At 45.0% G+C, this 61,421-nt stretch overlaps 1 pseudogene; it reads left to right on the plus strand.

The window, feature by feature from the left end:
• The first annotated feature begins 8,778 nt into the window (after window positions 1–8,778).
• On the plus strand, window positions 8,779–56,308 carry LOC148542969 (protein kinase C delta type-like; annotated as a pseudogene).
• The last annotated feature ends 5,113 nt before the right edge of the window (window positions 56,309–61,421 follow it).

A 61,421-nucleotide genomic window follows, 5' to 3' on the forward strand; every position in this document is an offset into this window, starting at 1 on the left:
CCCCTGACTATACCATTATACTTGCAGCTGTTGGGTGGAGGGCCGGGATTTTCTTCAGCCACACCCAGCGCCCCTGTGCAGCCGCACTGACAGAACGTGTCAGGAGCTGGCCCTGGGTATGCTGATCCTTGTAGTGCCATGTTAGAGGATCTTGGGGTGCCATTAGGTGAGTTAGCTCTCAATTTAGAAATATTTAAATGATTGTGCTATTATGTAGTATCTATTGTTGTATGGACCACATTACTACTATTATATAGTATGTAAATCTCATTACTGGTCCACTATAGTGTGCTGGGGGAATCTTGCGTTGTTTACTCTTATCCAAAGTACCCCTCCCTTCCAAACACGAGTAGTGAACCAATAAACTGATTTGAGCAGTTGGCAATTCTGAGAGGCATGTATGGCATTCGTGGTTGGAGGGTATACTGATCCTGGTATTGACATGTGGAACATCTTGGGGTGCTTCTAGGTGAGTTTGCTCTCAGTTTAGAAATAAATAAATGTATGACCCAAAGTAACTGCTATTATCATGTAGCATAGGACCACCAGAGCAAAGAAGCCTTGCTGTAGTTGGTGGCTTACTATATATTTGCAAATGTATGTAACTGAGATTTCTGCATTGCTATTATTATGTAGGAGTAGGATGAGAATCTCATTTGCTGGTCCTTTGCAGTGTGTTGGGGGAAGTTTGTGGGCATGTAGGGAGGTCTGGAGGTCATGGCTTCTTGCGGCATGTATACAATGTTTTGGGCCTCTAAGTTTCTGACTGTCCACCTACAGTTTATATAGTCAATTGAATGGTTTTCTTCAAAAGTGGTATAAATATATAGATACTGTACAGTATATCTGTAAAGAAAAATGTTTGCTTCAGTCTTAGGGGTCTATTTATCAAGCAGTGAAAAGCGTGCAGAAGTGGACCAGTGGAGAAGTTGCCCATGGCAACCAATCAGCTTTAAAGTAGCATTTATCAAGTACAGTCTATAAAGTAATAGGTAGGAGCTGATTGGTTGCTTTGGGCAACTTCTCCCCTGGTCCACTTCTGCACGCTTTTCACTGCTTGATAAATAGACCCCTTAGAGTGACATGAGGAGGTCAGCGCAGCATGTGAGTTTTTTATAGTTGCTTGTGCAATGTGAGAGCATGTGGTCTGAGGGCATATGGTGTAATTTTCTGTTTCAGTAAGTAATTTATAAACAACTTTTAATTATCAAAAAAATCATATATTTGCTGTTATTTTACATTACATTACTTAGTTGGTTAAGAGTACATCAGACAGTGGAGCTCATTCAGACCCGTTCACTATGATGCAAACGCTCGTAGCTGCCGATAGTCGCACTACTGCGCATGCATCACAATGCGTGTGCGCGAACCTGTATGAGAGATCGGGAAGCGGTTGCTCGTAGCGCATACACTGCTCAGCGGAGTGAGTGACAGGAGAAGCCATTTGTGGGTGGTGACAGGGGCAGGCCACTGGAAACGGGGGAGCGGAGGTGCGAACGCAGGCATGCCTGAGTGTTTCAACGCCGTTTCATATGCGTGCATAATTAACAGGCAGCGTCATAGTACCACGTCACTTGGTTGTTGTTCACACTTGAAGTGCTCGCAGTGCTTGTGGCAGGGTATAGTCAACCTCAAGCGCTGCGTTCGCTTCCGATGGTACCCAATGTACCGATGCTTTCATACAGTTCCGGAGATGACGTGCGCCAGTGGGCATCTACATATACAAAGCGATCGCACACCAATACATAGTGGGCATGCTAATGCCCTGCCGTGCGATTGCCTGCCATGCCGTCATTTAGCCGAATTTGCATACGCTGGGAGCGAGCGTACACATCTAGCGAGTGGGTCTGAATCAAGCCCAGAGTATGGTGCTAGTAAAGGGGAGATGGTCAGGTGACACTGGCAGCCTAGCTAAATGAATCCCTTATTTTTTGCCAAGTGAGTTCTAAAATTACATACAGTTCAATTTTTAAATATTTTTAACACTGACTATGACACGGGTCTGGGAAAAAACAGGGCAAGGAAACCTGCTTCTACCATGGTTATCATGTCTTTATTAGAACCTTTACTGCAATTAGTTAAGACCCTCCTGAACTTTCAGATAGCTCATCCAATTGCAGTAAGTTGCAGAGCAAGGTGCATCAAACTGTTAATGAAGCAGATAACTAAACAGCAATACCACCTACTTAACCCTAATATATATGTTCATTTTAGGGGAATTGTTGCCATGGATTTTTATCATCATAAATCTGGTGCACAAAAACGTAAAGAAAAAAAAGCAAGAGAGCAAAAGAGTGCCGAAGGCCGGAGAACTCTTGAAAGTGTAGGATTTAAAGTTTCCTCCCATTTGTCTGAGCATGAAAGTCAGAAGGAGGAAGATCGTTTAGCCAAAAAAACAAGTGAACTTGACATTGATAAAGTCAATGAAAATTTAACTGTTATTATTGTTGATGATGATGATGATAATGGTGGTAGTGGTTCAAGTAGTATGATGATAACTTGTACTTCTGGCACAGACACTACACTAATTTCAGAACCACACTCAAGTTATGTGCCTAAAGCTGGTGTCACTGAGGGTTGTACTTCTGGCACAGACACTACACTAATTTCAGAACCACACTCAAGTTATGTGCCTAAAGTTGGTGTCACTGAGGGTTGTACTTCTGGCACAGACACTACACTATATTCAGAACCAAACTCAAGTTATGTGCCTAAAGCTGGTGTCACCGAGGGTTGTGCCACATCATATTCAAAGGTAGCATATAATGTCGAAGTAGGTAGCAACAAAAAGCTACTTGATTTTGATATAGGCCGTCTCCAAATGGGTTTTTCAGTAACTGAATTAGAAGATGCAATTCAACGAGGACCAGAACCATACCCAAATTTTTTCCCGCCTGATAAAGATGGCACCCAATTTCCTAATTATATACTAAATTGTCGTTTAAAGAATAAATAATCAGTTCCTTGTGATTGGTTATTATGGAGTAATTCTAAGCAAGCTTTGTTTTGTTTTCCCTGTTGTTTATTCTGCAAACTCCCAGAAACACATCGTTCCATTTTGACCACAGAAATCGGTTGGGGACCTTCTAAAGGTTATAGGAAACTCTACAACAAAATACCTGACCATGAAAGTAGCAATAATCACCGTACATGTTATGTAGAGTGGCGAAATTTGGAAAAAAATCTTGCTAAAAATACCACAGTTGATAGTTTATTATTGCAAAAAATACAGAATGAAGCACAAGTCTGGAAAGCCTTATTACATAGATTTCTTGATGTAGTTCTGTTCCTTGCAGAGCGTGGATTGGCTTTTAGAGGATCTAGCAACCTAGTTGGACATCCAAAAAATGGCAATTTTTTAGGAATGTTAGAAGTTGTAAGCCACTACGGGCCTGATTCAGAGCCGTTCGCTATTTGCGGTCGTTCGTTCAAAAACAAGGGGTGGCTATTCAAATGATCCGTTCGCAAATTGCAGTCTGCTCACACCTCTAAGTCTGAACGAGCGAGCAAAACATACGCTCGTTTATTTGTTAAAAACGCCCCCTGGCCGCTCGCACCATACGTCATGTCCGCTTTTTATTAGATTAATCGAGTACATCGAACAGCGTATGAACTGCTCGCTATTCTTGTGGTTGGTTTTTGCTACCACAATCTTGCGAGCAGTTCTGGCTATAAAATAACCCAGTGACGTGGTCAATGACGCTGCTGTATTAATTATGCACACCCATAAAACGCCCGTTTTGACCTTTAAGCACGCCTGCGTTCGGATCTCCACTCCCCATTTTCAAGCACCTTCCCCTGTTACCACCCACATACGCCTCATTCTGTCACTCAAAATAGCAGGCATTCGCTATATTGCGAGCACATGAATTTCGGCCGCACTGACTGGTTTGCGCATGCGTATAACGATCCGTACGCATGCGCAGATGTGCGAACATCGCTCGGAACGAGCGTACTGCCGCTAGCGAGTGGCTCTGAATGAGGGCCTATGACCCTTTGCTTGCAGAGCATTTGAAAAAGGTGAAACAGGCACAGATGGAAAAAAGAAGATTACAAGTACATTATTTGTCAGCCGAAATTCAAAATGAATTTATTTCATGTTGTGCTGACTAAGGCCCTCATTCAGAGCTGTACGCTCTGAGCAGAGCGCACGCTCTGAATGAGGGCAGGCCTCCATGAAAATGGAGCGTCCTCCTGGACGCTCGTATAGCTGTGGGTCACCACCCACAGGCTATACGAGCGTGCAGTTTGATGGCTGCGATGGTCTTGACCATCGCGACCATCGAAACTGCGAGCCGGAGCCTGCGGTTGAGGTTTTCAACCGCAAGCTCCGGAGTGATTTTGGCTCTATCAGAGCCAAAATCACTCCCACTGACATCACTAGTGATGTCAGTGGGCCGGCTTCTGATGGGAGGCGTTCCCGTGGGAACGCCCCCGTCAGGGAGGCACGCCTACCAAAGGGGGCGTGCTGTCAATCAACATCGACAGCACGCCCCCTTTGATCAGACAACGAGCGAAGGACTTTCCTTCGCTCGTCGCGTCTGGCGCATGCACACGACGGAGCTCCCTCCGTCGTGCGCATGCTCAGTCCAGAACATCGACCCACTTGCGAGCGGACAGCCGCTCGCGAGTGGGTCTGAATCAGGCCCTATGTTTTTAACTGCATACTAAAGGAAAGAGAAACTGCTAAATATTTTTCTATCATTGTAGATGCAACACCAGACTCTGCACACATGGAGCAAACTACATTCATTTTGCGTTATGTTCTTTGCACAAACAATGAATATGACATTGAAGAACGATTTTTGGAATTTGTAAACTGTAACAAAAAATCAGGGGAAGCCATTGCAGATTTAATTCTGCAAACACTTAAAAACAATAGTATTCCAATAAGTGATTGTCGTGGGCAAGGCTACGACAATGGTTCTAACATGAGTGGAGCATACAAAGGCGCCCAAGCTCAAATTTTGCAAGCTAATCCACTTGCTATTTTTTCGCCCTGTGCCTGTCACAGTTTGAATCTGTGTGGTGTCCATGCAGCAGAATGTTGTCCTGAGGTTGTTACATTTTTTGGAGTAGTAGAAAAGCTGTACAATATATTTAGTGGTAGTCCTCAGAGGTGGGAGATTTTGAAAGAAAATATTGGTGCTTCACTCCACTCCATGTCAAAAACACGTTGGTCTGCAAGGGTAGAGAGTGTCAAGCCAATTGCTGAAAGACTTCCTGGGATCCAGAAGGCAATTGAGTCAGTTTTAGAACTGAATCTAACATCAGAAATCCGAACAGATCTAAATTCTATAACCAACTACTTGGAGTCATTTGATTGTATTTTGATGGCATCTATTTGGCTAAAAGTCCTTACAGCTATAAATTACAGAAGCACAGTTTTGCAAGTACGAAAGACCACAATCGACAAAGAGGTTGAAAATCTTTTCAGTCTTGTAGAAGATTTAAAAATTATCAGAAATAATTGGCAAGCCATCTTAAATGAATCCAGACTGGTTGCTGAAAATTTGGGCATAACAACCGATTTTAGATCTTTTCAGGAAAGACACCAAAGAAAAAGGACCAGATTTTTTGATGAACCATCAACTGAAGAAGATTTCTCTAACTCTTCTCCGGAGGAGATGTTCAAGTGGAAAGTATTTCATGTTCTTTTGGACAATGTTATTGGCAATATAACAACATGCAGCAAAAGCCATAAATTCATTGTTCAGTGTTTTGTGGACCTTCCCTAACTTAGAGGATAATGAAGTTCGAGAAAAGGGAAAACAACTACAAAAAAGATATGAAGGTGATATCAGTGAAGCTATTTGCGATGAGCTAATACACCTTAAATCAATAGCTCATTCAAATTTAGAGGAAGATTCTCTTTCACCTATCAAACTAATAAACCAACTGAAGGTACTGAAACTTGATTCCCTGTTTCCAAATATTGTCATTGCTTTAAGGTTGTTCTGCACCATACCTGTAACAGTGGCTCAAGCTGAACACTCTTTCAGTTGTCTCTCAAGAATAAAAGATGTTTTAAGATCGACAATGACCCAAAACCGGTTAAACGATTTAGGTTTGCTATCAATAGAGGCTAATTTGGCAAGAAATTGTGACTTTTCAAGTGTCATTGACTTGTTTGCAAGTCGCAAAGCTCGGAAAGCTCCAATGTAATACATCCTAGGTACTGTATGCTGTAAAAATTCTAGGCTTTTAAATTTTTATCTGCAATGTGCTATAGTGTGAGCCTGTGAGGTTGTGAATATGTAAAGTATTTATTTTTGAAGGTTTATAGCTTTAAGAGTTTTGTCTACACATGTTACAGTTATTGATCATTGCAAGTGCAATTTCTGAAGGAACCAAATTTGTTTCAGAATTATTTAAGTTGTTTTGATGTTTATAAACTAGAAACCCTATCAGATGTAACAGCAGTTTTGGAATTTAAATTGTATGTTGATTTACTTTACTACCACACTGTGTAACTGCAGATCATGACACATTTACACTTGGTTAGAAATGTCTGCACTTTATTTACAGAAGAATTGAGTTCTGTAAACTAAATTATTTTGATATTTATGTTTTAAAATTACTGTATTTTATGTCAAAATTAAATTAATCTACCTCTATAACAAAAATTTAATTTTATTTATTTTTATTTATGTTATTTACATGAGAAAATTTATAAAATAAAGTTGTTGCACTTTCAATTTTGTGTGTTTTATTATATTATCTAAACACATCCAGCTAAAACAGCATCTTTTATGACACTGGCCTATCATCCTAATTGAGAATACTTTAATCCCAGCTGCCGGTAGATATGTCATGCTCCTGTGGGTGGGTGCTTCTAACATGCTAGACACGCCCCCAAAGATGTGCAGCCCTGCCCCTAACATGTGACCACACAACCTCCTTGGGTGGGGGGGGCCCTGGGAAGTTACTGTACCGGGGCCCAGGATTTCTCTTGGCAGCCCTGGATTTTGGTGGTCACAGACTGCCACATCACTGCAGGGAGGACAGACATACATGAGGAAATCCATTCTACACATGTGCAGAAAGAATTTCCTATATAAATACCAGGGGACACAGCAGGTGGCACGTTGCATGGGATGTGACCATGTCAGCTGAAGCCATGCGATGGCACAAGTAAAGTGTTTAATAAATAGGTCTTGATGACTACTTGTTTATTGACTTTTCTCTCCTCCAGCCTCCCTCTATATAGATTTTCTATAAGATTATATACATACAGTAATACAGTATCTATGTTTTTTCACAAATTTCTGCTCGTCTGTGAGATCTGGCAACCCAAAACAATTGCATTCTCCCCAAAAAATGTTATTACACTCTTCTCTCTCTCTCTAATGTCTCCCACATACGCCATAAGATCACCCACAACCCCACTACATAGGAGCATACAGATAAAAGACCATTCACTATACCTCCACATAACCACAAGACACATGTTACTACAATAAAAGGTGAATGGTTTGGACTTTGGGTGGCTGGGGGTGGACCTTCAGGTGTGGTATCGTAGTTTAGGTGGGCTAGAGATAGTGGGCGTGGCTTTTGTGGGTGGGGCCATGGTTTCAAACAGTGGTGCATGAATGAGTCTTTGACTGAATGGGGGCGGGGCTTAAAGGACAGATGGCTGCAGAGCTTCAGATACCCTGTGGGGTGGTGAAGCTTTAAATTGGGGTGAAATTAGTGTGCTGGGCTTCGGACCGCGTAGTGACGGGAACAATTTTTTTTCCTGTCAACACTGTCTGTAGTGATCCTGTGGGCCTATTTTCATGGAGGAGCCTGGAGCTGCAGCTCCACCAACTACATTGTTAATTGGGCTCTGCCTTTAAGAAGGCCATATTATATGATGCAGAGAGTTGTGGTGTTGTGTTATACTGCAGGATGTTTTAGTATAACTTTATATTGGAGCTACAGTACACTGGTGTTTAACAGTTATTTTCAGGTGCACAGGTAGTGTGGGTTTTCCATTGCAAATCCCCTTCTTCCAATCTTCGGGAACAGTGGCAGATTTGCAGTAGGCCAATAGGCACATAGTGGTGCTGCATGCTTGGGGCAGCACAGCAGGCCGTGTCCTCCCACTTCTGCATCAGAGCAGTTGGGCGTTTTTTATTTTTTTAGACCTTATTATCTCACTGTCCGCCCTAAGGCATCTAATTTGGACAAGCTGGATATTTCATGTAGGGATGGAGTCGGGAGTGATGCGATCATTATGTTTTTAAATTGAAAAAGAGGACAGCACAAATTTAGATTTTTGAGGTGGGCACCAGACACCCTCGCACCAGCCCTGTGTGTACTTACACTACATTGCTGCATAAAGTTTGCCTCCCTCATCTGTGCAGAAAATGTGGCAGTGCCCTCTGCCAGTTCTCCTACCTGTGCTCAGATTACTCTTCAGAGGAACCCTCAGGATGTGCACAAGTGTCACAAATCTACATGCATATGGCGATAATAAATGCCACTATGCATTCGGTAAGTGTGCGGGATGTATCATAATCAAAATGTGGTGCTTGATACATCCTGCCCTAAATGCCATAGAAACACAATAACAGCCAGTACAGGAAGCAGGTGGCTGGTCTCACGGCCACTGACATCACAGGGTTCCATCAGTGACAGTTGGTGGTGAGTGACTGGAGCTGAGCAGCCAGAAGATGGAGCCCAATCACAGAGATCGAGGAGACCAACCAGAGGAGGAGAAGGAGGCGATGAGAGGTGAGAAGAGGAGGAGAGATCCTGTGGCATCCAGCCAGCTCCTGTATCCCATTGCAGAAGATGTCACAGAGTTAAATATTGTTACCATCAATGAGCTTGGCGAGTATGAAGAGGTTACACCTGGTGGAGGAGAGGACAGGAGCAATGTCACCCCAGAGGGTCACCAGCACAAAAGGGAGAAGACAAGTTCCCATCAGGCCGTGTCTGGCAAGAAGAAGAGGAAGCATCAGAGGAATGGAGAGACAGGACAGCGGAAGAAGAAGAAGAAGGAGAAACATCATGAGGAGGATGCGCATGGGAAGAGGAAGAGATTACACCAGGATGTGGCCGAGGTCCAAGAGAAGAAGAAGGTCAGGAAGGATGGCGATTCCCCCCATGCATTGGACACACCAGGTACTGAGGGATATGTGGTTTTAAAAGAAAAAGGTTCCTCCATAATTAGAACCTGCTTTCCTACTGCTACTAGTTATAGATCACACTGTAGCTGCTTATCTGTCATATTTTACTTAATATTTCCCTGGGCCACATTGTACTCACATAGAGGGATGTATTGAGGCCGCCATCACTTGGATGAGGGATTGAAGCACATTGATTTAATGTGATTCAATGTCCTTATCAAACGGGCCTTAGAGGCCTGTAAGCTCTAACAGAGACATTTAACTTATTAAACTAAATCCAGTTCTAATTCTACATTTTTGGATGGTTATATTTGTATCTTAAAATGAACATAACCCATTTTAATGTTAATTTGTAGGTATGATGTCCCTTTACTAATAGGCCGGTTCTCGTGTACCTTATCACTGATAGCTCCTCGTCATCATTTTACCACAGAGCTGAAGTCCTAAAATGGTTATTTATACTATAGTGTTATATACAGTAACTTATATCACTCAGGGAGATGAAATTGACATTTTCTTTTTTACTTTGCATGATAAAACCCAGCAATACCAGTAATAATATATTGGGTGACAGACGTTAACAGCAGAATATCAGTGAACAACATGGAGTAAGGGAGTGTGGGCTGTATTATATGTAAATTAACGTCCTGATAATGTTTATTAATTGGAAGCACGTTCAGTGGCGTAAGTTCATCCCAGACGCCCGGATGCAAGTTATCATTCAGTGCCCCCCCCCTGAATATGTGACTATGGCTGCTGCCAGGGAGTGTGATGGAGAGTTGTCGGTGAAGGGCAGTGTCAGATTGGGGCATGAAGGGCCACCAGGAGAATGCAGTCATAGGGGCCCACTAAGGAATTTGCAACTCTCTGAAAGGGGTGTGGCTAACCACCAGAGAGGAGTGGCCAGCCAGTAGTGTCATAGAATACTATATAATGAAACAATGGACAAATAATAAGCAGTAAAGGCCTGATTCTGAGTCACACACGATGCAGATGACATAGTTGAGCGATTATTTGATACTGTGCGTGCATGAAAATTTCAGAAAACCCATAAGGCGCATGTGTAACCCTGAGTGTACGCCCAAAGGTGCTATTGCAATCTGTACAAATTTCATAATTTAAAAGTCAAAATGTTTGAACTTTACATTTAGAATGCTATAGGGGACACTGATGGCTCTATTCATCATCACTTCATTTATACAAAGCAGATGAAAATGATTATTCTCACCAACTTTTATATAACTTGTCAGTGCTATTCATTATAGGGTAATGCAGGAGATGATTACCTTTCACTACCAATCTGTCCCAGTGTACCCATATACTAATATGGGGATCTAAATGCATCAAGCTCCGAAAATACATTTTCAGAGCTTGACTGCGGGAGCATTTACCGTCTTCAGATGGTGTTTGTTCCCACACTGCAGCTGCTTCACTATGGGAAGGATTCCAAGACGTGAAGAGGGATCCATTCGCATCCCACCGCCACTGCTCGGCTCCTACCACCGGAAGTTGCGCATGCGTAAACCCAAGTTCACACATGCACAGCAGCACTGCCAAATCAGACTCGGCAGTGCTAAGTATCACCTCTACTAAAGGGGATAGCTGATTTTCGGACCAGCTGCCTCCGCACCATGGTGCAATGTTGAATTGCAGACATTAGCGTCAATATTTAACATAATGAATAGGCCCCTGAGAGAGGTGTAGGTGATAGTGACATATATAAGGGACACTGAGAGAGGTATAGAGGACAGTGATAGATACAGAAGGCACAGAATGACGTATATGGGACACAAGAGATAGAGAGGTGGGTGATAGAAAATTTAAGAGACAAAAAAAACCTTGACATTGAAAGAGTGATAGGGAACATAGAGGACACAGAAAGAGGCATAGGGGACATTGAAAAAATATAGGGGACACATAAAGGTATAGGGGATACTGAAAAAGGTATAGGGGACACAGAGAAGTATAGGGGACAATGAAATAAATATAAAGGACACAGAAAGGTATAGGGGACACTGAAAGAGGTATAATGGACACAGGCATAGGGAACACTGAGATATGTATAGGGGACACAGAGGTATAAAGGACACAGAGGTATAGGGGACACTGATATATGTATAGGGAACACAGAGGTATAAGGGATATAGAGAGGCATAAGGGATACAGGTATACAGAACACTGAGAGAAGTATAGGGGACACACAGGTATAGAGGATACAACTGCACACAGTACACTGAGATATGTATAGGGGAGACACAAATATAGAGGACACAGAGAGGTATAGGGACACTAAAATATGTATAGGGGAAATACAGGTATAGAGAATACAGAGGCATAGGGTACACTGAGATAAGTATAGGGGATAAATAGAGGTATATAGGATACTGATATAGTGGGCATAGAGCGATAAAAGAGACACTGAGGGGTATAGGGGACCCTGAAGGCATTATATTTATACAGGGGAGTCCGGGGCCAATGATGGGTTACAGTTGGATCAGTACTCACTGTAGTCAGCCAGGAAAACCACAGCCTCAGTCACCTGGAAGAGCAGCAGACACAGCCCCACAAAGAATGAATAACTCCCATGAGGCTGCACTGCTGATGATCACCACGGGTCAGAGGAGCATGTGATGAACTCCTCCAATCAGAGCTTAGCACATGCTCCTTTCACCCACCTGCAGAGTCTCATGGGATTTATTTCCCAGTAGTGCATTGCCCCGGTCCTCATTAGCCCATCTGCCACCTGTAGCTACCAGCAACCATGTCAGGCAGATAGGGATGGGCAGAATTATTCACTACGCTGATTTGAGCCACATGGCTCAACTCAGTGAAGTGTCTCGAGTCAGTGTCTCGTGACAGTTGAGTCGCTGATAGCTCCGCCCCCTGCAGCCCAGCACTACAGCTCAGGGTCCTCACTGACTCTCCTGATCAGTGCACTCCCCGAGCCCTGGCAGTAGCTGCGCGACTCAGCGAGTCACTGACAGCTCCGCCCCCTATACTGCTGATCTGACTCAGTGGAGAAGTATAATCAGGTTGGATCAGCAGTGTAGGGGGCGGAGCTGCCATTCACTCTAGCTCCCACTGACAGAGAGGCTAGGGAGGTGGGTGGTGTCTCGACTCACCAAACACTGAGTGACCCAAATCATTCACTCATCTGAATGATTCAAGTCAGTGTGTGAGACACTCACTTACTAGCCATCTCTACAGGCAGACAGTACACAGACATCCTCTGACCTGGTCCCTCAGTCACTGGGTGTGTCTCCTGCAGCAGCCTGGGCTGAGCTCCTCTCCCCACTGACGTCACCACTGATTCTGCTAATTGGAATCAGTTATGATGGAGCCTGCAGCATGCAGCCACCCTGCTTTAGAGCTGAAGTATCCACAGAGCCTGGCATGTCATAGGCAAATGCAGGGGGGGTTTCCGTCTGCCTGGAAACCCCCCTCTCCAGCCCACACAATTACCACAATAGAAATAGTAATATAATGGAATTTTACTAGCACTGCATGTTCTTCTCAGTATCATAAATCAGGGCTTGACAAATTTTTCTAAAACCTAGGAGCCAGGATGAAAGTGTAGGAGCCAGACCCCCCCCTCCCCCAGGGCAGCGTTACTGAGCACCCACGCCCCAGGCAACCAACCCCCATGGCCACACCACTAACAGGGTACCCCAGGTAAACCACCCTCCCACAGCCACATTATTGAGCAGCTAACCCCCCTCTCCAGGCAACCAACCCCCAGAAAGACCACCCCTCCGCAGCCAAAAAACCCTGGGCAAGCAAAGCCACCGCCGACAGTGGGCGAACTAGAGAGTGGTGGGCCCAGATGCAAAAATATGCCTTGGTCCCCCCTATGCAGTGCCCCAAGTAGTGGCCCCCCTTATGCAGTGCCCCCAGTCGTGGCCCCCCTATGCAGTGCCCCCAGTAGTAGTCCCCCCACTGCAGTGCCACCAGTAGTAGTCCCCCCTCTGCAGTGCCGCCAGTAGTAGTCCCCCCTCTGCAGTGCCCCCAGTAGTAGTCCCCCTAGGCAATGCCCCCAGTAGTAGTCCCCACTATGCATTGTTCTTAGTAGCGCCCCCTATACAGTGCCCTAGTAACACCCCCCCCTTATACAATGCCCCAGTAGCAGCCACCCCCCCATGCAGTGCCCCCAGTAGCAGCCACACCCCCTATGCAGTGCCCCCAGTAGTGGTCCCCATATATAGTGCCCCCAGTAGTGGTCCCCCTATGTAGTGCCCCTTTAATTAGTGCCCCCCACAAGTGGTCCCCCCTATGCATTGCCCCCAGTAGTTATGACGTCTCTCCCATTACCCACTGCAGGAGCCGGAAGATGGAGTGGCTACTGCAGTGGGCGCAGCGGCAGTCAGTGAGAGTCTAACAGACTCTCATTGGCTGCCACTCAAAACAAACACACAGCTGCTGGCGCCAGCGGCTGTGTGTTTGCCAGTCACTGTGTAGCACTGACCGAACTCTGGGCCTGATTCAGACCCGCTCGTGAGCGCTGAGCGCTCGCAAGCTCCGTCGTGCGCATGCGCGAGACCCGAATAACAACGGCCAAGCCATCGTTAAGGGTCTCGCACCAAAGGGGGCGTGCTGCCGATGGTGATTGACAGCATGCCCCCTTTGGTGGGCGTGCCGGGGGCGTGGCTGCCCAGACGGAGGCGTTCTCATGGGAACGCCTACCGCCTGGGTCCGGCCCCACTGACATCACTAGTGATGTCAGTGGGAGTGCTTTTGGCTCTGATAGAGCCAAAGGCACTCCTGGGCTTGTGGCAGCGAGACCCTACCGCAGGGTCTCATCGCAAGCCCGATGGTTGCGATGGTCATTTACATACATGTCCAGGGCAGTGCTAGGTTCTTCTGCTGCTCCTCCAGGCTCCTGGACTTGCTGAAATACTCTGGAATGGTGCCCACATCTAAAATAAACAAAATTCATCTCAGGCAGGATACCGCATTTCAGAGCCGGCCCTAGGCATAGGCATTCTAAACAAATGCCTAGGGGCGACTGTTATGCCTAGGGGCATTCCAGGGCTCTGACCCTCCCCCTCTCTGTGAAGCTGCCTGTGCTGCTGTAGTCAGGAATATTTTGTTTCCTGATTCACAGCATGATTCCGCTGCCTCCGCCGGCGGGCGTCCGAGTCCCCGCCCACTAAAACCCCCGGCGGCGCCCCCTCTCACCCGACCGCACATAGCAGTGCAGTGCAGTGGAAGGCTGCCGCTTCACCTCCATGTGATGTCACCTAGGTGATGCACCCACAAGTTCATCATTGAGCCTCAGGAAAGTTTAACCTCATCTCCGTGAGGGCTGCCCGGGTGACTGATCCTGTTTCCTGAGTCTTCCTACAGTGCTGCTGATCGGGGTGTCGCCTCCTGCTGGCTGCTGCTACTGATCTGTAAGGTATGCAGTCCCCCACACAAATTATATTTTTTGAAGTGTGTCTGGTCGTAATATATATATATATATATATATATATAAATGTATATATGTATATATATGTACACAAATATATATATATTTATACATGTGTGTGTATATATATATATGTATGTATATATATGTATATATATATATATATATATATATATATATATGCATGTATGTTTATATATCTATATATATATATGTGTGTGTGTGTGTATGTATATATATATATAGACACACACACTATATATATATATATATATATATACTGTATATAGTTTAACTGTCTGTCACCTCAGTCTCTAACCCCCCCTTTCCCGCTCTGCTCTACCTTTTCTCTGGCTGATCCCGCCCCCTCTCTGTTGTCCTCCTTCTCCATCCCACCCCCATCGCAGCAACATCCAGAACCCCACCCCATCATGGCTCCATCTCAACACCCCCTCTCACCCCACCACTCCTATACATACCCTGGCGGCCAGTCTTTATCTCCAAGGCTGTCCTGACTCTCTCACTGTTGGTAGCATTGGGGGTTGCACATGGAGGAGACATGACAGCCTTACACAATTATTTTGTGTATATATATATATATATATATATATATATACCAATGTCCCACTGTAACTCACGTCCAGCAAGAAGCACGGCACCAGGACTTTGTAAGATAACAAGTGTTGCTTTATAAGTAATTATACATTATAATCCTCGTAAAACTGCGTCAACGTTTCCGGGCCACAGAGGGCCCCGTCATCAGGACAGAGGAGATGTTTGAACATAAAAGACCCATAAAATACCAGAATGAGGACATATACTGTATGTGTATATTTTTATAGATATGTATGTGTGTGTTCTAGCAGCTGTGCATCCCACTTCTGTGAATATTGATGATGCAATATACTCAATACCCCGCTCGTTGTCAGCAACATCGCTCCTCGTACAGTACCTACATGTAGGTGTGACGGGCAACATCGTAAGCGAGTGCTATGCCGCCGTCACTTTGTTGCTGCCAGCATCTGCAAGTGTGTATGCACTTGCCAATGCCGGCACTTACCGATGCCGGCACCCCACCGGGTCCCGTCGCTAACGAGGTCAGTACACACTAGTCATCTTCTAGTGTGTACCGGCCATAAGATTGGTGGTGGGATTATCTGCTAGGGGGCACCAGTCAAAATTTTGCCTAGGGCACCAAATTGGCTAGGGCCGGCTCTGCCGCATTTAATTGCTTAATATGATCTCTGGTCCTGTATATGCTGGAATTATGACACACAATACACTTTGTATGATGCATATTAAAGCTGGATAAGTTGTAATTATGCCCTCTTCAAAGACTGGCCACACTCACTCTAAAGTCAAGCATTTGGAAACCCCCCCTTTAGAAATCCTGTTTGCCAATGCATATAACGGAGCCACTGCTTACCTCTCCCGAGTCCCGGGCCATGCTCCCCGCAGTGACAGTCAGTGAAAGCCACCGGTGACTTGCAGTATCTGAGAGAACTGAGACAGTCTCGGCACTCGGCTCCTCAGCCGGGCAGGCACAGGGTTGGGGGTGGTCACATTCTACGTGACGTCCGTGACCTGAGACCACAGAGTCCAGATGTGGAGGAGGAGCACCGCTGATGCTGATCGGCGCTCAGCCGCGGCACCTCCATTTTGGAAGTTGGAAGTAGCTGCCGGTAGGACATGGAAAGGCTGGGACTCGGGTGACAATGGAGGAGGTGCCCCCTTTGGCAGCAACTGACTCCATTGTCTCTGGGAGTTTGGCCATTGAGCACGTTACACATCACAATGACAATTGATATGTTTCTGTAAGTTACTGTGAAATGGGGAATTTTGTTTTTAGCATTAATATTATAGCACCACTAAACCTAAAATATAAACAACTACTAATACCTTTAACTTATGTATATATTATGTATATATGAATATATATGTGTGTGTGTAAATGATATACGTAGAAACAAATCAAGCCTTGGAGAGAGATAAAGTGGATGGAGAGAAAGTACCAACCAACCAGCTCCTAACTGTCACTTTACAGGCTGTGTTGAAAAATGGCAGTTATGAGCTGATTGGTTAGTACTTTCTCTCCATCCACTTTATCCCTCTCCAAGGCTTAGTACATAGACCCCTTTATCTCTTCGCTATATCTCTTCACTTTATCTCTCTCCAAGGTTTGATACATCTCCCCCTAAAGCTGAGTACGCACTGATAGATACATTACCGGTTCCATTGAATGAGCAATTTATCTATAGTGCATTGCCGGGTGAGTACAGCGGATATGTCTGTGAACTACGTAGTTCACATACATATCTGATCAGCTTTGCAGCACAGCAGATGGTCGATACATCTAAAAGATATATGGGCCATCTGCTGATGTGTACGGGTGACCCACCAATCGCCCATACATATGCTGTGGGACACGACGGTGATTGACAGCTCAACTGGGTGGGCAATTTAAATGCCTACCCATTTGAGCTGTCAAGCCCGGCACATCAGGCAGATGAATTGGTAAGTGTGTATACATTTACCAATTGTCAGATGGGTCGGCGGACCCATCGACCTAGTGTGGACCCAGCTTTAGTCTTAAATATTCTTTATAATGGGGCCTAAAATACAAGATCCCATAGGGCCCCTATGCCACAGCTGGTTACTGATTTGTATAATATTAACTATCTGACTCTTCATTTATATAAAGAAAAAAATAATAACCTATTGTTATGTTACCCCATTAGGAGGAAGCGGAGTCTCCTCATCCTGCCCTGGCAACAGAACCCCATTATCCATCAGGAGGTTCATTTTCCACAAAGAGCTCGGCCAGGGCAGCTTTGGGAAGGTAAGATTTGTGTTTTCTCTCTGGTTTGTCTTTATGTAACCATTATGTCTAACTATATATACACACAGCTATATGTACATATAACAAACCTGCCACCTTGACTTTAATAGTCATTTATAAAAGTTTGCTTCCAAATCCCTTTTGTGTCTGTGTGAGCAGCCTATTTTTATCAATGAGAATAGTGAAAATGGTGTTTGTGAGGAGTGATATAGTTGTATTTTTGGGCCCCCGTACTGACATACCTGATGATATACCTATAGGATAAAGGTTCAACCAAACAGTATTTTAGGAAAATGCAATTTAGTTGATGAAGGGGTAGTAGGTAGGCCGCTGAAGTGACACTGTTACATTCTCCACATGCCTATTGTCAGCTCTGTATAAGTAGCTGCACTACAGAGACAGTTCCGGGACAAGGAAGCGGCAGCACCTGGCAAGTCACTGCCCAGACCAATGGGCACATTTACATTATGTAATCTAGTACTATGGAGAAAAAGAATGCAGTCATTGGTGTATATATAATGGGTGTAGGTCATACTTGCCTATTTTGACAAAGTATTTCAGGGAGATTGTGAAAGCAACACCTATGAGCGCAGCGGTAAAGTGGACGTGTACTGTTACATCTGAGCAGCGTACCATAAAATTGACTTATATCCAAATGTAAACGAGCATAAAAGCAGTCGGTAAGATCTACTTATTGACGAAAACACACTAATGCTTTTCAGAAAATTCATGTAGCCATAGGGATCATTGTGCCTTATAACCAATGCAGGGAAATGATACTAATGATCACATTTGAATGTTTTTTAATATAACAGCTATATAATGGGGGTAAGGTGCAATCAGGGAGATTGGTAGACTTTTCAGGGGGAAAGGGAGATTACTACTATTTCAGGGAGTCTCCTTGACAATGAGGGAGAGTTGGCAAGTATGGTATAGGGTGTGCAGTGCACACAGGCCCTTGGGTACAGGGGGACCAATGCCACACACCCCACACCCATATAATATTAATTATGTGAAAAAAGCTAAAAGAAAAATGGTGCTGCCAAAAGATTTCAGCCTATCCTCACCTGAATGACCTCCCTCTAGGTCTAGCAGAAAATCATACAAAATACGGTAGGTGTGAATTAGCGGTGCTATCTTTTGTGTGACAAGGGAAGTGTTCACAGAAAAATACTTATCTCTGATGTTTTTAGACAGTATTTTTTTTTTTTTTTATTATTATTATTATTATTATTATTATGACTCTTTAGCATGTGAACAAGAAATAATATGCAAATGTACATAATGATACGTAACAATTCAGCATACAATAAATAACATTATATTAATGTCAGTCACATAATCAACGGTATGTTATATGACACAACAGTTTAAATAAGTGACTTCAAAGTTGTAATTAAGATCTCCAAAGTTTTCCCCTACCATGCGGATAGAAGCTCCCCATAATACATCAATATCGGTGGGTCATTATCCACCATTCGCAAGTCAAACCATGATGTAGGAGAGAAACATTTGTGAAGTTGCCTTTTAGTATTCATTGGTAAAGTATTTACATAACTCTCCCATATTTCAAAGAATTTGCCAACTCTAGTCTCCCTCTCCAAGGATGCCTCCAACCATTCCATCCTGAAAATGTAAAACAGTTTTTCCCAAAAAAGGGAGAAAGAAGGAACTTCTGGATGAATCCACATCTGAAGGATAGTTTTCCTTGCTGCTGCGCTTATAGCTAGGAGTAACTTCCGTCCTCCCCTAGACACCCTCTGATCCTTTGGAAGCATACCCAATATGGCCCATTCCGCAGTGAAGGGCAAGAAATTCACCAGATGATCAGTAGCAAACTGCCTAACTCTCAACCAGAAAACTCTCACTAAAGGGCATGCCCAGAGGCAGTGATATATGTCTGCATGTTCTTCCTGGCATCTGTAACATCTATGCGAAGAAGAAGCTCCCATCAGGAAACTTCTGTGAGGACTTATATATGTTCTATGAAATATATTCATAAATAATTCTTTATAAGAACTAGCTGGTATAAGGTGGCAAGATTTTTCTAACTCAGTTAGTAGTCTATCCACTGTCAGATTTGGGAAATGGTCTAACCATCTAGGCAACCCCGTTTGGATCCCCTCATAGTCAAACTTTGTTCTTAGGGAATTGTAATGTATGGATATGGCTTTAGTTGTGGGCGGGGGAATAGCCAGCAAAGGGTCCAGAGGATTGGACCAATCTTGTACTGAGAAAGATTTAATGATTTCACTAATATAATGTTGGGCTTGATAGTATGCAAATGGATAAGATGAGAGAAAATCATATTTCTCCACCGCCCTTTGGAACGCGAGAGGTCGCTACATATCATCATCCATTAAGCACCCTATTGATTTAATTCCTCTAGTCACCCATAGAGTAAATGGATAAGTGGCTTGTCCTCCCTGGAACTCAGGGTTGAGCACAAAAGAAATTAATTTAGTGTTACTAGCATTTAGATTTGATTTGTTTCTCAAAATACACCACAATTTGCGTGTGCTCCATAGAAGCGGATTCTCTCTCAAACTAGGGGGAATCTCGTGATCCGGCATGTGTAGAAAAGACACTAGATTACAATCAGAGAGAAAGCCACCCTCCAATTCAAAATCAGTATATGTGTCTGACATTAGGGAAGTTTATTCCTCCATTTGATTTTAACTGCTGTAAGCGAACAAAACCTATTCTACGGCGCCCATGATTCCAGATAAAGTTTGTAAATTCTTTGTTTATCTGTTTAGTATCCTCTAGAGATAGCAGGATGGGGAGGGATTGCAGGAGGTAAGTTACTCTAGGAAAAGATACCATTTTTAACAGACTAGCTCTGCCCAGATAAGAGAGCTGGAGACGACCCCACCCCTCCAACTCCCTGCGGAGCTCCATCAGGGCCTTAGTGATATTCGTACGATAGAGGGATGCAGGGTTTTTGGTAATCTGGACCCCCAGGTATACAAAGCTCTTTTTTGCCCATACAAAAGGAGTAGTTGCATGCCAAGAGGGACGAACATACCCCGGCCGAAGATATAAGGCAATCGACTTCTCTGAATTGATCTGCAGACCCGAGACAGCTCCAAAATCTCGAAGAAGGTTTAATAAGTGATGTAGGGAGGAAGATGGTTTAGAGATATACAATAGGATATCGTCTGCAAACGCAGTAATCTTCAACTCTTTTGTGCCTACTGAAATACCCCTAATATTCGATGACTGTTGAATGAGGCGCATCAATGGATCAAGAGGTAAATTGAACAGAAGAGGGGACAGGGGGCACCCCTGACGGGTACCTCTAAACATCTCCACTGTCCCTCCCCATGTCCCATTCACTAACAAGGAAGTTTTAGGCGATGTATAAAAATAACGTTGTCACACGCCGGCCTGGAGACCCCAGAATCAGACCCCGTCGCTTACCTGTGCGGGCGCTGACCCGTGCTGTCTTCCGGCTCCCGCGCTGTACGCTCCTTCCTCTTCTCCCAAGGCAGTCTCCGCTGTTGTCCTCTGGAGGGTCCCGCTGCTGTGCTGCTCCAACGCCGGCTCCTGCTCACCGCTGGTCCCCGCTGACTACCTCCAGGAAGCGCTGTCCTCCGGTCCATGGGCGCGGCCATCTTGGATTGCCCATGTGACCCCACTACCACCAATGAGGAGTCTTCTCCTTCTCTCTCAGCCTGTCAGCTCCCAGTGTCCACTATAAAAGGATCCCCAATGCTCACACAAGTTGCCAGTGCAACTAGTTTCTTAGTTTAGCTAAGTAGCCTTCCCACTGCACTCCAGCCGCTCCACGTAGCCACTCAGCTACCAACGTCTACCCACGGCTATCCAGCCGCTCCACGTAGCCGCTCAGCTACCAACGTCTACCCACGGCTATCCAGCCGCTCCACGTAGCCGCTCAACTACCAACGTCTACCCACGGCTATCCAGCCGCTCCACGTAGCCACTCAGCTGCCAACGTCTACCCACAGCTATCCAGCCGCTCCACGTAGCCACTCAGCTACCAACGTCTACCCTAGGCTATCCAGCCGCTCCACGTAGCTTCCTAGCTATCTCGTTACTGCCGCATTCCTCAAACTCCTGTCAGTTCGCTGCACCCTCTCATGCGGAGAAACTTCATTAAGCCAAGCCTCCTCCAGCGAGCGTCTGCGCCAAGTAATACAGATCCAAGGCCCAGTCCGGGAACACAGCTCCTAAATTCCACGCTTGTGACAAACGTATCAAGTCTATAAAATCTTGGCCAAAATCTCTTTGTGCCAAAACTCCACAGAGGTGAGGCCAAAGAACAGTGTCAAATGCTCTATGGCAGTCTAAGCTAAGAAGCATGTTTCTTGCAGCTGGGTTATTAGAGGAAATCACTGTAGCTGCTATAGCTGCCCTGATACCCTTCACTGAATGTTTACCCCGCACAAAACCTAATTGATGAGGAGTAAGAAGATCTGGGAGGATAATTTGCAGTCGTGTGGCCATTATTTTGGCCAAAATTTTAAAATCGACGTTGAGCAACATAATTGGTCTGTAGGAGGCTACTAATTGAGGGTCTTTATCTGGCTTGGGTATGAAAATGGTATGTGCTGAGTTAAAATTAGGGTAGAGAGGAGAGCGCTTGTGAATATGCCTATAAAGCTCCAGCAGAGTGGGGACTATGTCATGTCTCATTAGTTTGTAATATTCCACTGAAAAGCCATCTGGCCCTGGTGTTTTGTGGGATTTAAGATTTGAAATAGTGTTGTGTATTTCCGTAGGGGAAATATCTCTATCTAACCTCTCCTTTTGCTCTCTGGTCAATTTAGGGAGGCGTGCTTCTGTCAGTAATTTATCTTGGAGATCCAAATCAATAGGCCTATCTTCATAAAGGTGTTCATAATATTTCTGAAATTGTTCAGAGATTAAATCTGTGTGAGAATTTGAAGTTCCGGAGATAGGATCTTTAATGAAGTAAACAAAGCTCCTCTTCTCTTTAATTTTGGACATTGTGGCTAACAATTTTCCTGGTTTATTTCCCCAGCGAAAATATTTATTTTTGGAGTAATCTAACTTACATTTAGCTTGGGAAAATAAAAAGGATTCCATCAATTTTCGTGATTGTCTATAAACGTCAAAAGACTCCCCGGTCAGATTGGAAATATATAATTGAAAGGTCACAGCCGCTTGCAAAGATTTATACTGAGCATTAGCTTCTTTCCGCTTCCTAGAGATATAAGTAATGATGTGGCCTCGCCTTTGACGCCTCCCAAAAAAGTACAGGATCACTCCAGTGATCAATATTGTCATCAAGATATTCATTCCACTTGATAGTTAAGAAGTTAGAAAAGTCAATTGATTTGGATAAATATGTGGGGAAGCGCCAAAGGCGGGAGGCATTTACCAAAGATGTATCATATAAAGATATACTTATTGGGGCATGATCGGAGATAACTATATCTCCCAAATTTACATTGTGTATCCTTGAAAATAATGAATCTGCCACTAAAATATAATCAATACGGGATAGGGTTCTATGAGCTGCCGATAAGTGAGTATAAGACCTATCCGAGGGGTTTAGTATTCTCCAGGGATCAACTAATTTATGAAGAGATTGAAAACGTGCTAAGTGCTGCCAAAAAACTGAGTGAGGTCTTACAGGGGGGTTAGATCTATCCAAGATCGCATCAGCAACTGTGTTGAAATCACCTCCCACTATTAAATTTGGAGTGTCTCTTGTCATCAGGTACTGAGAGAGGTCAGACATAAAGTCGGCCGGGGTATTAGGCGCATAAAGATTCAGGAGGGTATATTTATTATGAGAAATAGAAATATCTAAAAGAATAAAGCGCCCCTCTGGGTCCAAGTATTTATCAAGAATCACATATTGTAAGGCACGGTGTAGTAAAATAGCCACTCCTCCTGATTTATTTCTGAACGGAGTGGAGATACACTCACCAATCCAGGAATCCCTCAGAGTAGAGTCGTCTCCAGCCCTCCTGTGCGTCTCCTGCAAAAATACTATAGAGGCTTTGAGTTTTTTAAGAAAGGTAGTGACCCTCTTCCTTTTTATGGGTGTATTTAGACCTCCCACGTTCCAAGAGATCATTTTTAGAACATTATCTTCATTAGAATGTGAAAGCAGAGGTGATGCCATCATCCAATACCCTCAGGGGGGAAACAAATCCAAAGCGGTATTATGAAAAGAAGAAACATCTCCCCGCCCCAGCCTTTGAGAAGATATCTCCAGGGAGGGCCATCCACATGGCAGACAAAACACTCAAACAAATATATTGCAGCTGATACGTACAAAACATCAAAAACTTCACCACACATTTGAATTAATAAAAAATCTAAAGAAAATGCTTCCGAGTCATTACTTTTTCTTTTTTCCCATCCAAAAATATCTGTACGTCCCCTAGTGAGGGGAGAGGTACAGGAAAAGATTGCAATAGATATAAGAATTACAAACAGTAACAATTTACACCATTTTTGCTAGCCAATCAGGAACGCCAGTATTAAACAGTGAACGCGGGGACCAGCTGCAAGTTAAACTACACAATTAAGAGCATAATATATATATATATATATATATTTTTTTTTTTTTCTCCTTCCTCTCCGTTTCTTTTATATAGTGTCCTCAAGGTCTTTGGAGATCTCGGGTGGGAGCGCCTATTAAGGAAGTGGGCTTTAGCTTTGTCAGGATCGTCAAAAAAAATGGTTCGGCCATCCACTTCTATGCGTAACTTGGCAGGAAACAAAAGGGCGAAGCGTTGGTTGTTTTCCACCAGGAAGCTACATACTGGGGAGAAGGCCTTTCTTTTCTGAGCCACAGAAGCAAAGAAGTCCTGAAAAATCAAAATTTTTATATCATCTATAAGTAGTTGGGGAGTTTTCCTATAGGCCATGAGGATCTGTTCTTTGATTCTATAGTCCAGAAATCAGGCAATAACCGGCCTTGGTCGGCCCATCGCATTATCTCTTTCCGGACCGATCCTATGAGCTCGTTCAATCTGTGGTGGAGCAATATCAGGAGACATTTTAAGAGCCTTTGTCAAAGTTGAAGTCAGGTATTCCATTAGGCGTTGACCTTTCACTGTTTCAGGAACTCCAATAAATCTCAGGTTGTTTAGTCTATTTCTGTTCTCGAGATCGTCCAGTTTCTCCATCAGAGCCCCCGAAGAACGAGAACATTCGTCTAGGCTCACCTGCAGAGAATGAATTGTGTCTTCTGCGTCACTCAGCCTTTGCTCCATTCCAGATACTCGAGAGGTGTTAGCGTCAATTTGTGCCAGGGCTGAGTCCAGAGATGTTTGCATAACTTCAAATTTTTTGTCCATCTGAGGCAAAAGTTTTCTAGAGATTGATTCCACCATATCTGTGATAGACGTCTGAGCTATTACAACTCCCTGATCGGGACAGGAAGTGTCCAAAGGGCCCGACGAGGTCTCTGTAAGGCCCTGTGTGGAGGAGGATGATTTATTGCCCGTTGGTCTATTTCTACCCATTTTAGAGGGAGTAGATTGCGAAGAATCGCCCGATTGTGATGGCCTATCCACAAATCTGTCCATTACCTGACGACCAAAAACAGAGTAGGTTTAAATAGAAAAAAAAAAGAGAAAAGATTTCCTTCCTTCTTTCGCTCTCTCTCTTCACTTCTCTCCTTCTTCCCCCCCCTTATTTTCTATGACAGTGAGTATTACTATGTGCGGTATTCCACCGGCAATGTACACACGTGGAATCTACACACCAAAACTTGCGGCTAGGTCCCCTTGCACACCGAAAACAATCACATATATTCACAAACCGCAGTCATTATGAATATTCTGTTAGAAAAAATCTTGATATTGTCGAAAACAGCCACCAGGTGTCAGTACGATGTAAGATATATCAGCAAAATATTTAACAATCTATTAGATGTAGTGGTAAGTATTGTCAGACTTAATGATTATGGCAATTAAGTAATGCTATATCCCCGTTTAAGTTGTTTAAATACTGCAGTAAAGGTGGGGATAGGATAAGTACAAGAATTAGCTATTGAATGATAGCCGTATGCAATCAAGAGTCAATACACTTAAAACATTTATCATACAAATGGTTTGTGGTAATAAACCTATGTAAAGGTAATAGCGTTTTGCAGCATTTGAGAAATACAATACAGGTAAAGAATATGAACAAAAAGGGTTAGATCGTTCGCAAAATGATGATTTATAGAGAATACAACAATCTATAGGGATAGTCTCCCCAAAAGGTAGTTAAACAGTAGACCTGTGGTAGTATCTAGTGATATGATGCCAAAAAAGTGTACCAATTAAATGCACATATAATTCAAGCGTAAGTTATATTAAATGACTAAGGCCCTCATTCAGAGCCACTCGCAAACAGCAGTACGCTCGTTGCGTTCCGATGTTGACTAACCGCGCATGCGTCGGTGTAACACTGCGCATGTGCGTACGGCAGATTGCGAGTTTTTTTGGTCTCGTTCGTCAAATAGCGTACAGGAAGTGACCTGTCAAATGTGATTGACAGAACAGGGCGTTTTTGGGTGTTGACGGGGGTGGAGATGGAAAAACGCAGGCGTGGCGAGGCTTTTTTGGGGCGTACATACATTAGCAGATGCGAGCGTAAAATGTGTACGGACCGACTCATACGTCACTGGATGATCCTCTTTCCCTTCAAAATGCTCGCACAGCTTAGGGTCTGGATTACTCGACCACATTGGCGATGGCCTTCACCTCCATCCCGGCACTCCTCGATGTTGCTGCGATTAATCGCGGGTGGTCTGAAAAGCAATTAGTGGTGGATTGAAAACCGGCTTGGTATGTGTATTGAAAGTAGATTTTTGTGTTAGCACAAAAGCGTACGCAGGTGGAAATCATAGCTGCTAATGTGATGATTACACAATCAATTTACGTACATTTGTGGTTGTTTCTTTGGGGCTCAATTTGTTGGTTAGGGCCTATTGTAACAATAATGTCATCATGTTGTTTTGGTTTTTACCTTTTTCTTTTGGCCTGTTGAATTTGCCTCGTTATGTTAAATTTGAAACGTTTCTTAAAGAGCCCTTTTTTTGGGGGCCATGTAAAATGTGGTTTTTGCCAGTTTGTGCCTTTTGGCCCAGGATTAAATGTAATCCATTGTGACAATGTGAGAATACGTCAGTTTTTTAATTTTTTTTTATTGCTCAAAGAAAAAAACACAATTCTAAAATTTTTGCCCAAAGTTTTTTTGCAGGGTTCATTTTCAAAGTTACAATAATTGGGCCAAAATAAAAGATTTATGAAATGTAGAACACAAAATTAAAAACAATTCACAAGAAAGGAGAGGGAAGTTTTGACCAGAAAGGAATATGAGCCAAGCACAGAAGGAGTGTGGGAAAAGTCGCCATTGCTGTCACCGTTTTTTCACCCGTTTGGCTGGGGGAGGGAGGGCGCCAGACCGGTTCCGGGATGTCATCGGGCTTGCCTGTCCAGAGGCAGATGTTGTGGCCTCTGGACTAGGCACAGGGCTAGGCACATTTGGAGGATTGGCTGATGTTGTGCCAGAGGTGGAGGATCCTGATGTTCCGGCAGGAAGGGAGGTTGGCTCCACCATGTGCTGGCGAACGAGCTGCTCCAGGGCATTGGCGATGCGGATGTTGGCCCTGGTATTTTCCGCCAGGGCCTGACCAATGGTCACGTTGGCCGCAGCATTTTGCTCCAGGGCCTCAGCCACCCGTAGCAGACTGGCGTCCATCCTCTGCAGAATCTCCGTATGGAAATCCGATTTGAAATTGAATTCTGTGAGGAGGGCCACTGCCTGCGAGGGGGATTGCCCTGGACTGGCTTCTGCAGGGTCCTCAGCCGGATGTACTGGTTCCTCCCCTGCAGAGCCAGCAGAAATTCGACGGCCAAGGCTCCCCTCTGGAGCAGACTCATCCGCCTGTGTCTCTGTTAGGAAAAATGAGAAAAGACTCACATTAGAATCTACATATTGGCACACTAACATTTCAGAGTTGGTGACATCACAAGATTTACCTGGGACAACATGAGGAGCCGCAAAGTCTGGCATGTCCGTATCCATGTTGGACACGCCAAACACCTCCACAGGCTGCACACACCCCTGTGCCAGCTCTTCTAAATCCGTCAACTCCAATGACACAGGGGTGGGACCCCCACCTGTCCCCCTTGCATGCCTAGCCCTGTCCGCCAGTTTTTGCTTTAGGCGATATTTGAAGTCGGCCCATCTGTGGGAAAAAATGGAAGCCATTATCCTTTTGTTTAAAATGGGGTTTGTTTTTAGGGGGGGCAAGTGTTTACTTACCGCCGTTTGACATCCCGGGCTAGACGGACATAATCACCCACCCTATTGACAGCAAGGGCTACCTCTTCCCACATTCTCCACTTCTGGCTTATACTCATATTCCTGTCTGCCTGTGGCAGGATGTCCACACACTTCTGAATCAAAACCTCCATCTCCTTTCTTGTGAAATGTGGCTGCCTTTTTTTTTTTGCAGCTTTGGCCGGAATACTGGGCCCAGCAGCCTCTTCCATGTCATCCTCCTCACCTATTTCTGTAAATATTCAGATTTCTCTAATTCACAACTTGCCCAATCTTATGTTTCAAATTAATCATTGATACAAAATGCATGAAAGACTTACCGCCTGACTCTTGGGCATTGTTTCCCTGGTCTGTAGCCATGTCTGAGGTCCAAACAAGAAATACACCAGAATTTAAATGTGTTTTCGTGATGTATTTATACATGCGTCCTTATTTTGCGGCCGCATCATTGATTGTGCGTTCCTATGATCCCTCCTTAATTTGTGCGGGAAACGAAACACTATTTATGGCTTGGTGTGTCTCGAGTCGAGGTGGCGTTTTTGGATTGTTGGAGGTTACCTTGGTTGGAGTTTCTTGTTTGCGGATAAAGGAGTTGGCGTTTGGAGTTTATTTTGTTTGCTAGATTTGCGTTTTAATTTTCCGTTCGCTTTTTTGGTATATTTTTTTTTGGCCTCGTTTCTTGATTTGGTAAGTTTTGTGAAGTCTAACTTTGGTTCAATTGGTGTCTCATTGTGTTTCTTCTTGTTTTTAATTTTGTGATCCATAATTTCATATCTTTTAGCATTTTTTTAATTTCGGACCCAAAGACCTTTTGATTTGGAATCTTATATATTTGCTCTTGGTAAGTCCATTTTTTATCTTGTATTTGCGAACTAATTAGCGCATTTTTCTCAGTTTGTTTATTAACTTGTATTTGCGAACGAATTAGCGCATTTTTCTCTGTTTGTATAGTGACTTGTATTTGCGAACTAATTAGCGCATTTTTCTCAGTTTGTATAGTGACTTGTATTTGCGAACTAATTAGCGCCTTTTTCTCAGTTTGTTTATTAACTTGTATTTGCGAACTAATTAGCGCATTTTTCTCTGTTTGTATAGTGACTTGTATTTGCGAACTAATTAGCGCATTTTTCTGTTTGTATAGTGACTTGTATTTGCGAACTAATTAGCGCATTTTTCTCAGTTTGTATAGTGACTTGTATTTGCGAACTAATTAGCGCATTTTTCTCAGTTTGTTTATTAACTTGTATTTGCGAACTAATTAGCGCATTTTTAAATGCTTATTAATCCTGTAAAATTTTTGGTGGTTGCCCATTGGCTTTTTTGGCTTACATTTCAACCCATTTTGATGTACTGTGTGCAATGTCGTTTTGCTCTTTGGCCAGATGTGTGTTTCGCATATTTTAAGTTTTGTCTATCACAAAATTTAGAAACATAAATGCACACACTAAAATTTTACAAATTATTTTTGGGATTAATTTCAGTTTGGCCGTATCATGACAATACCCCGTCATGTAAGCAGCAATGGATGGTATCATCAAGCTAAGTTGTTCTTAATTTTCTTTTGGGGTGGGTCCAAAGCCTTACATTCCAATCTTGCCATTTCAGGTTGATCTTGGGCGGATTGTTCTGGCCATGCTCCCGGAAGCCGACCAACCTCAATCTCGTCCCAGGCGTAGGCATCGTAGGCGTGCAAGGCCCCAGATATTTCAAACACGTGTCACCCTTTTTGGAATGCCCGATGATGAGGTTTTAAGACGCTACCGTCTTCCTCCCAAAATCATCATAGACACTCTCTCATTAATAGAGAGTGATCTTGAGCGGCAAATTGATAGTCCAACAGCAATACCACCACTTACGCAATTTATGGCGGTGTTACATTTCTGTGCCTCAGGATCGTTTCAAACAACGGTGGGAATAGTGGCGGGCATCTCACAATCCTCCTTTTCCAGGATCCTGAGGGCAGTGATGGAGGCACTTTTCAAGCACCTCCATCATTTTATTAAAATGCCTTTGGATATGGGTGCCCTTAGTGTGGCCAAGGCCAATTTTTACCAAATAGCTGGCTTCCCACACATCATAGGGGTTGTGGATGGTACTCACATACCACTTCAGCCTCCAGCACGGCTGGAGGCAATATTTCACAACCAAAAACACTATCACTCCCTCAATGTAATGGTGGTATGTGATGCCTCCCTCCAGATCCTGTCCCTGAATGCAAAATTACCAGGAAGTGCACATGACTCCTTCGTCATCCGGCAATCAGGGATATGGCACAAATTAACCAACCTACAAGCTGGTGATGCGTGGCTTCTGGGTAAGTGTAGACCTTTAGTACATAACAATGTTAAGCTTGATACACAGTGATCCTGATGTTGTCTATTCTTTTTCACAGGAGACAGTGGATACCCTTGCATGCCCTGGCTGCTCACTCCTTATTTGGCTCCCACACCAGGTCCACAAAGTGAGTTTAATACCGCACTTACAGCCACCAGGCAAGTGGTGGAGCGCTGTATCGGCCTTTTAAAAGGCCGATTCAGATGCCTCCACCGCTCTGGTGGCGAGCTCATGTATTTGCCAGATATGGTTTCGAAAATTGTGGTCCTGTGTGGGATCTTTCACAACATCGCCATAAGGAGTGGTGTTACAATGCAGCCAGAGGATGCCTTACCTGAGGATGGCCCCCCCGAGGTTGGTCGGAGATCAGTATGTGGGGGGGCCATACGCGATGATGTGGTGGCCCGATATTTTAGGTAATTATTGACCAAACAACAGTGTGTATACCCAATGTGTTACGGTTTTTTAGCGTTCATCTTTTTTTATATTAATTCTTGCACCATCTTCTGTTTGTTTGCATAATCTTTGGCACTCCCACGATGACTACTTCCTGCTACCCTTCAAAAACCTTTATGTGGAAACTTCGGGAATATATTCTGACACCAATATTGCAACGCCATATTTTTGAAATCATGTGGGCATGGACCTTCGTCAACCAGTTCTTGATTTGTTGTGTGTTTGTTTCGTGTTTTTGGTATGTGGTGTATTTCTGATTATCACTGTGTGTTTTGTTTGTGAGTGACCACTTTGTATTTTGATTTCTGTTGTGAATAAATATTTGGAGAGTGTAATTTGTTTCCTTTTTGGGCACGTTAGAAGCAAGTGTAAACAAACTCCCAAATGTTAATTTTACCTAAGGGGTAACCCAGTAATGAAGCAAGTGGAGCTAAAATGTAATATGTTTTCGGGGTACTAACCAACACAACAAGGAATCCTGTACAATCAGTTGCCTTCGTAAGATTGTCCTAAGCAGTTTGGCCACCAAATAGGAACCTGAAAAATGGTGTAAACTATCATGTTGACCACCACAAAAAAGGAAAATGACATTGGTACTGGGAGGTGTTTCTTGTGCCTGTTTGCATTCAAAATACAACACACAATCTGTAGTGAGATTCTGTGGCAATCCTTGCTTGAAGAGTCTACTTATGTCAGTGTAAAGAATCTTGGATTTACTCCAAACGCATGAGACAGAGCTTGATTTAAAACTGATTTATTATGAAACAATTAGAAAAAAAAACAAAAAAAAAACTAATTCCTAAGGAGGACCAACAGATGGTCAAGGCCCTGCATAAGCCCGGTGACCTGCTCCCGCATACGGCCCACACAATTAAATATTTGTTCCCGACGCCTCTGTTCCTCTGTGGGTGACAAAAGTTTGGGTATTAATAAATCGATAATGAAGCAACATTCTAAAAAAACACAAAACAAGCAAACCAAAACTTAAAAGCTTGTGGGCCAAAAAAACATTACACGGATAAAACCCAGCACCCCAAAATGTCGTAGGCCAAAAATACAAGGGCCCTAAAAAAAGGCACACAGGTGTGATATGTGTATGGTGACATCAGCAGGAACAGGTAAAGACAACCCCCAAAAATACCCTAAGGCGACAGAAAGCCACAAAAAATGGGGACGACACATGATTACATACAAACAGTTTGTGGTGTCCAAAATAAAATTTAAAAACATACCGTTCTCAAAAACGCCAGAGCCAGAAGCCACTCCCTGGACCACCTCGGAGGTGGCTACATTCCCCAAACCTAGGGGCAGGGTGTTTGAGGAATCCTGGGAGGGGGTATTTGGAGGAGGGACGGATGGAGGAGAGGGGGAATTGGGCTGGAGGGGAAGTAGGCCTGAAATGTCGGCCACAGGGTCTGGGGAGGAGGGGGTAATTGACGAATTGGGGGTTGGAGAGAGGGGCCGGGACCGGCGTCTTGTCTGGCGATGCCGCCGTAGTGTTTGCTGTGCCCCTAAAAAATGAAAAAAATATTGTGGTTAGTTTCAACAGGAATCCAAAAAAAATAAAATAAATAAATAATAATAAAAAAAATGACTAAATAGGACAGACATGAAAACATGCACATGCAGATATGACTACAATGACTCAATAGGACAGACATGAAAACATGCACATGCAGATATGACTACAATGACTCAATAGGACAGACATGAAAACATGCACATGCAGATATGACTACAATGACTCAATAGGACAGACATGAAAACATGCACATGCAGATATGACTACAATGACTCAATAGGACAGACATGAAAACATGCACATGCAGATATGACTACAATGACTCAATAGGACAGACATGAAAACATGCACATGCAGATATGACTACAATGACTCAATAGGACAGACATGAAAACATGCACACGCAGTTAGGGCCTACAAGATAAACTTGAAAACCACAGTCCAGAACACTTACTTTCCGCAATCTGCATGCGAAAGCATGCCAGCAAGCGGGGCGTCCGCCGGTGCAGGTCCGACCACCTGCGCTCAAGCTGGCCAATATGTCGGCGTGAGCCGAAGGAGCGCAGGCGTCGACGTACCTCCGCATATGCGGAACGCTTTCGCCTATTGGAGATGGGTGGAGGCTGACTGGTGATCCGCCTGTCCATCACCTCCGTCAGCACCAGCAGTTCGCGCCTGGTGAATGCGGCGGATCTCATGATGGCAATGGTGTTTTTTTGGCAAAATATTTTTAATACAGCACCCCAAAAAAATTTGATTGGCTAATGTATTTGGGAAATTAACAGGACAAATTCTATTGGTTAGTGTATGAGTCATGTGTTCGACAGGGCCACAAATCTCTTGAGAGTTATGATAGGATTGATGCAGTGACATGCGTAAGCAAATTTAAATAAAGAAATGAACCACAGAAAAATTGTGGGGAGACAAACAAATAGAACAATTGTTTAATTGGGGCTAACATGTCTTTTGAACAATAAAAGCGAAGGTTTCAGCCGTACGTATTCTGCGAGCAAATACAAACACGGACAAGATTAAAGTTTATTGCATTGTGTTGAAAAAAAAAATACAATTAAGCTAATTGATACATTGATTGACATGATACGATTGAGGGAGGTAGGCAGAAAAAACGAGCAGGTCATCGGAATCTGACAGTCCCACTTCCGGTTTGTACTTGTGCGTGCGTTCCCTTCAAGCCATTTCGGGGATGTACGCTCGCTATTTGGCACGCTCGTTAGTTAGAGGAGGGGTCGCCTGAGTTTGGGGTGGATTTTTTGCTGCGTACGAAAATACGAGCGAGTGCTTGAATTTAAATATTTTTTGTACGTACGCCGAACGTACGTACGCCCACTTGCGAGTGGGTCTGAATCAGGGCCTATATCCCACCGTACATTCCATTATCCTAACAGTCTCGAGACTAATATGGACCTAATAAGTGGTGGCCTTTTTGAAAATCTACAGGATATATATAATCCACGTAGAAGTGGAAACATAAATTTACTTCAGTAGACTCCTCACAACGCAACTTCCTCGGATATTGTGGAGAAGACGCTGAGCCAGTGAATCAGCATATGGACAGTCCACTTTAGGGGTAGAGATGAACTTCAAACTCAAAATATATATCCCCTGGTAGTCAGATAGGGGATCAACAGAGTGTCTATCTGTGCTTAAATGGTGCAGGAAATGTTCCAATGTGAGTTATCCCCACATATATAATATGCCTTTAGGCAATCAGGTCTTCCCCTCTGAATACACTACAAGGGGGGACTTAAGAGAGAAAAGGTCAAAATGTGGGGAGGTAGATTGCAGACCTGCAACTTTGGGGGCACTAACGGTCCGCTGAGTGTGTAGCAGACACTCACCGCTGGTGTCCAACAGCAAATCAAAGCCAGCCAGATCGCCGACAGCAGGTATCCCGGGAAGGCCACTCGCAGCAGCAGCAACTAGGAGGCCGATTCCCGCTCCTCACGACCGGCACTCCGCTCACTCTCTTGGAAGGGATGCGGCACAGAGCAAGGAAGTCACCGGGTTGTAGAATGCCTCCGTCCGGCAGATGCAGCACAGAACATGCGTCACTGGGAGTCCCTCCACATTCCCCGAAGGGATTCAGCGTGGAGTGAGGGAGCCGCCGGACTGCAGAGCGTCTCCGTCTCTCGGGTGCAGGAAGGACCACGTGTCCCTGGACGTCCGCCCGTCACCTCTGTCAAAGAGCGGCGCGGACCTCAGGATCCGGGGAGAGAGGTAAGTTCAGGCTGGGTTCAGGCCACCAGAGGGGAATATATCGAGGGTGGGATGAGAGGCGCTAAATTTCAGGCGGCTGCAGAGACCATCATACGCAGAGCCGCTGCCATGCCGATTCGCGCGCCAAAATTTGTCCGGACTCCGGAGAGGTATAAAATAGCAGCCGAGCTTCCTCAAAGTGGTATGTCTCTGCTCCAGACAGACTCCCCTGTAACCCGTTGATATAACTGGTTGGGAATAACTGGTTTTGGGTAGTGCTGTCCGCAATTATTGCATTAGGGCATGGAGCTGCTCTAAAACGCGGCCATCTAGGATGCCCCACCTCCGGAAGTCTTTTTCTTTAGACAGTATTTTATCCTTGTACTGTGGATGTTCTACTTGATGCCTCTCTTTATTTTCCTCTGACCCGGGTTGTTCATACATTTATGGAAATAGACATAATACAAGAAATATTGTTTTTTCAGACAAAATCTCAGACTTTTTTAACCAAATAATCTAAGAGGAAATATAATCCTTTGTCCCCTTAAGGAATAGATATATCCCAAAATTATATATATATATATATATGTTACTCACTTCGAGAGGGGTGGGTGATTCATTTGTTCCCCTTTTGGTAATGGGGGATGCACTTAACTCACATATAAGAGGTGCGACCTCAAACTTGCAGTGGTATCTTTAAGGGGAAAGTACTGGTATATAGCCCTTGAAATCTTCCAAACGGCAAAATGACACACCTACCTTACACATATATGGTGTAAGCAAAAGCTTGTAAAGGTTTCTTTACTTATATAGGTGTTGATACTATAACACAAGTGAAGAACTTGGTCTATGTAGGACAAGGTATTTACATGTACGTACCCGTACTCACACTTTGTGCTGCATAGTAATTCCCATCTGGGTATCTTTACATTCCAACCAAAAAAATCTTGCAATCTAGACTCATATGCGTGACAAATACATTTATTATCTCATAAAAGTTCCAATAGAACACCACATAAAATGGATAAAAAATTATATCAAATATATAAAAGGTAATGGACATTTGCCAAAAAATGCAGCAATGTGGAAAGGAATAGGAGCTGCACTTAGACAAAATAACAGAGAGGTATGTGCAAAAGTATATAGGTGCCGGCTCCTGTATATCGCATGGTGGTAGCAGAAAAAGGGCACATAGGCATTTCGAGATAAATAATTTCTTTATCAAAGACCTTAATAAAGACATTATTCATCTCAAAACAGTTTTTTAGAGGCTCTACAGGGATGGGTACCCAGCACATCACCTGGGACAAGAAGTATGTGCCCTTTTCTTGTAACCACCATGCGATATATAGAAGCCGGCACCTATATACTTTTGCACATACCTCTCTGTTATTTTGTCTAAGTGCAGCTCCCATTCCTTTGCACATTGCTGCATTTTTTGGCAAGTGGCCATTACCTTTTATATATTTGATATCATTTTGTATCCATTTTATGTGGTGTTCTATGGAACTTTTATGAGATAATAAATGTATTTGTCACACATATGAGTCCGTTTTGAAGGTTTTTTTCCAGTTGGAATGTAAGGATACCCGGATGGGAATTACTATGCAGCACAAAGTGTGAGTATGGGTACGCACATGCAAATACCTTGTCTTACTAAATTCCAGCTCTGCTCGTATGAGAGTGTTAGTCATATGTCTTTCCTCCTGACTCTCTAATGCCTCTGTCCTGCACAGGTGATACTGGCATCTGACACCGTGACCAGAAGACAGCTTGCAGTGAAGGTCATCAGGAAGAGGGAGGTGCTGCAAGAGGACGTGGTGAGAGAGGTGCTGGTGGAGCGAGAGGCCCTGCACGACGTCTCTGGATCGGCCTTTGTCATCCGAGGGCTTTTTGCCTTCCAGACTGAGGTACTTTCAGGAATATTTCTATTAACCTTCTTGGTCTGGGAAATGGTGATGCTGTTCCTGGGCATCCTTACATGCTGGAGCGGATGCTATTCCTGAGCATCCTGTCATCTATAATAATAATATGGTGACTTTTATGTGCAAAACAATGTTATGTAGTACTTTTACAATGGTATCATACCACTACTATCTTACACACTGCATGAGCAATACACCACATTTGCTGGCCCTAATAAAACATGCAAACCTGTTTATTAAGTTATATTTGATGCACACAATGCACAACCCACAGAAAATTTATATAATCTCTCTCTATCCATCTCATCAAGTGATTTACTCAATAATTGTCACATCCAGTCATTATTACTGTGACACTGAGCTATGTGCTATCTGTAGATGCTGATAAGTGGGAACATTAATATATTGTATTATATTGGACTTGTGTCTGTCTACTGACAGGAGCTTCTCTTCATGGGGATGGAGTTCGCCTATGGAGGAGACCTGTTTGACCTTCTGGAGAGAAGAGGGTCCTTGGACCTACACACGGCAACGTAAGAGCTGTAAATGGGGTGAAAGAAGACTGAATAGATGAGGGTCTGACTCACATAATGATATATAGAAGGTCCAGGATTACAGAGCTTGGTGGATGCAATTTCTGATGGGTCCTTGGTAGCTGGGTCAGTTATCAACCATCCTGGAACATTGGGCCTGACTCAGAGGTGTTGGGAGTTGCATTTGTTATTGTGATTTGGTGTTTGGGTACGTGGCTGTGATAATATACAAATTCTATTTTCTGCCTTCCCCTTGTGCACCAGCGTGTGACAGAGAGTAAATGTGCTGAGACTCCCACTTATAGTGTTTGTGGCCAGTGTAACTGCATCAGTAGTTCTGAGCCCTCTACCATCGGCTTACCATCGCATTCACCATTGGCTCATCATCGCACTCATCATCGGCTCACCATCTCATTCAGCATTGACACTTGCAGCAGCCTATGGCCTACTCAATGTTTTCTTCTCATATTTCCTACACATAGCCCCTGTGGCTGTGGATGTACATTTGGGAACACAGCTGTGGTCACTGACATGCCCGTGTCACTCCCATATCACACCATAAGATGCTTTTATTATTTTATAAACACTTCAGGCCATTTCCCATTCACTCGCCAGGAACGCCCATGGTTGTGCGCCACCGGCTCTACTGCAAGCAACTCCATACACAACAGCGGTCTCTGTGAACGCATGCGCCATACGGGTTTTCAGGACTTTCCGTGCATGTGCAGTAGCAAATAATCCCTAATTTGAGCAAACAACGGCATTGCGTCCACCTGTGAATCCGGCCTATTTTGAGGAAACAGCCATAGCTGACAGCTCTGTGACTAAAGTTGGTTACACATTAGATGATATGTACCCAGCACGACAATGCCGGTGACAGGACCCGGCATGTGGCAGGTGCATACACACTTGCCAATGCCAGGTCCGATGGGGGAGGGATGTGTCATGTTGCATTCTGCAGCATGGCACCTTTAGTGACATCCCCTGTCGGCCCTGCAGTAGGGAAGAAGGATGATGTGCATATTATGGGTACACACTAGAAGATGTACCCGATATGTTGCTCTGATCCGTGGGATCGGACAACATATCATCTAGTGTGTACCCAGCATAATACACATTACAAAATGCAGTCACAGAAATAGCACCTGTACATTTTTCTTCACCATTTTTTGGTATTTGGTAATCTAGTCCCTAGAAGCCGGGGGCTTGTGCACATGCCTCTTTTTTTTCTTCCCCTACATCACGGTGCTGCTCAGGTGGGCAGGGGAGTGGCAGTCCCCCTCAAGACAACTGGTAGGAGCCACCACTGGTTACCAGTGTTTTATGTGTTTATGTAGTGAGTCTAGTTACATAAGAAAAGATACAGGTGTAATTCTGTAAGTAAACTCTTTCTGAGGTTGTTACATACGTTCCCTTTCTTTCTCTACCAGTTTCTATGCGGCTGAAATGGTTTGCGGATTGGAACATCTTCACTTTAAGGGCTTCATCCATCGGTAAGTACATTTCTTTTCTCATTGTAGTAGATAATTGTTCTCAATTCTGCCATTTTTAATATATTTCTTTGTACACTTGTGTCACATTTACAATGGTGAGTACGGATAGAGGTAGCTGTTACGTTCCGGCCAACTGCACATGCGTGACCTGAGTTCCTGCTTGTACATAGTTTTTGCAGACAAACTTTCAGGCCCCTGATAATGAAGGGCCCCTAATAATGAATGGGCCTATAGAAAAAACAAGTGGAAACTAGCGTTTATACTAGGGGTGAGCGGGTTCGGATTTCTGAAATCCGAACCCCCCCGAGCCCCCCCGATCCGAGTCCGATCCGAGTCAGGCTCGACTTTTCCCACCTGACTCGGATCTGAAATCGAGGCAAAACGTCATCATCCCGCCTTCCGAGTCTCGCGGGTTTTGGATCCTATATAAGGTACCCGCGTCGGCGCCATTTTCTCACTCGGCTGTGGACAGTGAAGAGGGAGGGCGGGAGTTAGGGCTGTGTAGTGTAGTGTAGTGTAGTGCTGCTGTTGTCCACTACTTCAAAGTCCATAGGGGCTGGCTGTGTTGTGCTGTGCTGCTGTTGTTAATAGGGGCTGTGTCCACTTCTTCAAAGTCCATAGGGGCTGGCTGGACTGTGTTGTGCAGTCAGTTCTCCATAGGGGCTGTGTCCACTCCAAAGTCCTGTGCAGTGTCCCAGTCCTAAAGGAGTGCTGTAGTGTTGTCCAGGGGGTGCTCTGTCCATCAGGGGTGCTCCCCCCAAGTGCTAAAAAAATAATATATTTTCTGTGTTTGTGAATTGTGTGCGCAGTAGCCGCACGTGCATCAACAAAGTAGTGCCAAGAGTGCGCCTGTGTCATAAGTAAAGGGCCGGCTGGCTTGACCGTTAAAGGGTGCTGTAACCCCCAAAGTACACTCCAGTCCAAACCAAAAAAAAAATTATTTTCTGTGTTTGTGAATTGTGTGCGCAGTAGCCGCACGTGCATCAACAAAGTAGTGCCAAGCGTGCGCCTGTGTCATAAGTAAAGGGCCGGCTGGCTTGACCATTAAAGGGTGCTGTAACCCCCGAAAGTACACTCCAGTCCAAATCAAAAAAAAAATATTTTCTGTGTTTGTGAATTGTGTGCGCAGTAGCCGCACGTGCATCAACAAAGTAGTGCCAAGCGTGCGCCTGTGTCATAAGTAAAGGGCCGGCTGGCTTGACCGTTAAAGGGTGCTGTAACCCCCGAAAGTACACTCCAGTCCAAACCCAAAAAAAATTATTTTCTGTGTTTGTGAATTGTGTGCGCAGTAGCCGCACGTGCATCAACAAAGTAGTGCCAAGCGTGCGCCTGTGTCATAAGTAAAGGGCCGGCTGGCTTGACCGTTAAAGGGTGCTGTAACCCCCGAAAGTACACTCCAGTCCAAACCAAAAAAAATTATTTTCTGTGTTTGTGAATTGTGTGCGCAGTAGCCGCACGTGCATCAACAAAGTAGTGCCAAGCGTGCGCCTGTGTCATAAGTAAAGGGCCGGCTGGCTTGACCGTTAAAGGGTGCTGTAACCCCCAAAGTACACTCCAGTCCAAACCAAAAAAAAAATTATTTTCTGTGTTTGTGAATTGTGTGCGCAGTAGCCGCACGTGCATCAACAAAGTAGTGCCAAGCGTGCGCCTGTGTCATAAGTAAAGGGCCGGCTGGCTTGACCGTTAAAGGGTGCTGTAACCCCCGAAAGTACACTCCAGTCCAAACCCAAAAAAAATTATTTTCTGTGTTTGTGAATTGTGTGCGCAGTAGCCGCACGTGCATCAACAAAGTAGTGCCAAGCGTGCGCCTGTGTCATAAGTAAAGGCCCGGCTGGCTTGACCGTTAAAGGGTGCTGTAACCCCCGAAAGTACACTCCAGTCCAAACCAAAAAAAAATTATTTTCTGTGTTTGTGAATTGTGTGCGCAGTAGCCGCACGTGCATCAACAAAGTAGTGCCAAGCGTGCGCCTGTGTCATAAGTAAAGGGCCGGCTGGCTTGACCGTTAAGGGTGCTGTAACCCCCGAAAGTACACTCCAGTCCAAACCAAAAAAAAATTATTTTCTGTGTTTGTGAATTGTGTGCGCAGTAGCCGCACGTGCATCAACAAAGTAGTGCCAAGAGTGCGCCTGTGTCATAAGTAAAGGGCCGGCTGGCTTGACCGTTAAAGGGTGCTGTAACCCCCGAAAGTACACTCCAGTCCAAACCAAAAAAAAATTATTTTCTGTGTTTGTGAATTGTGTGCGCAGTAGCCGCACGTGCATCATCAAAGTAGTGCCAAGCGTGCGCCTGTGTCATAAGTAAAGGGCCGGCTGGCTTGACCGTTAAAGGGTGCTGTAACCCCCGAAAGTACACTCCAGTCCAAACCAAAAAAAAATTATTTTCTGTGTTTGTGAATTGTGTGCGCAGTAGCCGCACGTGCATCAACAAAGTAGTGCCAAGCGTGCGCCTGTGTCATAAGTAAAGGGCCAGCTGGCTTGACCGTTAAAGGGTGCTGTAACCCCCAAAGTACACTCCAGTCCAAACCAAAAAAAAAATTATTTTCTGTGTTTGTGAATTGTGTGCGCAGTAGCCGCACGTGCATCAACAAAGTAGTGCCAAGCGTGCGCCTGTGTCATAAGTAAAGGGCCGGCTGGCTTGACCGTTAAAGGGTGCTGTAACCCCCGAAAGTACACTCCAGTCCAAACCAAAAAAAAATTATTTTCTGTGTTTGTGAATTGTGTGCGCAGTAGCCGCACGTGCATCAACAAAGTAGTGCCAAGCGTGCGCCTGTGTCATAAGTAAAGGGCCGGCTGGCTTGACCGTTAAAGGGTGCTGTAACCCCCGAAAGTACACTCCAGTCCAAACCAAAAAAAAATTATTTTCTGTGTTTGTGAATTGTGTGCGCAGTAGCCGCACGTGCATCAACAAAGTAGTGCCAAGCGTGCGCCTGTGTCATAAGTAAAGGGCCGGCTGGCTTGACCATTAAGGGTGCTGTAACCCCCGAAAGTACACTCCAGTCCAAACCAAAAAAAAATTATTTTCTGTGTTTGTGAATTGTGTGCGCAGTAGCCGCACGTGCATCAACAAAGTAGTGCCAAGAGTGCGCCTGTGTCATAAGTAAAGGGCCGGCTGGCTTGACCGTTAAAGGGTGCTGTAACCCACAAAGTACACTCCAGTCCAAACCCCAAAAAAAAATATTTTCTGTGTTTAGCCGCACGTATATATCAAATCGATATAACATAAATGGAGGACCAAACTTTCTCCGATAAAAATAAAATAGAGAAAGATCAAGAACCACTTCCTCCTAGTGCTGAAGCTGCTGCCACTAGTCATGACATAGACGATAACATGCCATCAACGTCGTCTGCCAAGGCCGATGCCCAATGTCATAGTAGAGGGCACATACAATCCCAAATGGCAAAGTTCAGGAAAATGACCTTGAAAAAGACATTTAAATCAGCTGAAGAGAAACGTAAACTTGCCAATATGCCATTTACGACACGGAGTGGCAAGGAACGGCTAAGGTCGATCCCTAGTATGTTCATGACTAGTGGTTCAGCTTCACATGACGATGGAAGCCCTCCTCCCACTAAAAAAATCAAAAGAGTTAAGCTGGCAAAAGCACAGCGAAGAACTGTGCTTTCTAAGAAGATATCACAAATCCCCAAGGAGAGTCCAAGTGTGGTGGTGGTTGCGATGCCTGACCTTCCCAGCACTGGACGGGAAGAGGTGGCTCTTTCCACCATTTGCACGCCCCCTGCAAGTGCTGAAAGGAGCACCCACAGTCCACTTGCTGATATGCAAATTGAAGATGTCACTGTTGAAGTACAACAGGATGAGGATACTGGTGTAGCTGGCGCTGAGGAGGAAGTTGGCGAGGAGGATTCTGATGGTGATGTGGTTTGTTTAAATCAGGCTCCGAGGGAGACAGTTGTTGTCCGTGGGATGAAAAAGCCCATCACGGTCATGCCTGGGCAGAAGACCAAACATTCCACCTCTTTGGTCTGGCAATATTTCTATCCAAATCCGGACAACAACTGTCTTGCCATATGTACCATATGTAAAGGTGAAATAAGTAGGGGTAGGGACGTCAACCACCTAGGAACATCCTCCTTTATACAGCACCTGCAGCGCGTTCATAAAAAGTTACTGTCAAGTTCAGAAACTTTGGCTAAGACCGTAAGCAGTCCAGGGACACCTAAATCCCATTGTCCTGTTGTATCCAAGCGCCTGCAAACCACACCGTCAACTCCCTCCTCGTCAATTTCCTCCTTAGTCAGGATCGGAAGTAGTCCTGCAGGCCATGTCACTGGCATGACTGACTCTCCTATCCGGGATTCCTCTGGAGGATCCTGCATTGCTACGCCTACTGCTGCCGCTGCTGCTGTTGCTGCTGCTGGGAGTCGTTCATCATCCCAGAGAGGAAGTAGGAACACCACTACTTTTACTAAACAATTGACCCTCCAACAGTCCTTAGCGAGGAGGATGAAGTACGACAGCAGTCATCCTGAAGCAAAACGTATAACTGAGGCCTTGACTGCTATGTTGGTGTTAGACGTGCGTCCGGTATCCGCCATTAGTGCAGTGGGATTTAGACAATTGATGGAGGTAGTGTGTCCCCGGTTCCAAATCCCGTCTAGATTCCACTTCACTAGGCAGGCGATACCGAGACTGTACAGAAACGTCAGAAAAAGTGTCCTCAGTGTCCTGAAAAATGCCGTTGTACACAATGTCCACTTAACCACGGACATGTGGACAAGTGGAATAGGGCAGACTAAGGACTATATGACTGTGACAGCCCACTGGGTAGATGTATCACCTTACGCAGCAACAGCAGCAGCGTCACCAGTAGCAGCATCTCAGAAACGCCAGCTCGTTACAAGGCAGGCTACGCTGTGTATCACCGGTTTCAGTAAGAGGCACACCGCCGACAACCTCTTAGAGAAACTGAGGGAAATCATCGCCCAGTGGCTTACCCCACTTAGACTCTCCTGGGGATTTGTGATATCTGACAACGCCACCAATATTGTGCGGGCATTACATCTGGGCAAATTCCAGCACGTCCCATGTTTTGCTCACACAATAAACTTGGTGGTGCAGAATTTTCTGAAAAGCGACAGGGGCGTGCAGGAGACGCTTTGGGTGGCCCGAAAAATTTCTGGCCACTTTCGCCATTCAGCGACTGCGTGCCGAAGACTGGAGCGCCAGCAAACACTCTTGAACCTGCCCCGCCATCACCTGAAGCAAGAGGTTGTGACGCGGTGGAACTCAACCCTCTATATGCTTCAGAGGATGGAGGAGCAGCAAAAGGCCATACAAGCCTATACATCCACCTATGACATAGGCAAAGGAGGGGGTATGCACCTGACTCAAGCGCAGTGGAGAATGATTTCCGTGTTGTGCAAGGTTCTCCAGCCCTTCGAACTTGCCACACGTGAAGTCAGTTCAGACACAGCCAGCTTGAGTCAGGTCATTCCCCTCATCAGGCTTTTGCAGAAGCAGCTGGAGAAAGTGAAGGAGGAGCTAAGACGGAGCGATTCCGCTCGGCATGTGGGACTTGTGGATGAAGCCCTTCATTCGCTTTGCCAGGATTCCAGGGTGGTCAATCTGTTGAAATCAGACCACTACATTTTGGCCACCGTGCTTGATCCTAGGTTTAAAGCCTATGTGGTGTCTCTCTTTCCGGCCGACACAAGCCTGCAGAGGTGCAAAGACCTGCTGGTGAACACACTGTCAGCTGAAGCGGAACGTGACACGTCAACGGCTCCTTCTTCATTTTCTCCCGCAACTGGGGCTGCCAGGAAAAAACTTTGGTATCCTAAGCAACCCGCTGGCGATGATGCAGGGCAGGCAGGACCAAGTTTGGACATCTGGTCCGGACTGAAGGACCTGGCAACAATTTCTGACATGTCTACTGTCACTGCATATGATACTGTCACCATTGACAGAATGGTGGAGGATTACATCGGTGACAGCATCCAAGTAGGCATGTCAGACAGTCCATACCTGTACTGGCAGGAAAAAGAGGCAATTTGGAGGCCCCTGTACAAGCTGGCTCTATTTTACCTGAGTTGCCCCCCCTCCAGTGTGTACTCCGAAAGAGTGTTTAGTGCAGCCGGGAACCTTGTCAGCGAAAGGCGTAGGAGGTTGCTTCCACAGAATGTGGAGAAGATGATGTTCATCAAAATGAATTATCAGCTCTTCCAGGGAGACCAGCCTCCAGAAGGTACAGAGGGACCTGTGGTGGTGGATTCAAGTGGGGACGAGTTAATACTTTGTGAGGATGAGGATGTACACACTGAAGAGGGTGAGGAATCGGTGGATGAGGAGGATGAGGATGACATCTTGCCTCCGTAGAGCCAGTTTGTGCAGGGACACATTAATTGCCAGCTTGTTTTGTGGGGGCCCAAACGAACCAATCATTTCAGCCACAGTTGTGTGGCAGACCCTGGCGCTGAAATGATTGATTTGTTAAAGTGTGCATGTCCTGTTTATACAACATAAGGGTGGGTGGGAGGGCCCAAGGACAATTCCATCTTGCACTTCTTTTTTTTCTTTGCATTATGTACAGTTTGGGGCCTAGTTTTTCTAACTGCCATCCTGTCTGCCACTGCAGTGTCACTCCTAGATGGGTCACGTGTTTGTGCCGCCCACTCGTGTCGCTTAGCATAGTCATCCAGCTACCTCGGTGCAACCTTTTGGACATGAAAACACTATTGTGAGGTGTGAGGTGTTCAGAATAGACTGGAAATGAGTGGAAATTAAGGTTATTGAGGTTAATAATAGCATAGGAGCAGAGAAACCAACAAATTCTGTGATTTTAGCTGTTTTTATGCTTTTTTAAAAAAAAATACAGATCCAAAACACAAAACCCAGAACCCAAAACACGGAAGGGTGGTTTTGGCAAAACCAATCCAGATCCAAAACACGAAGAAAGATCCAGATCCAAAACCAAAACACGAAAAGTGGCCGGTGCACACCCCTAGTTTATACATATGTAACTGGCCTGTTAGTGATGATGACCATATTCCCCCATATGCAGACTTGTACACATCTTGTGTTGTGTCAGCCTCCTATGTGTGTTATTGCTTTGCTTCTAGTCACCGTCATCAGTGTACACTTATACCTACCCTATACCAGGTGTAATAGATATGCCTGGAAACAGCCATATATACTCTTATGTCTAGAGTAGCCTACAGCTGCAGTGACGCACCTTCCCTGAGCTTTGTCAGTATGAGAGCACCAGCTACAGCCACTTGCAGCTCTTCAGTCATAAGTGTAGATGCGATGGGAATGCGTAGACTCTGCACTGCATGTACTTATGTATGCTCAGTATCAGAACATACACAGTGCATACCCATGTAAGATATGCTCCACCAACAAGTGCTTATTAGCGCTGCGGAATATGTGTGCGCTATATAAATAACTGGTAATAAATAAATAAAATAAATCAATTCTTCTCTGTATCAGCCCAATAACCCCTTTTATTCCTCTGATATTTTACATCGGTTTCAAATAAAGCTATGCATCTATTGATAATGAGTAGGGATGTGCACCGGACCTTTTTCCCGGATTTGGATTTGGTTCTAATTCGTTGTCCGGCTTGGATTTGGATTTGCCAAACCTGCAGTGACTGGTTTTGGATTTGGATTAGTTACAAAAATTTACAAAAAAAAGCTAAAATCACATAATTTGGGCTTTTTTTTGTTCCTAGAGGATTATTAACCTCAATGTCATTTATATAGATATAGAGTTCACCTATAGGCTGTAGCAGATAAATTATGGGATTAATCAATAGATTTTATCATACCTGTGTAATTTGATTTGTCAATAATGAGCAGCTCTTATACCTCAGGCACAATACAATACACTGGTGGTTACTACAAATGAAAAGTAAGGACAATACTGGTGTAGATGGGTGATATGCAAAAATAATAATAATAATAATAATAATAATAATAATAATAATAATAATAATGTGTTTGATGCAACTACTGTAGTATACAAATTATAAACAAATAAGGTGGGGGGAGTCAGATTGCCAAATGCAATGGAAATATTGAACCAATTATACAGTGAGTGTTTGAATCTAAGGTAAGTGAGTCCAGGTACTTACCAATGGAGAATTCTGTTTGTTGACATGGGGGATTCCAAAAAGTTTTTAGTGTTGTCACCCATATGGCTCTGTAGAAGCCATGGGGACCCCTACAGCGTGCACAGCACTGTCCGGGCTCTATCTGCTTTGTTAGAATGAGGCTGGTGGACAGGGGTCAAGTGAGCTAGCGGCACCCACCGCTAGCTACAGCAAGGGTCAGCAGTCGCCAGTGGCCAGTCACTAACAGGAGCTGTCTGAAGCCGCACCCTGGAACCTTAAGTGGCTGATTTGGCTTAGCGGGACTTGGCTGACTACCAGCGGTCTGCAGCAGGAAAAGCCGGCCAGGTCAGGGCAAAATTAGCAGCATTGTGTCGGGGCCAGAGGGTGGGGGGCAGTGACAGCACTTAGCTTCTGCAAGATTCAATCAGCGGCTTCCAGCATGCTAACAGGCCACTGGTTGGCTGAGAGACAGCCATTCTCAGCCTCCCAGCAGCCTGTTACGATGGTAGCGGCCGCTGATTGGATCTGACAGAGGAAGCTTTCCAAACCAAAACACAGAGATCAGACACCGGGATCTCTTGTTTTTGGATCCGAGTCCAGCAGAAAGATCTGAGCGGGACTTGGATCAGCTTGGATCCCCTAAATTCGGAGGGGTTCGGATTTCCTATAATCCGAACCGCTCATCTCTAATAATAAGTTTGGGAAACACTGTGTAGCATCTATGTTTACAAATGGGGACATTTATTAAACACTACACATTAATAAAACAATAAATTAGAAGGGAGGAGAGGGACCGGGTTAGAAGAGAGAGGAGAGAGTAAGGAGACAGTAATGGAGTGATGGACAAATAAAGGATTGTTGCTAATTGGTGGCTGGTCTCACAGGAGGGGCCAGTCACCATGAAGCACATAAATGGCAGGGACAGCCACTGCACCAATAATCCTGAATCACGGTGACCAGATCCCAGGTCTCTTACAGGCACAGGTCTCCCTACAGCTCCAAAACTGGGGCCCCACTTGAAACAAGCGAGGGCCTCAATAGATTATAAAAACACTAATGGGCCAGTCTGACACTGCATCCGACCAGGAAAGCCAAGGGGGAGAGCGGGTACTTGTTAACCGGGCATGGGTTTATTGGAGGGGCATAGTCGCAGCTTCATGATTTGACCACACCCCCTCCCAGTACCCAACAATGCTGTCAGCAGCCCTGCATCTGTCACGCTTTCTATAATTCAAAGCCGCAGAGGCACCTGACAGAAGTCCCCTACATTGGTGGCACTTCCAGGGAATGGACTCCCACTAAAGTACTGTTTTACTTACATACTGGATTTAGTAAAATTGATTGATGGGTAAACCCTTAAAGTGCTTTATTGCATACTGAAAGATGTAATTGCAAGTTATATCATGTGATTGTCCATCTTAACAGCGTATTATACTGACAGAATCAATACTATATGTTGAAAGAAATAGTTATAGAACAGAAAGTAAATGTAGAATCTTCCTTTTCAGAGACATCAAACCAGAGAACATCCTCATCGATGGCGCAGGCCATATTAAAATTGCTGATCTGGGCCTTGCATTGAACAACATGCATGGAGGTCTGGTCGCCTTTGGCTATGCAGGGACACCAGGCTATATTGCCCCCGAGGTGAGTTATAGAGGATGTCTTATATGATAATATTTATGCTAAATAGCAAGTACACTGCTACAGATAGTAATCATGTCTTACTCTGGGGGTGACCTAACCACAGTTATAGTCTATCAATGCAACATATCTCAGCTATTTACCTTGCTAATATATATATACAATAATGTAACACAAAATTGGGGTGCAATCTATTTTATATTTTGATATAATGAAAGCTAGAAAGAGAGACAGAGGGAGCGTCAGACTTTTTGGTTTTCAATGGACCAGAAAAAAGCTGTGTAACATTTGGTATTGTATAATGTAAAAGGGCTGTAGGTAATTCCTCACCATGGAGAATATCGCTGATCAGAATGTGAGCAGTGTAATGTCATCACAGGTGTAATGTTATGTCACACGTTCTGACTATGGGTATTCTCACTGTGGATGAATTATACATAACTCATGTAATATAAAAAGGGTCCAATAATTCCCCAAACTTACAATAATATGGGGCCTATTCATCATAACTTAAAATTCTCTGGAGGTAAATAGGTTTAGAACTCGCATGGAGTTCTACTTAATTACCGGGGAATTCATCATTCCTCCTCCCCATAACTATCTATTTTGAAAAGCTGTAATTTTTGCGATGACAGCTTTTCCCTCTCTACACTACCTTACCATAGCTGTAATCTGTGGTAATTTTGTGTGTGTGTGTGTCCCCAACTCCCCCTCCCCCCTCCAAAAATGTCCCCCCTGTTCCGCAGTCATCTGCCCACTGCAGCGCCTCCGGCTCTGGTGTCTGCTCTGACACGCGTTCTCCCAGAAGACCACAGTACATTTTGGAAAAAAAAATATATATATTTTTTCTAAACTTTGTGTTCTGCTAGGAGAACACAGTGTCCGAGCAGCCGCTAGGGGACGGACCAGAGCGCCAGAGGAAGATGCCAGGGGGACCTATCCAGCTGGAAGCAGGTAAGTCTCACCTGCTATTCGCCACCTCACAGTGGCAGATAGTAACTTCATCAAATTCCGAAAATACATAATTTTCGGAATTTGATGAGTAGCATCATTTCCATATCCCCATACTAATGTATGGGGAGTGTGGAAATTAACACAGGGGGACTTAACCAGGAGATATCAGTGATATCTCCTGTTTTAAGATACTTCAAGAATACTAAAATAACGGTATTTAAGGAAAATGTCCTTAAAAATTATATTTTAGTGTTCATGAATAGGCCCCTATATGAGAAAAACACAGAAAACAGGTTACAATGAGCCACCTGCCTCATAGCTCTAGAGCCGTGTGTCATATGCCAGGGTGGTATGACCAGGGCACTATCTATGTTCTCTCTGTGTTTGTCAGGGTTTCCTACATGTGCTCCCATTTTACCCTACCGAGCAAACACATATTGCTAACTTAATGTTAGTGTATAAGGCTGTGAAGACTGGGTGAGGGTGTAATGAGTGTGATAGGGAATTATTTTAGTGGGTAATGACACAGGAGTCTCATAGAGGTGGTTCTTACAGGTGAGATGAGGCAGATGTCAGAAGGATATGTAAGAGGCCATGAGGGGGAGTATTTCATGAAGAGGTTTGAGATGTATAAAGGGTTGAGATGTACAGGGGTTGTATGATGTTGAGGGTGAGTAAGTAGAATTGGGTTCTGCAGGATATAGGATATAGCCATAGTAGGAATATGCAGAATGGTGGAGTGTCAGAAGATATAAATCAGTTTTGCAGCATTCGGGATTGATTGAAGTAAGAATAGATGGGTGATTTTTGTACTCACATTATATACATTGGAGTACACAGGAACCATGGGGTAATGAGTTGAATGCAGGAGTTTGGACACTTTTAGAAAGTTTTACTGAAGTCTGAGCTCCTCCCCCTATATACACTTCCGTTCAAGAGTTTGGGGTCACTTAGAAATGTCCTTATTTTTGAAAGAAAAGCACTGTTTTTTTCAATGAAGATAACATTAAATTAATCCGAAATGGTAAATGACTATACTAGCTGCAAACGTCTGGTTTTTAAATTAATATCTACATAGCTGTATAGAGGCCCATTTTCAGCAACCATCACTCCAGTGTTCTAATGGTACATTGTATTTACTAAGCGCGTTAGAAGACTAATGGATGATTAGAAAACCCTTATTCAATTATGTTTTACATGCGAGAAATTGCCAAGAAACTGAACATTTCCTACAAAGGTGTGTACTACTCCCTTCAGAGAACAGCACAAATAGCCTCTAACCAGAGTACAAAGAGAAGTGGGAGGCCCCGTATACAACTGTGCAAGAAGACAAGTACATTAGAGTGTCTAGTTTGAGAAATAGACGCCTCATAAGTCCTCAACTGGCAGCTTCATTAAAAGGTACCCGCAAAACGCCAGTGTAAACGTCTACAGTGAAGAGGCGACCCTGGGATGCTGGCCTTCTAGGCAGAGTGGCAAGATATTGCCATATCTGAGACTGGCCAATAAAAGGAAAAGATTAATATGGGCAAAAGAACACAGACATTGGACAGAGGAAGATTGGAAAAAAGTGTTATGGACAGACAAATTGAAGTTTGAGGTGTTTGGATCACACAGAAGAACATTTGTGAGATGCAGAACAAGTGAAAAGATGCTGGAAGAGTGCCTGACGCCATCTGTCAAGCATGGTGGAGGTAATGTGATGGTCTGGGGCTGCTTTGGTGCTGATAAAATGGGAGATTTGTACAAGGTAAAAGGGATTTTGAATAAGGAAGGCTATCACTCCATTTTGCAATGCCATACCCTATGGACAGCACTTGATTGGAGCCAATTTCCTCCTCCAACCGGACAATGTCCCAAAGCACATCTCCAAATTATACAAGAACTATTTAGGGAAGAAGCAGGCAGCTGGTATTCTGTCTGTAATGGAGTGGCCAGCGCAGGCACCAGATCTCAACCCCATTGAGCTGTTGTGGGAGTAGCTTGACTGTATGGTGCGCACGAAGTGCCCATCAAGCCAATCCAACTTGTGGGAGGTACTTCAGGAAGTGTGGGGTGAAATTTCTGCAGATTACCTAAACAAATTAACAGCTTGAATGCCAAAGGTCTGCAATGCTGTAATTGCTGCAAAAAGAGCATTCTTTGATGAAAGCAAAGTTTGAAGGACAAAATTATTATTTCAAATAAAAATCATTACTTCTTACCTTGCCAATGTCTTGACTATATGTTCTATTCATTTTGCAACTCATTTGATAAATAAAAGTCAGTTTTCATGTAAAACACGAAAATTGTCTGGGTGACCCCAAACTTTTGAATGGTAGTGTATCTCCTAGCCAGTAGCAAGCCAGTTATTTTTATAACCCAACTCTAGTATAGGAGAGAGTGGGTGAGATGCATCAACACCAAAAATTTCTGAAAATGCCTTTATGGAGGTTTGACCACATTCCCCATATGCACCAAGTTCCAGATGGCGAAACTTTCCAAAGTTTGTGCCCGATAAGTAACGTCATCTATAGTATGAACTTGGTATGAACTTACACCCCTGTATCTGAGATCGGTAAAATGTAAAGTGAAAGCTAATGCTATTACTTTACTTCTGGGTTCTGCCCATCAGGAAAATTTCCAGCCCACCAAGGAGGGATCAGATGTTTCTTTTCCTGCCAGGCCTCTCCCATAGGGGAAAGTGGGCTATCACCATCTTTAGAAGGCCTTAGCTAATGGATACAAGCTGTAAAAAGATGGGATTGTTATATAGCCCCTTAATGCTGTCCCCATAAAAACTATCAGGATGCCTGATTCAATTTGCTCCTTCTTTACAGCCTTGTTCAAAAGGTGTGGTAGTTACTTCTGGCCTAAATACAGTATGTGTATACAGTCATTTCTGTGTGTCTTAAGGACAGAGGGCCTGATTCAGAGGTGGAAGCAATCTCATTGGCGATTGTGTCTTTGTACCCAGTGCTACTGTACCATTAAACGCCACTATCGGTTGCACCATTGAAACTTGCACCAGCCCTGTGCTAGGTGCAGATCATCTACCTGAGTGTGGCCTTCAATGTGAGCGATTCATGGTCTCTGTATGCAGCCACTTTTAGCAACACAGTCATATCACTCCTAGCAGAGATAAACCCCAAGTGCAGGTTGGAGGTCACACCTCCGGCAGTCTGCTGGGTCAAAGTGCCTGGCAGCTGTCAGGCTCCAATACAGTCCGGGTTGCAGATCACTTTGGTTATCAGATCAGCAACATGAGCAACCCCCCCCCCCCCCCAATGAGAGAGTGAGGACTGAGGCACCTCCAAGCTGTTAGGACCAGCAGGAACTGTCCCGTGTTCCCGTTGGGCCAATGCACCCTTGGATTCCCCCAGGGCAATATTATTCTTACACCAATGTATGGGATCTTAGTACAGTATTTACTATTCATACTTATATTTACATTATAGAGAATAGCCTTTAGTATGAAGTAAATTAAGTCTTTATTTTGGCAGATGGAAGATTTCCTTGGGTACAACAGTGCGGCAGACTGGTTTTCCTTTGGAATCGTACTGTTCCAAATGCTAACTGGAGAATCCCCGTTCCTGTGCAGGCTGCTTGACCTCCCGAGCTTTTCATTACATCCTGATGCGCAAGACATCATTGAAAAGGTGAGTGTGAGTAAGTGCTGAGTATGCTGCTCAGGTTGCAAGATCACTCATTTAATATGAGAAACAGGAAATGTAAGGGATAAATATAAATAGAAACCTTTACAAAGAGTAACACCCTAAGGAGCTTATTCATCATAACTAAAAAAAAAAATCGATGGAGGTAGTTAGGTGTAGAACTCACATGGAGTTCTACCTAAGTACCACAGGAATTCATCATTCTTCCTCTTCTCCATAAGTGTCTATTCCGAAACGCTGTCATTTTTGCGATGACAGCTTTTCAGAAAATAGATACTTTTCCCTCTCTACACTACCTTACCGCAGCTGTAATCTGTGCTGCGCATGCGCTGTTACAGTCACAAAAGCGGTGCATGCACAGCACTGATTACAACTGCGGGAATTCTGTTGATGAATAGGCCCCTGAGTTAGCAATATACAAATACAGAGGGGACACATATTTGTATAATACACCATAACAAACCTACAAAATAGTTATAAATTCTAACTAGAACAAATTTATTAAGCACATATTAAATCACAACAATGGAATATGTTAGCGTGACAACATAAAAGGGGGACAGTAATAACAGGGTGACACGTTACATACCTGTGTATTCAGCATCATGGACCCTTGTATTTATATACCTGCACATAACAAGCAGAGTAAACAGTTGCCCACTGTACCAGTGCTGGTTTTACATGGATGCTGCAAACACACAAAATACATTCACTCACCAGATGCACTCTTGTCTCTTCACTGGAGGAACGCTTGTAATCACAATAAACACAAGACAACAGCCCACCCACATGGCTGCAATACACTTTCCTTGTCTAGCATGTGTCACCCACAACAACCTGGCTACTCATACATACATCATGGCCCTAAATCTCGCTGACCCAGTGAACAACAAGAATCCAGACTGGGTGTAGTGCTCTCCCTAACACACACTACCCCTATACTCCCAAACAAGGCATTTACACCAAGAATGCAGCTATAGTTACAAAGCAAAATGATAATGCAGTTACACATCCATGCAATAGCACAGTGGTAGAACAAGCAGGCACCTTACCAACAGCCTACCTTTATTGTGGGCCTGACAGTGGGAGATGCAAAGCCTAGGTGGCAAGGTTAATTAACATGCAGCATGTTCTATTTATGGGGCCCACACACTAAACTTGGATCTAGTACCCACCTATCCATGAACCAACGACAACTTTTACAGGACCTAGTACCCTTCCATGCCCCAGACCTAGTGTCTGCCTGTCAATGTGCCTAAAAAAGACCTAAAGAACTCAATGCACTTTGCAACCTCGGGCTGAATGCTCACCTATTAATGGGGGGTAAATCAATACTTATAGTGCTTGCTGTCCTTAGGCCTGTTGCCTACCTAACATGGTCAATAGGATACAGGGCTTAATACCCATGGTTGCTCTGGCCTATTTCCCACCTTTCCAGGAGCCAGCTATTTGTTTCCTGCATGGCCTACTGCTCTCTGCACATCAGGCCTACTACTCGCCTAACAAGGGTCTTCAATAATGCTACTGAACCTAATGCCCACCTATTATGCTCCTAGACTAGTGCCGGATGGGGCCCATGGGCCTTGTGCCCAAACCCAGATGTGACACAATTGGATGTACCAATCCTGTCATCTTTGGCTGAGCCACACCTGGCTCCACCATGTTCGCCCACCCTGTGTTCACCTGAAGCGTGCTATTACCCACTGCCTTAGGGCTTCCAGTAGTCTTCATCTGAGGGGCAGCAGCCACTGCTGCCTTAGGACTTCTGGGCTTCCTTCACAACCCTAGGGCTTCTAATGTCTTCCCCAACCTTCACCTCATGTACAGTGCCAGTTTAAGCTCTTTAGCAATGGCCACTGCTGCAACCCCTCTTCTGATTGTTGGCTCAATTGTTCTCACCTGGGGGGTGGCAGCCTGTTTATAACTCTTGGTAATCGGTGCCGCCATCCAGGACTTTTGGGTTCTCCTTCCTAAGTCTTCAATCTTCGGCTGTTCTTCTATGCTCCCTCTCTGCCACTGGACTCCTCCATGGCACCTCATGCTGGCGATGAAGCGGCTCACTGTAACCATATTGGATTACCGATGCGGCTAGCCGTGATTGGCTTGCTTCAGGTGCCATTTCCGAATTGGTCTGCTGTGATTGGCGGGACCTGAATCCTTACAGATTCAGACCTCTGCCATTCTCCACATGTCTGTTTTAGGCAGTGGTGGCTCCAGGATCCAGACGCACTGCCATGCCTGAGGCTGCCTCTTGTCCCCGACGCTTTGTCAACCAGGATCTTTCCAGATCCAGGTCTGCGGCTGCACCCGGTTTGCCAACCGGACCCCGTTACACTGACATATAGATGTCTCCTCATACATCTAGCCTCATTACATCATACAGCGCAAGTCACCCATCGCTAATGAGCAGCACTGAGAGGTGTAACGTAGACTCTATTTCTTTACATTTTGCATCTTATTCACATTGCAGATACAGTGACTCACCACTTACAGTGTACTAAAGATGTTTGGGTGCAACTTTAACTGCACAGGAATTCCTTTTAAACATATACAAAGTTGCAGATAAAGTACAACAGAACTTAGCGTGAGAAAATGCGCATACAGAGTCAGACTCATTTACACACAGATGTACAAATGTTATATATCAAACTGATCAGTGTAATCTAGGAAAGTAGTTTTGCAGCTTCCAGTTGTTTTATTTGTGTGACTAAGATTTTTTAAGGGAAAAATACGTTGAGAGGGGCTGTTTGGCATGTCTGAGGCCACAGTGTTTGACAACACATCTGTATATTGTATAAAACACAGACATCATATACATATTTTTTTCACAATTTCTGTCACATCTGAAAAATTATTTGGTGGAGACACCTATTACCTGTAATACATTTATTCTTGAACTCATCTGATGTGGCTAAATGCAGCTTGTCTCATCTTGCAAGTTAATAATTACTGTAACAATTTATCTAGATATATGGATCACAATTTTATTTGCAGCTCAGCTGTTACATAGTAATGGTCTTGTTGCTCTTTCCAGCTCGTGTGTGAAGATCCTGATGAACGTTTGGGTGCGGATGGTGTAATAAGATACCATCCCTTCTTCTGGAGTACGGATTGGGAGAGGCTGGAAGCCCTTCAGATACCACCCCCATTCGTACCCAGCAAAGTAAGTGCACAGATATTGGGTCCCGGTTCACCCTATGGTTTGCATACAGCTCCGATGGCAAGTAATATGCACATGTGCAGAACAGGTCCTACATCATTACATGCAGTGCACCCTAAGCTGCAGCCTGATTGAAAGGCCGTGGCCATGTGGGGGCAGGGAGGGGGTGGCACCGGGCAGAATTATTGAAAACAGGGGCATGTAGCCCTCGTTTTTTGGAAGTGCCGAGGTCAGTGTCTGTCTCTTCAGATTTACTGGCCCGGCTACGGATGTAAGACAGCCATTCTGTAACCTGAGGGTTACTCAGATGGCCGTTGTTCTCCCAAGTGATCCGATGCTGTATCCTCAGAGGCAGTATCGGATCACAGAAGCCAGCAGGAGGTCTATTTGCACAAGTCACCTCCTGCAGCGTCCAAAGATGCAGCTGCTGTGTGTCCTGTGTACAACTCTGCATCAGTCCCATTGTGTATAATGTCAGAGATTCTTGTTTTGTTTGTGTCTGACATATAAAGGTGTTTTCTCTGACTCTTTATATGAATACATGTCTCATATTTATTCTCTCTGCAGCCATCTGAGAAGTCACTACCGCACCTGACGTTAGACCATCTCCTGTCAAGTGTAACATCAGCCTGTTACCCAATAAGTTCTTTCCACCAGGAACTATTCCGGGGATTTTCTTTTGACACCTGCATGTAGCTGTCCTGCTGCCATACACCACCTGGCACCCCTTCATGGCCCTGCTGCAATTAGGTATGGCATAACATCGCCCATCGGTTCTCTGAGGCCCCCGCAAACCAGAATGTTTACCATCTAACATTCCCCCACAATGAAGGTAAGATCTTCTGTCCTGTCACTGTCCCTTATTATTCTCTGATAACACCAAATTCATCATATGTTCTCTATCACCCTGTGGGGACACTGGACCAGGGACATCCCAATAATACCCCTATGGGTGGGTGCATTTCCAACACATAGAATTTTATGTTTTAGATGTAGACAAATGTGTGCTTGCCCTAGCTATAATAGTGTAGTAATAGTGTAAGGATAGTGCAGTTATACTTTAATTTTAAGATAGGTTAGTAATAGTATAGGGATAGCATAGCAGTGGAGCAAGGATAGTATTGTAACAGTGTAGTTATACACAGTGTAGGAATAGTGTAGTTAAACTGTAGTTTAAGGATAGGCTAGTAATGTGGATATGTAATGGAGGGCATTTTTATACTGCCGCACACCCCCCCCCCTCCCCCCAACCCCACCAGGCCCAACTTCAAAAAGAGCAATCTAGTTCTTTCCTGCAGGGGAGTTATAGAAGAAATGCACCTAGATCTGCATATCTAAGGCGTGTGATTGGCCGGCTATTGAGGGGCTAGGTGGAGGCCGGAATTATAATTAAAATATCTTTCTAGAACTACCCTGCAGGAAAGATTCAAGAGATGCACCTAGATCTGCATGTTTGAGCGTCTGTGTATTTTAGCAGACTTTGCTCAGTGAAAAAAGCCGATCAAGATGCAGGTACCAAACTGCCTGCATTGAGCAGGCGCCGGGACCCAGGCCAGCAGCAGTGGCAGCCCCCCTCAGGTAAGAGGGCAGGAGCCGCTGCTGGTTACCGCCCAGGAGAACAGCCTCCTGGAAAATGACCATATAATGGCCAGACTATACTTAGTTAGTAGCTGCTTTTGCTGACAGCTAGATTGACTAAAACTACAGGCTCCCCACTCCCAGTCTAGAGGGAAGTCACTCTCCTGAATCTGGGCCTCAGGTGCGCGGTCCAGTGCTGTGGCCCAATGTCAGGTTAGTAGCATAGGGTCTTTCTGTCACTGCCTGCAAAGACAATGACTGCATGCTCCCAGGACACAGTCCTATGTATGGAGCAAAGGGCACCAGTGGGATGTCCTGGGGTTACACTTACCTGCCCCTGGCACCCTGTAATCAGTGTATGATGTGTAGAGAAACCGAAAGATTGCATAAGAAAAGAGGTGTTTTAAACCTCTAGGATGGGGGCAGGCATGTATGCAAATTACTTGTGGGAGTTAGCCTATGGCAAGCAGGGGCGGGTTTGTAACAGGAACATTATATAGTCGGCTAAAAGTGTGGGCCAAAGCCTCTTTGTTCCAGATTCTGGTCAGTGACAGAGATTAGCAGTCTTTAAGTTTGATTACATTGGTGATTGTTTTCTTTTGTTTTGCTTTATTTCTTATTGTATATCTCTATCCCTGCTGTATTCTCTCTCCCTATTCTGCTGTCATTTCTTTCTTCACAGTTTATTTTTCATCTCTCTTTTTCACTGATTAAAGCCTGCCCCTGTTTATGGCCCTGTCCCTCTTGATGCATGCCCCGTCCCCGCCGCTGCGTACCCCCTCCTGCCCGCTCTGTTTGGCCATAATGTGAGCAGAGCTCACGCTGGCGCCGTGGAGCGGCCTCTGCAGGCGGATCCTGCTCCCGGTGCCGCAGCTGATAGGACGCGGGGCACACACCAGCGTAGGGGAACGGCCTCTGCCGCGAACACGGCAGATTCCGTTCCCATCGCGGCTCTTGCCGGGGATCGACGTCGCGGGGTGGCCCCTGCCGCGTTTGCGGCGGGTGGTGCCCCCGGCGCCATTGCTGATAGGCGGCGGAGTACGCTGAGCCCGGGCCCGGCCGTGGATCCTGCTGCAGGAGCAGTTAGGTGCCCCCAGCGCCATTGCTGATAGGCGGCGGAGTACGCGCCGGTGCCCGGCTCTGCTGAGCCCGGGCCCGGCCGTGGATCCTGCTGCAGGAGCAGATAGTCACGGGCGGGAGCGCACCGCGTCAGCGGCACGCGGGTGCGCTCTCACATCCGACACCCGGGACATAACCTCCGTAAAAGGAGGAGGTCCAGGCAGGGAGGTAGGGCAGAGCCCAGTGTTCATAGAGGGTCATCCTTACCTAGGGGCCTCCCCGTTCCCCGCTCACAGCGGGGCGACCGCCATGTTAGTGAGCGGGGGGCGGGGCTTAGTTGACAGGGCAGCCATTTTACAGCCAGTTTGTCCCCAGCTCCTGTTACCGAGTCTGGGGCTCAGGGCCCTAGTGCTAGTGGGATGACGCCAGCTCAGTCAGCCCCTGTAGTTTTGGGTATTGTCGCCCTCCCCCCCATTGCTGCGCAGCCAGAACCCTCAGCCATCAGCCTGACCAACTCTGGCTGCTGTGTTTGCCCCATTTTTAGCAGCTCCGCCAGCTGTTAATTTGTATAGCCAAAATGTCGTGCCTGCTAACGTTAACCCCGCAAGGGCGCAAGGGGGATCGGAGGTAGAGCAGTTGGCGCAAGCATTGAGAGCCATTGCCCCTAGCTTGGTCCAGCAAAGTGTAGTCACTACAGCACCCTCCCCTCCGATGAGTCAGGGTGCTGGTCAGGGCGGTGCAGATGTTAGGTGGCCTGCCGCAGAGGCGGCAGCGGGTGTCCTTTCCCCTTTTTTAGATGACGTCGTCAACGAAGGGGAGCTTGTGGACGAGGATGTCGGAGAAAGGCCGTCTGGATTTTCCTCTGATACCGTAACATCGGAGGGTTCAGGTGGGTCTTTCTCAGACTCTAGTTCTTTGACATTTTCTTTTGCTTCCTCTACCTCTAACGCGGACAGCGCTGGCAGAGTGCGCAAGAGAGCAGCAAAATATGCAAAATTGGAGGCAAGGCGGCGCTCGAGGCGTAGGCAACGCATCCCTAAGCGTAAGCTGATAGAGAAGGGTTTGGAAGTTTCTGCAGGGGTTCACTGTGACAACACCGCTGTATTGCAAGGTTTAAGGGCACCTTGCCGCAGTAAGATACGCAAGGGAGTCTATGTGGATATTTTTGCTCTTACGGAGAAAACTAAGAAGGCGTTTAAAGCAGCTAGGGCAAAGGGCGGAATAGGTTTGGAAGCGTTCAAGTCTTACAATTAATGGGTTGGCCGGTTTTTGCATTTTCTTGGCTTGATATTTGGAGACGCGTCCAGAGGAGCACTTGAACGTCATTAGGTACCTGCATTTAATTCACAGCATGCAGTTATTCGCAAGGGTCATGGCTTGGCGCGCTTACGATAAAGAATTTAATCGCAAGCAAGATGGCAGACAGGTGATGGATCTAGGCTGGAAGGAGGTGGAGGTATGGCTGGAGGTCACACAGCCTTTGCGTCCTGCGTATGAGGGGTACAACGCGAACAAAACTGATAGTTTGGTTCGTCAGGGCCAATAGCAGGCGTTTGGGGGCATATGCTTCGTTTTTAATAATTATACCTGTACGCAGGGACGAAAATGTAGTTTTCATCACCTCTGCTTGCGATGTGGTGGCAACCAGCCAGCTGCCAAGTGTTTCAAAGTGGGTGCCCAGCAGCAACCTGCTCAGCCAGCAAAAGGCGCTAGGGCTAAGTAAAGCTCCTTCCCCTGTCCGTGTCACAGCGATTGCGAAATGGTTGATTTGGTACCCGGTCCTGCAGGACGCAGAATTTTATTAGAAGGGTTTTCATTTACATATTTGCAGGGATGTTGACACAGTCTCCCCTAGGAATTTCAAGTCTGCGTTTGAGTTGCCCCACATGCTTAGGGAGAGGGTCGATGGTGAAGTTAGCTTAGGGCGCATGGCGGGTCTTTTTGCAGAAACCCCCATTAGGTATCTTGTTGTTTCCCCGGTGGGTGTGGTTACCAAGAAGATTCCAGGAAAATACAGGCTCATTCGGCATCTCTCTGATTCACCAGGCTCGTCAGTAATGATGCCATACCATTGAGGTTTCCTCGGTGGTGTACCAGTCATTTGACGAAGCTTTGGACATGGTTAGGTGTTATGATCCGGGCACACTGTTGGCTAGGATAGATGTTGAGTCAGCTTTTCGCCTACTTCCATTACACCCAGAGTCATTCAGATTTATGGGTTTTTGCTTGGACGACGGATATTACATAGACAAGTGCTTGCCTATGGGATGTTCTGTGTCATGTGCGTTTTTTGAGCGATTTAGCACTTTTCTACACTGATGCGTGGAGTTTTCTTGCGGTGGTCATGGGATAGCCCACTATCTCGATGTCTTTCTGTGCGTCGGCCCTTCCGGTTCAGATAGATGTAGTGATGTGTTGTTTTCTTTGCAAGCGTTGTTTTTTCATTTTTGGAGTTCCCGTTGCTGTGGACAAAATTGAGGGCCCTTCTTGCTTGTCATCCCTCCTGGGCCTATTAAACTTCGCCTGTAAGGTCATACCAATGGCAGAGTTTTTTCCGCGTAAGCTGGGAAGGGCCACGGCTGGGGTCGCTAAACCGAGACATTTGCTACATTTAACCTCAGAGATTAAGCGGGACCTCTCTGTCTGGGTTTCGTTTCTTCAGGATTTTAATGGCGTTCGGTTGGATGTCTCCAGCCGCTGACAATTTGCGGCTGCAGCTGTTCACCGACGCAGCAGGCGCCACAGGGTTCGGATGCTACCTCGATGGTTCCTGGTGTGTTGGTCGTTGGCTGGAGGAATGGGTGGGAAAGGGTTTGACTAAGGTCTTGCTCCTTCTCAAACTTTTCCCATAATGGTTTCCTTTGAAATCTGGGGGAAACGGTTACGCAATCGCAGCATCATTATCAGGTGCGACAACCTGGGCGTGGTCCATGCGACCAGTCAGAAATGCGCGGCTTCCCTGCTGGTTTTGCGTTTGCTAGCGCAGCTGGTGCTCACATGTTTGCGCTGTAACATCATGTTTAAGGCACGACACGTTCCTGGGGTGGAGAATGAGATAGCTGATGCGTTGTCACGTTGTCAGTGGCCTAAATTCCAATGTTTGGCCCCTGGTTCTGACGCTGCGCTTTGCCCCTCTTATTTTTGACAGAGTGATCAAGCCGGCATGGGGGGC

Source organism: Taudactylus pleione, unplaced genomic scaffold (genome assembly GCF_031769625.1).
Source record: "Taudactylus pleione unplaced genomic scaffold, aTauple2 ptg000007l, whole genome shotgun sequence".
NCBI lineage: Eukaryota > Metazoa > Chordata > Amphibia > Anura > Myobatrachidae > Taudactylus > Taudactylus pleione.